This window comes from Elephas maximus, chromosome 14 (assembly GCF_024166365.1).
Source record: "Elephas maximus indicus isolate mEleMax1 chromosome 14, mEleMax1 primary haplotype, whole genome shotgun sequence".
Lineage (NCBI taxonomy): Eukaryota > Metazoa > Chordata > Mammalia > Proboscidea > Elephantidae > Elephas > Elephas maximus.
Window position 1 is genome coordinate 1,046,241 of NC_064832.1, and position 71,351 is coordinate 1,117,591.

Sequence of the window (71,351 nt, forward strand, 5' to 3'; positions counted from 1 at the left end):
GGACACTCCGAGGCACACCCGTGGCCAGAGCCGGCACAATCGGCTCAAGGGTCATCTCATCCACCAGACCAAGACTGCCAGGAAACCGAGAGCCTTTTAGATGAACTCCTCTCCGCCCCAGAGTTGCAGGGAAAGTCCCAAACCTTTCTGAACGCGGATCCACAGGAGGAGGACCCTCCACAACTCGAACTCTCCCTCGGCGACATTGGCTTTCGGGCTCTGCTTGACGCGCTGCAAGATTGGCCGAACCCACATCCAGGCATCTATCCCTTGAGGACGAATCCGTACGATGGAAAGAGATGCTGGACAGCCACGACGCGGTGTTCCGGAGCAGAAGGCACGCGGGAGGAAAGGTAAGACTCTGGGAAACTTGGACCTAGCACATGGACGCAGCGCTGACTGTGCATCCTCAAGACGTGGGGCGCCTGATCCTTTGGAGGCTCCTCGGTCTTGCCCCCGGAGGCACCAGGGGCACCAGGCGATGGACCCATTGGCTAAAGCCAGATGAACAAAAGCCTTCGCACGACTGATCGGAACTCCTCCCTGCCATCATTGCCTCCTTGGCGGTCTGTGCAATCCACGAATCCTAAGCGAACCCCGGCGACGGAAATAGGCCTACCTTGTACACATCTCAACTTCTTTCCCTTCTGGCGAGATGGGCCCTCAAATTGGAAATTATTGGGTAGGTGTGTAGAGAAAGAGCGGACGCCCTCTCTACTCATAAGGGGATTTTTTAAAAAGGACAGTTGTTTCTTTTTCTTTCTTTCTTTTTTTTTTATTGAACATGTTTCTTTTCCCTTAGGTGTGAGAGTGGGAATTGGGAACTGGAAGACAGTTTGTTCCACAGCTATCACCGAAGGAACGATGGCACAGTTTACGTCCCAGAGCAACCGCCCCCCTGTGAACGGATGTCTCCCTTGGGCCACTTTCAACACACAGAAGATGGACTGAAAGGCCTTAGAGCAACACCATTCCATCGCCGAAGAAAGTGTATCGATGCGATTGCTGTCGCACGTGTTTGGAGTAATGTATATATATTCCGGGTCATATCTGTCCAGACACTTGCCCAACTTATTAATAATTAAGTTTTTATACATAAACACCAGGCCTCTTTCTTAGCGTCTTTCACCTGAGACTCCTCCCATCGTCGTTGGACGTGGTAGCCTCGGAAAGGTGATAGAGATTATCGAGCTGGATGAAGGAGTTCATTGGTGGAACAGACAGATAATTGAAACCAAAAAAAGAAAACAAAATGCCACTATTGAAACACAGAGAACATGCATGCGAAACAAAAAATCTCCAGAGCACAAAGGATTGGGAAATGACAAGTGCCTCTCCAGGCCTCTGCCCCATTCCTATGATCCCAATCACCTACCCCTATCCCAGACGGCTACGCACTCCCCCACTTGCCCAGTAGGAATGAAGTCATACTGCCCGCTCTTCTTCCTCCCGCGGTTTCTTCCTTTGCTGGCGTCTAGACATTTGGTCCCAGCAGCCCGCCACTGCCTGTCTGACCCTTTGTGCCTCCTCATTGCTTGCTGACCACTTGGGAAGGGGCCGATGTGTCCACAGCGTGGCCACCTTTGCGCATTACCGAATCTCTTGATTTTCGTCGGTCAGAAGGGTTTCTTAAGGGAACCAATGGGTTAAAGGAAGGAGCAACCAAGAAGGGAAGTGAAGAAAAGAAGGAATGTGTGACTCAGGAGACTATTTGCTTCGTTCCCTCTGGGCTCCTGAGCCTGAGCTTTGGCGACCCCGGGCTGCCCGGACTGAAGAGGAGATGACGCCGGAGCTTAGACGCCCTAAGCCCTCGCGGCTCTTCAAAGGCCCCGGGTGGAGAGCGGCGGATTCAGCGTGAATTAGCACCTCATCCTCACCCTCACCCTAACACTAACCCTAACCCTCGCCCTAGCCCTCGCCCTCGCCCTAGCCCTAATCTTAGCTCTAGCCCTAGCCCTAACCCCCCCCAGCCCTAACCTGAACCATAGCCCTAAGCCTACCCTTAACCAAAACCCTCCTGAGCCTGAGCTTTGGCGATTCCGGGCTGTCCGGTATTGAAGATGAGATGACGCCGGAGTTCAGAGGTCCTGAGCCCTCGCGGCCCTTCAAAGGCCCCAGGCGGAGAGCGGCGGGTTCAGCGTGAATTAGCTCCTCCGAGGGGTGGGGGGCTGGTCTGGGGAGGGGGAGGGCGGATAGCTCAGACGGGGTTCAGTGTGTCCAGAAGCGAGTCAGGGAGAGCTAGAGGAGGCGACGAGGTCCGCGCGGTGTCAAGGCCCTCCGCAGAGGCCTGCTCCCCAGGTCAGGGCGGATGGCGAAGGCCCTAGGCTGGAGCGGGAAGCCCGGGAGCTCCCGGCGCTTGGAGGGGACCAGGCCGCGCTCTCGAGGGGAGGCTGCGCCCTCTGGCGGCCGCGGGCGGCAAGGAGGCGGGCCCGGAGCCTGGGCGGCAGCTGAAGGCGGGTCAGGGAGGTGAGTCCGGGAATGAGTCCGCGACAAACTCAGTGGGTCCAGGAGAGCAAATTTATCCCGGGCCGACTGCGCGCCTACGTGACTACCTAAAGGGGTTGACCTGCTTTTCCCAGTGAAGTCACGGGATGGGGGTCGTGGAGAAGCGGACCCAACCGGGTGACACTGTCGGAGGGCCACACCAAAACGACTGTCCAGAAACGTCGCCGATGCGTTCCAGCAGACGTACGTTATTTTGAAAACGATATCCCTGGAGGTACACATAACTACAGAAACATTTTTCGCAAGCCGTGCTTACGTGTGTCGATGCAACTACAAGGTTAAAGAAGCTATGCGAACCTCCCTTCGGAACCTGATAAAGCAGTGTGGGGAGAGATGTGGCGATCACCCGATTACAAGGACGCTTGGAAACGCGTGGTTCCGCGGTCTGTCTGCTGTTGTTTTCTTTGCCGCTGGGCTTTTTGGAGTCGCTGATTTGGTCAAAGTTTCTGCTGTTTTACGTACGATATTGTGGGAATTAGTATTTGTGAGCCGGGGTCAGTTATGTCTAGAGAGATATGCATGTCTATTTTTTCTATATAGTTATGTTTTGGAGAATGAAGTAGTAACTCAAGGTGAAAGAAGGAGCGATGTACGGGAATTACGATGTACCGTTAACATTAGGACAAAAACCAACGCTGAATACTCTGTACGGTGCGGTATGAGAGGCGGTGGACTGCGCGGGTGACGCCCTCAGTTGCTGAACTGCGTGACACGAAGCCTCGAGACGCCACCGTATTGTGAGATTTTAATCTCATTTCCTTTTTCTTTTGTTTCCAGTGAATAATCCTGTGACGTACTTACTTATTCATTCCTTCATTTATTTATTGGCCGCAAGGCAGAACGTCTCCGGGGCAAGCGGTTCAGCCAGCTGCACCTGGCGGTGCCAAGGGATTTTCTGAAAGAGAGTGGGTCTCCATTGCTTCCCCAGGAGGACACCACCGGCATTCTCTTTGGAACAAACCGTGGAATGGGACACTGATTGTGTCAAAATAATCCTGACTAACCCTCCGGACAACGGTGCGTTCTGTCCAATTATCCAGGCATTGCCAACCCGCGAGGAGAAGAGAGAGAAGGTGACGGAGAGAGGACTCGGGAGGGAGGGGCGTGGGCCGCACACGCAAGGGTACCCGCCGGGCCCGCCCTCCCCCCAAAGCCCCAACCCAGCTCCACTAGCGGCGGGATGTGTAGGCGCACCAGCCAGCGGGGCAGGGAGCTCATCCTGCTAAGGCGATGGGCGGGGTGGGGGCAACCACCTTGGGGGAGGCGCGGATCTGCCGCCAATAGAACCGTCTGTGGGAAAGAGGCTGTCAGAAACTCAGAGTCCCTCCTGGCCTTAATAGGCGGGATATCGCTAGGATCACAATCAACTCACCGTCTGGCAGGATTGCGGGGTCAAGACCCTTGGCGGCCTGAGAATCCAAGGAATCCAGGATTCCCAGACTTGTCTGGTCCTTCTGGGATTTGTGATCCGTCCTAATTACCCCGGGGGTTGTAAATCCTACCCTCTATGATGGTTTTTACGATGTTAATGAGGCAGGAGCACAGGCGGCGGTTATGTCAATGAGGGAGGAGGCAACGTACAGGATTAGGTTGTCTGGGCAGGCAGTCCCTTTTGAGACAGAAAAGAGAGAAGCTAGCAGAGAGGAGAGGGACCAGTGGGCGCCAAGGAAGAAGAGGCAGACGCAGAGCGCGTCCTTCGGACCTCGGGTCCCTGCACTGAGCAGCTCGTAGACCAGAAGTTGACTGATGACTAGGGCCTTCACCCAGAGCTGACAGACAGGGAACTCCTTCCCCAGGCGCTGGCGCCCTGAATTGGAACTCGTCGCCTGGTCGACTGTGAAAGAATACCTTTCTGTTTGCCAAAGCCACGCACGGGTGCTAGTTCTGTCAGGGCGGCACCAGCGAACTAAGGCGCCTGGGAATCCCAGTCCGGTCCCCCAGCCCCCACCGACCTGACAAGGTGCCGGAAAATCCTTCCATTGGAAATGCATTCCTCTGACGCAACACACTAATAGGACGACCGTTGCCAAATCCCCTGATAAAATCTCTACTTCCACTTAGGAGTGAGTCATCTTGCCCTTCAACGCTTTCCTCCAAGGCCTCAGGTACTTAATGAAGGACTCCCGTGGGTCAGGTGATTTCCCACAGGGGCCTTGGGGCCTTCCTTTGCTGCGCAAAGCATTCCGGGTGTGGCTGAGTCCCGCGTTTCCGGGAGCTGTTCACTTGGCCGCGAGTCTCCGTGCAGTCCGGCTGACTTGCCGCGATGGATCCGACCGGCGCTTCGAGTCGCTCTCAAAATCCACGAGGCCGACGAGAGAGGTTGGTTTTGAAGCCCAGTCAAAGAGAGACCCTGCAAGCAGCGTTTGAACAGAACCCCTACCCTGATATAACTACCAGAGGAGAACTCGCCAGAGAAACTGGCATCGCGGAGGATCGCATTCAGACTTGGTTCGGAAACCGCAGAGCAGGTCACCTAAGGAAGAGCCGCTCGGCCTCCGGACGGGCCTCAGAAGAAGAGCCGTCCCAGGGACAGGGAGGGCCTCAGCCTTGGTCTCCGGAAAATTTCCCCAAAGCGGCCAGACGAAAACGCACACCCATCACCACATCGCAAACGAGTCTCCTAGTCGAGGCCTTCGAGAAGAACCGGTACCCTGGTAACGAGGCCAAGGAAGAACTGGCTCAACGAACTGGCCTTCCGCGATCCCGAATTCACGTATGGTTTCAGAACCGAAGAGCTCGGAAGCCGGTGCAGAGCGCGAGTGCACCGCCGAAGTCCTTGGCAGACAGCCCGACTCCTGCGGCCACGCTTCCACTTGACCAGAGCGACCTGTCCTCTGTACAGAGCACCTACCCTCTCGGCCCACCCTCCCATCCTTCCAGCAGCAACCAAGCCATCCTACCTGTTCTCACTGAGTCCCGTACACCGTTTCCTCCTTCGGAACCCACCCAGGGCTGTGCCGGCCAAGCACCAGGTGCCGTGATGGACCAGCCCGCCCTGATTGTGAAGAAGACAGCAGAGACCTCTCACGCCCCGGGGACACACCTGAACCAATCGCCAACAGGACCCACTGTGGGAGACAGGCTGTCAGACCCTCAGGCTCCTTTCTGGCCCCGATACCCAGGAAATGACCAGGATCGCGACCAACACGCTGTCTCGGCAGGGTGGCTCGCCCAAGACCCTTCTCGGCCTGACAATTCAAAGACGCAATGGCAGGTTCCGGCTCAGCAAGTCACAGCTCCCTTCACGCAATGGGGCTGTGAGGTGGCCCAGGGTGTGACTGCCCGATGGGAACCCAGCCAAGAGACACTCCAGCAGCCCGGACACTCCGAGGCACACCCGTGGCCAGAGCCGGCACAATCGGCTCAAGGGTCATCTCATCCACCAGACCAAGACTGCCAGGAAACCGAGAGCCTTTTAGATGAACTCCTCTCCGCCCCAGAGTTGCAGGGAAAGTCCCAAACCTTTCTGAACGCGGATCCACAGGAGGAGGACCCTCCACAACTCGAACTCTCCCTCGGCGACATTGGCTTTCGGGCTCTGCTTGACGCGCTGCAAGATTGGCCGAACCCACATCCAGGCATCTATCCCTTGAGGACGAATCCGTACGATGGAAAGAGATGCTGGACAGCCACGACGCGGTGTTCCGGAGCAGAAGGCACGCGGGAGGAAAGGTAAGACTCTGGGAAACTTGGACCTAGCACATGGACGCAGCGCTGACTGTGCATCCTCAAGACGTGGGGCGCCTGATCCTTTGGAGGCTCCTCGGTCTTGCCCCCGGAGGCACCAGGGGCACCAGGCGATGGACCCATTGGCTAAAGCCAGATGAACAAAAGCCTTCGCACGACTGATCGGAACTCCTCCCTGCCATCATTGCCTCCTTGGCGGTCTGTGCAATCCACGAATCCTAAGCGAACCCCGGCGACGGAAATAGGCCTACCTTGTACACATCTCAACTTCTTTCCCTTCTGGCGAGATGGGCCCTCAAATTGGAAATTATTGGGTAGGTGTGTAGAGAAAGAGCGGACGCCCTCTCTACTCATAAGGGGATTTTTTAAAAAGGACAGTTGTTTCTTTTTCTTTCTTTCTTTTTTTTTTATTGAACATGTTTCTTTTCCCTTAGGTGTGAGAGTGGGAATTGGGAACTGGAAGACAGTTTGTTCCACAGCTATCACCGAAGGAACGATGGCACAGTTTACGTCCCAGAGCAACCGCCCCCCTGTGAACGGATGTCTCCCTTGGGCCACTTTCAACACACAGAAGATGGACTGAAAGGCCTTAGAGCAACACCATTCCATCGCCGAAGAAAGTGTATCGATGCGATTGCTGTCGCACGTGTTTGGAGTAATGTATATATATTCCGGGTCATATCTGTCCAGACACTTGCCCAACTTATTAATAATTAAGTTTTTATACATAAACACCAGGCCTCTTTCTTAGCGTCTTTCACCTGAGACTCCTCCCATCGTCGTTGGACGTGGTAGCCTCGGAAAGGTGATAGAGATTATCGAGCTGGATGAAGGAGTTCATTGGTGGAACAGACAGATAATTGAAACCAAAAAAAGAAAACAAAATGCCACTATTGAAACACAGAGAACATGCATGCGAAACAAAAAATCTCCAGAGCACAAAGGATTGGGAAATGACAAGTGCCTCTCCAGGGCCTCTGCCCCATTCCTATGATCCCAATCACCTACCCCTATCCCAGACGGCTACGCACTCCCCCACTTGCCCAGTAGGAATGAAGTCATACTGCCCGCTCTTCTTCCTCCCGCGGTTTCTTCCTTTGCTGGCGTCTAGACATTTGGTCCCAGCAGCCCGCCACTGCCTGTCTGACCCTTTGTGCCTCCTCATTGCTTGCTGACCACTTGGGAAGGGGCCGATGTGTCCACAGCGTGGCCACCTTTGCGCATTACCGAATCTCTTGATTTTCGTCGGTCAGAAGGGTTTCTTAAGGGAACCAATGGGTTAAAGGAAGGAGCAACCAAGAAGGGAAGTGAAGAAAAGAAGGAATGTGTGACTCAGGAGACTATTTGCTTCGTTCCCTCTGGGCTCCTGAGCCTGAGCTTTGGCGACCCCGGGCTGCCCGGACTGAAGAGGAGATGACGCCGGAGCTTAGACGCCCTAAGCCCTCGCGGCTCTTCAAAGGCCCCGGGTGGAGAGCGGCGGATTCAGCGTGAATTAGCACCTCACCCTCACCCTCACCCTAACACTAACCCTAACCCTCGCCCTAGCCCTCGCCCTCGCCCTAGCCCTAATCTTAGCTCTAGCCCTAGCCCTAACCCCCCCCAGCCCTAACCTGAACCATAGCCCTAAGCCTACCCTTAACCAAAACCCTCCTGAGCCTGAGCTTTGGCGATTCCGGGCTGTCCGGTATTGAAGATGAGATGACGCCGGAGTTCAGAGGTCCTGAGCCCTCGCGGCCCTTCAAAGGCCCCAGGCGGAGAGCGGCGGGTTCAGCGTGAATTAGCTCCTCCGAGGGGTGGGGGGCTGGTCTGGGGAGGGGGAGGGCGGATAGCTCAGACGGGGTTCAGTGTGTCCAGAAGCGAGTCAGGGAGAGCTAGAGGAGGCGACGAGGTCCGCGCGGTGTCAAGGCCCTCCGCAGAGGCCTGCTCCCCAGGTCAGGGCGGATGGCGAAGGCCCTAGGCTGGAGCGGGAAGCCCGGGAGCTCCCGGCGCTTGGAGGGGACCAGGCCGCGCTCTCGAGGGGAGGCTGCGCCCTCTGGCGGCCGCGGGCGGCAAGGAGGCGGGCCCGGAGCCTGGGCGGCAGCTGAAGGCGGGTCAGGGAGGTGAGTCCGGGAATGAGTCCGCGACAAACTCAGTGGGTCCAGGAGAGCAAATTTATCCCGGGCCGACTGCGCGCCTACGTGACTACCTAAAGGGGTTGACCTGCTTTTCCCAGTGAAGTCACGGGATGGGGGTCGTGGAGAAGCGGACCCAACCGGGTGACACTGTCGGAGGGCCACACCAAAACGACTGTCCAGAAACGTCGCCGATGCGTTCCAGCAGACGTACGTTATTTTGAAAACGATATCCCTGGAGGTACACATAACTACAGAAACATTTTTCGCAAGCCGTGCTTACGTGTGTCGATGCAACTACAAGGTTAAAGAAGCTATGCGAACCTCCCTTCGGAACCTGATAAAGCAGTGTGGGGAGAGATGTGGCGATCACCCGATTACAAGGACGCTTGGAAACGCGTGGTTCCGCGGTCTGTCTGCTGTTGTTTTCTTTGCCGCTGGGCTTTTTGGAGTCGCTGATTTGGTCAAAGTTTCTGCTGTTTTACGTACGATATTGTGGGAATTAGTATTTGTGAGCCGGGGTCAGTTATGTCTAGAGAGATATGCATGTCTATTTTTTCTATATAGTTATGTTTTGGAGAATGAAGTAGTAACTCAAGGTGAAAGAAGGAGCGATGTACGGGAATTACGATGTACCGTTAACATTAGGACAAAAACCAACGCTGAATACTCTGTATGGTGCGGTATGAGAGGCGGTGGACTGCGCGGGTGACGCCCTCAGTTGCTGAACTGCGTGACACGAAGCCTCGAGACGCCACCGTATTGTGAGATTTTAATCTCATTTCCTTTTTCTTTTGTTTCCAGTGAATAATCCTGTGACGTACTTACTTATTCATTCCTTCATTTATTTATTGGCCGCAAGGCAGAACGTCTCCGGGGCAAGCGGTTCAGCCAGCTGCACCTGGCGGTGCCAAGGGATTTTCTGAAAGAGAGTGGGTCTCCATTGCTTCCCCAGGAGGACACCACCGGCATTCTCTTTGGAACAAACCGTGGAATGGGACACTGATTGTGTCAAAATAATCCTGACTAACCCTCCGGACAACGGTGCGTTCTGTCCAATTATCCAGGCATTGCCAACCCGCGAGGAGAAGAGAGAGAAGGTGACGGAGAGAGGACTCGGGAGGGAGGGGCGTGGGCCGCACACGCAAGGGTACCCGCCGGGCCCGCCCTCCCCCCAAAGCCCCAACCCAGCTCCACTAGCGGCGGGATGTGTAGGCGCACCAGCCAGCGGGGCAGGGAGCTCATCCTGCTAAGGCGATGGGCGGGGTGGGGGCAACCACCTTGGGGGAGGCGCGGATCTGCCGCCAATAGAACCGTCTGTGGGAAAGAGGCTGTCAGAAACTCAGAGTCCCTCCTGGCCTTAATAGGCGGGATATCGCTAGGATCACAATCAACTCACCGTCTGGCAGGATTGCGGGGTCAAGACCCTTGGCGGCCTGAGAATCCAAGGAATCCAGGATTCCCAGACTTGTCTGGTCCTTCTGGGATTTGTGATCCGTCCTAATTACCCCGGGGGTTGTAAATCCTACCCTCTATGATGGTTTTTACGATGTTAATGAGGCAGGAGCACAGGCGGCGGTTATGTCAATGAGGGAGGAGGCAACGTACAGGATTAGGTTGTCTGGGCAGGCAGTCCCTTTTGAGACAGAAAAGAGAGAAGCTAGCAGAGAGGAGAGGGACCAGTGGGCGCCAAGGAAGAAGAGGCAGACGCAGAGCGCGTCCTTCGGACCTCGGGTCCCTGCACTGAGCAGCTCGTAGACCAGAAGTTGACTGATGACTAGGGCCTTCACCCAGAGCTGACAGACAGGGAACTCCTTCCCCAGGCGCTGGCGCCCTGAATTGGAACTCGTCGCCTGGTCGACTGTGAAAGAATACCTTTCTGTTTGCCAAAGCCACGCACGGGTGCTAGTTCTGTCAGGGCGGCACCAGCGAACTAAGGCGCCTGGGAATCCCAGTCCGGTCCCCCAGCCCCCACCGACCTGACAAGGTGCCGGAAAATCCTTCCATTGGAAATGCATTCCTCTGACGCAACACACTAATAGGACGACCGTTGCCAAATCCCCTGATAAAATCTCTACTTCCACTTAGGAGTGAGTCATCTTGCCCTTCAACGCTTTCCTCCAAGGCCTCAGGTACTTAATGAAGGACTCCCGTGGGTCAGGTGATTTCCCACAGGGGCCTTGGGGCCTTCCTTTGCTGCGCAAAGCATTCCGGGTGTGGCTGAGTCCCGCGTTTCCGGGAGCTGTTCACTTGGCCGCGAGTCTCCGTGCAGTCCGGCTGACTTGCCGCGATGGATCCGACCGGCGCTTCGAGTCGCTCTCAAAATCCACGAGGCCGACGAGAGAGGTTGGTTTTGAAGCCCAGTCAAAGAGAGACCCTGCAAGCAGCGTTTGAACAGAACCCCTACCCTGATATAACTACCAGAGGAGAACTCGCCAGAGAAACTGGCATCGCGGAGGATCGCATTCAGACTTGGTTCGGAAACCGCAGAGCAGGTCACCTAAGGAAGAGCCGCTCGGCCTCCGGACGGGCCTCAGAAGAAGAGCCGTCCCAGGGACAGGGAGGGCCTCAGCCTTGGTCTCCGGAAAATTTCCCCAAAGCGGCCAGACGAAAACGCACACCCATCACCACATCGCAAACGAGTCTCCTAGTCGAGGCCTTCGAGAAGAACCGGTACCCTGGTAACGAGGCCAAGGAAGAACTGGCTCAACGAACTGGCCTTCCGCGATCCCGAATTCACGTATGGTTTCAGAACCGAAGAGCTCGGAAGCCGGTGCAGAGCGCGAGTGCACCGCCGAAGTCCTTGGCAGACAGCCCGACTCCTGCGGCCACGCTTCCACTTGACCAGAGCGACCTGTCCTCTGTACAGAGCACCTACCCTCTCGGCCCACCCTCCCATCCTTCCAGCAGCAACCAAGCCATCCTACCTGTTCTCACTGAGTCCCGTACACCGTTTCCTCCTTCGGAACCCACCCAGGGCTGTGCCGGCCAAGCACCAGGTGCCGTGATGGACCAGCCCGCCCTGATTGTGAAGAAGACAGCAGAGACCTCTCACGCCCCGGGGACACACCTGAACCAATCGCCAACAGGACCCACTGTGGGAGACAGGCTGTCAGACCCTCAGGCTCCTTTCTGGCCCCGATACCCAGGAAATGACCAGGATCGCGACCAACACGCTGTCTCGGCAGGGTGGCTCGCCCAAGACCCTTCTCGGCCTGACAATTCAAAGACGCAATGGCAGGTTCCGGCTCAGCAAGTCACAGCTCCCTTCACGCAATGGGGCTGTGAGGTGGCCCAGGGTGTGACTGCCCGATGGGAACCCAGCCAAGAGACACTCCAGCAGCCCGGACACTCCGAGGCACACCCGTGGCCAGAGCCGGCACAATCGGCTCAAGGGTCATCTCATCCACCAGACCAAGACTGCCAGGAAACCGAGAGCCTTTTAGATGAACTCCTCTCCGCCCCAGAGTTGCAGGGAAAGTCCCAAACCTTTCTGAACGCGGATCCACAGGAGGAGGACCCTCCACAACTCGAACTCTCCCTCGGCGACATTGGCTTTCGGGCTCTGCTTGACGCGCTGCAAGATTGGCCGAACCCACATCCAGGCATCTATCCCTTGAGGACGAATCCGTACGATGGAAAGAGATGCTGGACAGCCACGACGCGGTGTTCCGGAGCAGAAGGCACGCGGGAGGAAAGGTAAGACTCTGGGAAACTTGGACCTAGCACATGGACGCAGCGCTGACTGTGCATCCTCAAGACGTGGGGCGCCTGATCCTTTGGAGGCTCCTCGGTCTTGCCCCCGGAGGCACCAGGGGCACCAGGCGATGGACCCATTGGCTAAAGCCAGATGAACAAAAGCCTTCGCACGACTGATCGGAACTCCTCCCTGCCATCATTGCCTCCTTGGCGGTCTGTGCAATCCACGAATCCTAAGCGAACCCCGGCGACGGAAATAGGCCTACCTTGTACACATCTCAACTTCTTTCCCTTCTGGCGAGATGGGCCCTCAAATTGGAAATTATTGGGTAGGTGTGTAGAGAAAGAGCGGACGCCCTCTCTACTCATAAGGGGATTTTTTAAAAAGGACAGTTGTTTCTTTTTCTTTCTTTCTTTTTTTTTTATTGAACATGTTTCTTTTCCCTTAGGTGTGAGAGTGGGAATTGGGAACTGGAAGACAGTTTGTTCCACAGCTATCACCGAAGGAACGATGGCACAGTTTACGTCCCAGAGCAACCGCCCCCCTGTGAACGGATGTCTCCCTTGGGCCACTTTCAACACACAGAAGATGGACTGAAAGGCCTTAGAGCAACACCATTCCATCGCCGAAGAAAGTGTATCGATGCGATTGCTGTCGCACGTGTTTGGAGTAATGTATATATATTCCGGGTCATATCTGTCCAGACACTTGCCCAACTTATTAATAATTAAGTTTTTATACATAAACACCAGGCCTCTTTCTTAGCGTCTTTCACCTGAGACTCCTCCCATCGTCGTTGGACGTGGTAGCCTCGGAAAGGTGATAGAGATTATCGAGCTGGATGAAGGAGTTCATTGGTGGAACAGACAGATAATTGAAACCAAAAAAAGAAAACAAAATGCCACTATTGAAACACAGAGAACATGCATGCGAAACAAAAAATCTCCAGAGCACAAAGGATTGGGAAATGACAAGTGCCTCTCCAGGGCCTCTGCCCCATTCCTATGATCCCAATCACCTACCCCTATCCCAGACGGCTACGCACTCCCCCACTTGCCCAGTAGGAATGAAGTCATACTGCCCGCTCTTCTTCCTCCCGCGGTTTCTTCCTTTGCTGGCGTCTAGACATTTGGTCCCAGCAGCCCGCCACTGCCTGTCTGACCCTTTGTGCCTCCTCATTGCTTGCTGACCACTTGGGAAGGGGCCGATGTGTCCACAGCGTGGCCACCTTTGCGCATTACCGAATCTCTTGATTTTCGTCGGTCAGAAGGGTTTCTTAAGGGAACCAATGGGTTAAAGGAAGGAGCAACCAAGAAGGGAAGTGAAGAAAAGAAGGAATGTGTGACTCAGGAGACTATTTGCTTCGTTCCCTCTGGGCTCCTGAGCCTGAGCTTTGGCGACCCCGGGCTGCCCGGACTGAAGAGGAGATGACGCCGGAGCTTAGACGCCCTAAGCCCTCGCGGCTCTTCAAAGGCCCCGGGTGGAGAGCGGCGGATTCAGCGTGAATTAGCACCTCACCCTCACCCTCACCCTAACACTAACCCTAACCCTCGCCCTAGCCCTCGCCCTCGCCCTAGCCCTAATCTTAGCTCTAGCCCTAGCCCTAACCCCCCCCAGCCCTAACCTGAACCATAGCCCTAAGCCTACCCTTAACCAAAACCCTCCTGAGCCTGAGCTTTGGCGATTCCGGGCTGTCCGGTATTGAAGATGAGATGACGCCGGAGTTCAGAGGTCCTGAGCCCTCGCGGCCCTTCAAAGGCCCCAGGCGGAGAGCGGCGGGTTCAGCGTGAATTAGCTCCTCCGAGGGGTGGGGGGCTGGTCTGGGGAGGGGGAGGGCGGATAGCTCAGACGGGGTTCAGTGTGTCCAGAAGCGAGTCAGGGAGAGCTAGAGGAGGCGACGAGGTCCGCGCGGTGTCAAGGCCCTCCGCAGAGGCCTGCTCCCCAGGTCAGGGCGGATGGCGAAGGCCCTAGGCTGGAGCGGGAAGCCCGGGAGCTCCCGGCGCTTGGAGGGGACCAGGCCGCGCTCTCGAGGGGAGGCTGCGCCCTCTGGCGGCCGCGGGCGGCAAGGAGGCGGGCCCGGAGCCTGGGCGGCAGCTGAAGGCGGGTCAGGGAGGTGAGTCCGGGAATGAGTCCGCGACAAACTCAGTGGGTCCAGGAGAGCAAATTTATCCCGGGCCGACTGCGCGCCTACGTGACTACCTAAAGGGGTTGACCTGCTTTTCCCAGTGAAGTCACGGGATGGGGGTCGTGGAGAAGCGGACCCAACCGGGTGACACTGTCGGAGGGCCACACCAAAACGACTGTCCAGAAACGTCGCCGATGCGTTCCAGCAGACGTACGTTATTTTGAAAACGATATCCCTGGAGGTACACATAACTACAGAAACATTTTTCGCAAGCCGTGCTTACGTGTGTCGATGCAACTACAAGGTTAAAGAAGCTATGCGAACCTCCCTTCGGAACCTGATAAAGCAGTGTGGGGAGAGATGTGGCGATCACCCGATTACAAGGACGCTTGGAAACGCGTGGTTCCGCGGTCTGTCTGCTGTTGTTTTCTTTGCCGCTGGGCTTTTTGGAGTCGCTGATTTGGTCAAAGTTTCTGCTGTTTTACGTACGATATTGTGGGAATTAGTATTTGTGAGCCGGGGTCAGTTATGTCTAGAGAGATATGCATGTCTATTTTTTCTATATAGTTATGTTTTGGAGAATGAAGTAGTAACTCAAGGTGAAAGAAGGAGCGATGTACGGGAATTACGATGTACCGTTAACATTAGGACAAAAACCAACGCTGAATACTCTGTACGGTGCGGTATGAGAGGCGGTGGACTGCGCGGGTGACGCCCTCAGTTGCTGAACTGCGTGACACGAAGCCTCGAGACGCCACCGTATTGTGAGATTTTAATCTCATTTCCTTTTTCTTTTGTTTCCAGTGAATAATCCTGTGACGTACTTACTTATTCATTCCTTCATTTATTTATTGGCCGCAAGGCAGAACGTCTCCGGGGCAAGCGGTTCAGCCAGCTGCACCTGGCGGTGCCAAGGGATTTTCTGAAAGAGAGTGGGTCTCCATTGCTTCCCCAGGAGGACACCACCGGCATTCTCTTTGGAACAAACCGTGGAATGGGACACTGATTGTGTCAAAATAATCCTGACTAACCCTCCGGACAACGGTGCGTTCTGTCCAATTATCCAGGCATTGCCAACCCGCGAGGAGGAGAGAGAGAAGGTGACGGAGAGAGGACTCGGGAGGGAGGGGCGTGGGCCGCACACGCAAGGGTACCCGCCGGGCCCGCCCTCCCCCCAAAGCCCCAACCCAGCTCCACTAGCGGCGGGATGTGTAGGCGCACCAGCCAGCGGGGCAGGGAGCTCATCCTGCTAAGGCGATGGGCGGGGTGGGGGCAACCACCTTGGGGGAGGCGCGGATCTGCCGCCAATAGAACCGTCTGTGGGAAAGAGGCTGTCAGAAACTCAGAGTCCCTCCTGGCCTTAATAGGCGGGATATCGCTAGGATCACAATCAACTCACCGTCTGGCAGGATTGCGGGGTCAAGACCCTTGGCGGCCTGAGAATCCAAGGAATCCAGGATTCCCAGACTTGTCTGGTCCTTCTGGGATTTGTGATCCGTCCTAATTACCCCGGGGGTTGTAAATCCTACCCTCTATGATGGTTTTTACGATGTTAATGAGGCAGGAGCACAGGCGGCGGTTATGTCAATGAGGGAGGAGGCAACGTACAGGATTAGGTTGTCTGGGCAGGCAGTCCCTTTTGAGACAGAAAAGAGAGAAGCTAGCAGAGAGGAGAGGGACCAGTGGGCGCCAAGGAAGAAGAGGCAGACGCAGAGCGCGTCCTTCGGACCTCGGGTCCCTGCACTGAGCAGCTCGTAGACCAGAAGTTGACTGATGACTAGGGCCTTCACCCAGAGCTGACAGACAGGGAACTCCTTCCCCAGGCGCTGGCGCCCTGAATTGGAACTCGTCGCCTGGTCGACTGTGAAAGAATACCTTTCTGTTTGCCAAAGCCACGCACGGGTGCTAGTTCTGTCAGGGCGGCACCAGCGAACTAAGGCGCCTGGGAATCCCAGTCCGGTCCCCCAGCCCCCACCGACCTGACAAGGTGCCGGAAAATCCTTCCATTGGAAATGCATTCCTCTGACGCAACACACTAATAGGACGACCGTTGCCAAATCCCCTGATAAAATCTCTACTTCCACTTAGGAGTGAGTCATCTTGCCCTTCAACGCTTTCCTCCAAGGCCTCAGATACTTAATGAAGGACTCCCGTGGGTCAGGTGATTTCCCACAGGGGCCTTGGGGCCTTCCTTTGCTGCGCAAAGCATTCCGGGTGTGGCTGAGTCCCGCCTTTCCGGGAGCTGTTCACTTGGCCGCGAGTCTCCGTGCAGTCCGGCTGACTTGCCGCGATGGATCCGACCGGCGCTTCGAGTCGCTCTCAAAATCCACGAGGCCGACGAGAGAGGTTGGTTTTGAAGCCCAGTCAAAGAGAGACCCTGCAAGCAGCGTTTGAACAGAACCCCTACCCTGATATAACTACCAGAGGAGAACTCGCCAGAGAAACCGGCATCGCGGAGGATCGCATTCAGACTTGGTTCGGAAACCGCAGAGCAGGTCACCTAAGGAAGAGCCGCTCGGCCTCCGGACGGGCCTCAGAAGAAGAGCCGTCCCAGGGACAGGGAGGGCCTCAGCCTTGGTCTCCGGAAAATTTCCCCAAAGCGGCCAGACGAAAACGCACACCCATCACCACATCGCAAACGAGTCTCCTAGTCGAGGCCTTCGAGAAGAACCGGTACCCTGGTAACGAGGCCAAGGAAGAACTGGCTCAACGAACTGGCCTTCCGCGATCCCGAATTCACGTATGGTTTCAGAACCGAAGAGCTCGGAAGCCGGTGCAGAGCGCGAGTGCACCGCCGAAGTCCTTGGCAGACAGCCCGACTCCTGCGGCCACGCTTCCACTTGACCAGAGCGACCTGTCCTCTGTACAGAGCACCTACCCTCTCGGCCCACCCTCCCATCCTTCCAGCAGCAACCAAGCCATCCTACCTGTTCTCACTGAGTCCCGTACACCGTTTCCTCCTTCGGAACCCACCCAGGGCTGTGCCGGCCAAGCACCAGGTGCCGTGATGGACCAGCCCGCCCTGATTGTGAAGAAGACAGCAGAGACCTCTCACGCCCCGGGGACACACCTGAACCAATCGCCAACAGGACCCACTGTGGGAGACAGGCTGTCAGACCCTCAGGCTCCTTTCTGGCCCCGATACCCAGGAAATGACCAGGATCGCGACCAACACGCTGTCTCGGCAGGGTGGCTCGCCCAAGACCCTTCTCGGCCTGACAATTCAAAGACGCAATGGCAGGTTCCGGCTCAGCAAGTCACAGCTCCCTTCACGCAATGGGGCTGTGAGGTGGCCCAGGGTGTGACTGCCCGATGGGAACCCAGCCAAGAGACACTCCAGCAGCCCGGACACTCCGAGGCACACCCGTGGCCAGAGCCGGCACAATCGGCTCAAGGGTCATCTCATCCACCAGACCAAGACTGCCAGGAAACCGAGAGCCTTTTAGATGAACTCCTCTCCGCCCCAGAGTTGCAGGGAAAGTCCCAAACCTTTCTGAACGCGGATCCACAGGAGGAGGACCCTCCACAACTCGAACTCTCCCTCGGCGACATTGGCTTTCGGGCTCTGCTTGACGCGCTGCAAGATTGGCCGAACCCACATCCAGGCATCTATCCCTTGAGGACGAATCCGTACGATGGAAAGAGATGCTGGACAGCCACGACGCGGTGTTCCGGAGCAGAAGGCACGCGGGAGGAAAGGTAAGACTCTGGGAAACTTGGACCTAGCACATGGACGCAGCGCTGACTGTGCATCCTCAAGACGTGGGGCGCCTGATCCTTTGGAGGCTCCTCGGTCTTGCCCCCGGAGGCACCAGGGGCACCAGGCGATGGACCCATTGGCTAAAGCCAGATGAACAAAAGCCTTCGCACGACTGATCGGAACTCCTCCCTGCCATCATTGCCTCCTTGGCGGTCTGTGCAATCCACGAATCCTAAGCGAACCCCGGCGACGGAAATAGGCCTACCTTGTACACATCTCAACTTCTTTCCCTTCTGGCGAGATGGGCCCTCAAATTGGAAATTATTGGGTAGGTGTGTAGAGAAAGAGCGGACGCCCTCTCTACTCATAAGGGGATTTTTTAAAAAGGACAGTTGTTTCTTTTTCTTTCTTTCTTTTTTTTTTATTGAACATGTTTCTTTTCCCTTAGGTGTGAGAGTGGGAATTGGGAACTGGAAGACAGTTTGTTCCACAGCTATCACCGAAGGAACGATGGCACAGTTTACGTCCCAGAGCAACCGCCCCCCTGTGAACGGATGTCTCCCTTGGGCCACTTTCAACACACAGAAGATGGACTGAAAGGCCTTAGAGCAACACCATTCCATCGCCGAAGAAAGTGTATCGATGCGATTGCTGTCGCACGTGTTTGGAGTAATGTATATATATTCCGGGTCATATCTGTCCAGACACTTGCCCAACTTATTAATAATTAAGTTTTTATACATAAACACCAGGCCTCTTTCTTAGCGTCTTTCACCTGAGACTCCTCCCATCGTCGTTGGACGTGGTAGCCTCGGAAAGGTGATAGAGATTATCGAGCTGGATGAAGGAGTTCATTGGTGGAACAGACAGATAATTGAAACCAAAAAAAGAAAACAAAATGCCACTATTGAAACACAGAGAACATGCATGCGAAACAAAAAATCTCCAGAGCACAAAGGATTGGGAAATGACAAGTGCCTCTCCAGGGCCTCTGCCCCATTCCTATGATCCCAATCACCTACCCCTATCCCAGACGGCTACGCACTCCCCCACTTGCCCAGTAGGAATGAAGTCATACTGCCCGCTCTTCTTCCTCCCGCGGTTTCTTCCTTTGCTGGCGTCTAGACATTTGGTCCCAGCAGCCCGCCACTGCCTGTCTGACCCTTTGTGCCTCCTCATTGCTTGCTGACCACTTGGGAAGGGGCCGATGTGTCCACAGCGTGGCCACCTTTGCGCATTACCGAATCTCTTGATTTTCGTCGGTCAGAAGGGTTTCTTAAGGGAACCAATGGGTTAAAGGAAGGAGCAACCAAGAAGGGAAGTGAAGAAAAGAAGGAATGTGTGACTCAGGAGACTATTTGCTTCGTTCCCTCTGGGCTCCTGAGCCTGAGCTTTGGCGACCCCGGGCTGCCCGGACTGAAGAGGAGATGACGCCGGAGCTTAGACGCCCTAAGCCCTCGCGGCTCTTCAAAGGCCCCGGGTGGAGAGCGGCGGATTCAGCGTGAATTAGCACCTCACCCTCACCCTCACCCTAACACTAACCCTAACCCTCGCCCTAGCCCTCGCCCTCGCCCTAGCCCTAATCTTAGCTCTAGCTCTAGCCCTAGCCCTAACCCCCCCCCAGCCCTAACCTGAACCATAGCCCTAAGCCTACCCTTAACCAAAACCCTCCTGAGCCTGAGCTTTGGCGATCCCGGGCTGTCCGGGATTGAAGATGAGATGACGCCGGAGTTCAGAGGTCCTGAGCCCTCGCGGCCCTTCAAAGGCCCCAGGCGGAGAGCGGCGGGTTCAGCGTGAATTAGCTCCTCCGAGGGGTGGGGGGCTGGTCTGGGGAGGGGGAGGGCGGATAGCTCAGACGGGGTTCAGTGTGTCCAGAAGCGAGTCAGGGAGAGCTAGAGGAGGCGACGAGGTCCGCGCGGTGTCAAGGCCCTCCGCAGAGGCCTGCTCCCCAGGTCAGGGCGGATGGCGAAGGCCCTAGGCTGGAGCGGGAAGCCCGGGAGCTCCCGGCGCTTGGAGGGGACCAGGCCGCGCTCTCGAGGGGAGGCTGCGCCCTCTGGCGGCCGCGGGCGGCAAGGAGGCGGGCCCGGAGCCTGGGCGGCAGCTGAAGGCGGGTCAGGGAGGTGAGTCCGGGAATGAGTCCGCGACAAACTCAGTGGGTCCAGGAGAGCAAATTTATCCCGGGCCGACTGCGCGCCTACGTGACTACCTAAAGGGGTTGACCTGCTTTTCCCAGTGAAGTCACGGGATGGGGGTCGTGGAGAAGCGGACCCAACCGGGTGACACTGTCGGAGGGCCACACCAAAACGACTGTCCAGAAACGTCGCCGATGCGTTCCAGCAGACGTAGGTTATTTTGAAAACGATATCCCTGGAGGTACACATAACTACAGAAACATTTTTCGCAAGCCGTGCTTACGTGTGTCGATGCAACTACAAGGTTAAAGAAGCTATGCGAACCTCCCTTCGGAACCTGATAAAGCAGTGTGGGGAGAGATGTGGCGATCACCCGATTACAAGGACGCTTGGAAACGCGTGGTTCCGCGGTCTGTCTGCTGTTGTTTTCTTTGCCGCTGGGCTTTTTGGAGTCGCTGATTTGGTCAAAGTTTCTGCTGTTTTACGTACGATATTGTGGGAATTAGTATTTGTGAGCCGGGGTCAGTTATGTCTAGAGAGATATGCATGTCTATTTTTTCTATATAGTTATGTTTTGGAGAATGAAGTAGTAACTCAAGGTGAAAGAAGGAGCGATGTACGGGAATTATGATGTACCGTTAACATTAGGACAAAAACCAACGCTGAATACTCTGTACGGTGCGGTATGAGAGGCGGTGGACTGCGCGGGTGACGCCCTCAGTTGCTGAACTGCGTGACACGAAGCCTCGAGACGCCACCGTATTGTGAGATTTTAATCTCATTTCCTTTTTCTTTTGTTTCCAGTGAATAATCCTGTGACGTACTTACTTATTCATTCCTTCATTTATTTATTGGCCGCAAGGCAGAACGTCTCCGGGGCAAGCGGTTCAGCCAGCTGCACCTGGCGGTGCCAAGGGATTTTCTGAAAGAGAGTGGGTCTCCATTGCTTCCCCAGGAGGACACCACCGGCATTCTCTTTGGAACAAACCGTGGAATGGGACACTGATTGTGTCAAAATAATCCTGACTAACCCTCCGGACAACGGTGCGTTCTGTCCAATTATCCAGGCATTGCCAACCCGCGAGGAGAAGAGAGAGAAGGTGACGGAGAGAGGACTCGGGAGGGAGGGGCGTGGGCCGCACACGCAAGGGTACCCGCCGGGCCCGCCCTTCCCCCAAAGCCCCAACCCAGCTCCACTAGCGGCGGGATGTGTAGGCGCACCAGCCAGCGGGGCAGGGAGCTCATCCTGCTAAGGCGATGGGCGGGGTGGGGGCAACCACCCTGGGGGAGGCGCGGATCTGCCGCCAATAGAACCGTCTGTGGGAAAGAGGCTGTCAGAAACTCAGAGTCTCTCCTGGCCTTAATAGGCGGGATATCGCTAGGATCACAATCAACTCACCGTCTGGCAGGATTGCGGGGTCAAGACCCTTGGCGGCCTGAGAATCCAAGGAATCCAGGATTCCCAGACTTGTCTGGTCCTTCTGGGATTTGTGATCCGTCCTAATTACCCCGGGGGTTGTAAATCCTACCCTCTATGATGGTTTTTACGATGTTAATGAGGCAGGAGCACAGGCGGCGGTTATGTCAATGAGGGAGGAGGCAACGTACAGGATTAGGTTGTCTGGGCAGGCAGTCCCTTTTGAGACAGAAAAGAGAGAAGCTAGCAGAGAGGAGAGGGACCAGTGGGCGCCAAGGAAGAAGAGGCAGACGCAGAGCGCGTCCTTCGGACCTCGGGTCCCTGCACTGAGCAGCTCGTAGACCAGAAGTTGACTGATGACTAGGGCCTTCACCCAGAGCTGACAGACAGGGAACTCCTTCCCCAGGCGCTGGCGCCCTGAATTGGAACTCGTCGCCTGGTCGACTGTGAAAGAATACCTTTCTGTTTGCCAAAGCCACGCACGGGTGCTAGTTCTGTCAGGGCGGCACCAGCGAACTAAGGCGCCTGGGAATCCCAGTCCGGTCCCCCAGCCCCCACCGACCTGACAAGGTGCCGGAAAATCCTTCCATTGGAAATGCATTCCTCTGACGCAACACACTAATAGGACGACCGTTGCCAAATCCCCTGATAAAATCTCTACTTCCACTTAGGAGTGAGTCATCTTGCCCTTCAACGCTTTCCTCCAAGGCCTCAGGTACTTAATGAAGGACTCCCGTGGGTCAGGTGATTTCCCACATGGGCCTTGGGGCCTTCCTTTGCTGCGCAAAGCATTCCGGGTGTGGCTGAGTCCCGCGTTTCCGGGAGCTGTTCACTTGGCCGCGAGTCTCCGTGCAGTCCGGCTGACTTGCCGCGATGGATCCGACCGGCGCTTCGAGTCGCTCTCAAAATCCACGAGGCCGACGAGAGAGGTTGGTTTTGAAGCCCAGTCAAAGAGAGACCCTGCAAGCAGCGTTTGAACAGAACCCCTACCCTGATATAACTACCAGAGGAGAACTCGCCAGAGAAACCGGCATCGCGGAGGATCGCATTCAGACTTGGTTCGGAAACCGCAGAGCAGGTCACCTAAGGAAGAGCCGCTCGGCCTCCGGACGGGCCTCAGAAGAAGAGCCGTCCCAGGGACAGGGAGGGCCTCAGCCTTGGTCTCCGGAAAATTTCCCCAAAGCGGCCAGACGAAAACGCACACCCATCACCACATCGCAAACGAGTCTCCTAGTCGAGGCCTTCGAGAAGAACCGGTACCCTGGTAACGAGGCCAAGGAAGAACTGGCTCAACGAACTGGCCTTCCGCGATCCCGAATTCACGTATGGTTTCAGAACCGAAGAGCTCGGAAGCCGGTGCAGAGCGCGAGTGCACCGCCGAAGTCCTTGGCAGACAGCCCGACTCCTGTGGCCACGCTTCCACTTGACCAGAGCGACCTGTCCTCTGTACAGAGCACCTACCCTCTCGGCCCACCCTCCCATCCTTCCAGCAGCAACCAAGCCATCCTACCTGTTCTCACTGAGTCCCGTACACCGTTTCCTCCTTCGGAACCCACCCAGGGCTGTGCCGGCCAAGCACCAGGTGCCGTGATGGACCAGCCCGCCCTGATTGTGAAGAAGACAGCAGAGACCTCTCACGCCCCGGGGACACACCTGAACCAACCGCCAACAGGACCCACTGTGGGAGACAGGCTGTCAGACCCTCAGGCTCCTTTCTGGCCCCGATACCCAGGAAATGACCAGGATCGCGACCAACACGCTGTCTCGGCAGGGTGGCTCGCCCAAGACCCTTCTCGGCCTGACAATTCAAAGACGCAAGGGCAGGTTCCGGCTCAGCAAGTCACAGCTCCCTTCACGCAATGGGGCTGTGAGGTGGCCCAGGGTGTGACTGCCCGATGGGAACCCAGCCAAGAGACACTCCAGCAGCCCGGACACTCCGAGGCACACCCGTGGCCAGAGCCGGCACAATCGGCTCAAGGGTCATCTCATCCACCAGACCAAGACTGCCAGGAAACCGAGAGCCTTTTAGATGAACTCCTCTCCGCCCCAGAGTTGCAGGGAAAGTCCCAAACCTTTCTGAACGCGGATCCACAGGAGGAGGACCCTCCACAACTCGAACTCTCCCTCGGCGACATTGGCTTTCGGGCTCTGCTTGACGCGCTGCAAGATTGGCCGAACCCACATCCAGGCATCTATCCCTTGAGGACGAATCCGTACGATGGAAAGAGATGCTGGACAGCCACGACGCGGTGTTCCGGAGCAGAAGGCACGCGGGAGGAAAGGTAAGACTCTGGGAAACTTGGACCTAGCACATGGACGCAGCGCTGACTGTGCATCCTCAAGACGTGGGGCGCCTGATCCTTTGGAGGCTCCTCGGTCTTGCCCCCGGAGGCACCAGGGGCACCAGGCGATGGACCCATTGGCTAAAGCCAGATGAACAAAAGCCTTCGCACGACTGATCGGAACTCCTCCCTGCCATCATTGCCTCCTTGGCGGTCTGTGCAATCCACGAATCCTAAGCGAACCCCGGCGACGGAAATAGGCCTACCTTGTACACATCTCAACTTCTTTCCCTTCTGGCGAGATGGGCCCTCAAATTGGAAATTATTGGGTAGGTGTGTAGAGAAAGAGCGGACGCCCTCTCTACTCATAAGGGGATTTTTTAAAAAGGACAGTTGTTTCTTTTTCTTTCTTTCTTTTTTTTTTATTGAACATGTTTCTTTTCCCTTAGGTGTGAGAGTGGGAATTGGGAACTGGAAGACAGTTTGTTCCACAGCTATCACCGAAGGAACGATGGCACAGTTTACGTCCCAGAGCAACCGCCCCCCTGTGAACGGATGTCTCCCTTGGGCCACTTTCAACACACAGAAGATGGACTGAAAGGCCTTAGAGCAACACCATTCCATCGCCGAAGAAAGTGTATCGATGCGATTGCTGTCGCACGTGTTTGGAGTAATGTATATATATTCCGGGTCATATCTGTCCAGACACTTGCCCAACTTATTAATAATTAAGTTTTTATACATAAACACCAGGCCTCTTTCTTAGCGTCTTTCACCTGAGACTCCTCCCATCGTCGTTGGACGTGGTAGCCTCGGAAAGGTGATAGAGATTATCGAGCTGGATGAAGGAGTTCATTGGTGGAACAGACAGATAATTGAAACCAAAAAAAGAAAACAAAATGCCACTATTGAAACACAGAGAACATGCATGCGAAACAAAAAATCTCCAGAGCACAAAGGATTGGGAAATGACAAGTGCCTCTCCAGGGCCTCTGCCCCATTCCTATGATCCCAATCACCTACCCCTATCCCAGACGGCTACGCACTCCCCCACTTGCCCAGTAGGAATGAAGTCATACTGCCCGCTCTTCTTCCTCCCGCGGTTTCTTCCTTTGCTGGCGTCTAGACATTTGGTCCCAGCAGCCCGCCACTGCCTGTCTGACCCTTTGTGCCTCCTCATTGCTTGCTGACCACTTGGGAAGGGGCCGATGTGTCCACAGCGTGGCCACCTTTGCGCATTACCGAATCTCTTGATTTTCGTCGGTCAGAAGGGTTTCTTAAGGGAACCAATGGGTTAAAGGAAGGAGCAACCAAGAAGGGAAGTGAAGAAAAGAAGGAATGTGTGACTCAGGAGACTATTTGCTTCGTTCCCTCTGGGCTCCTGAGCCTGAGCTTTGGCGACCCCGGGCTGCCCGGACTGAAGAGGAGATGACGCCGGAGCTTAGACGCCCTAAGCCCTCGCGGCTCTTCAAAGGCCCCGGGTGGAGAGCGGCGGATTCAGCGTGAATTAGCACCTCACCCTCACCCTCACCCTAACACTAACCCTAACCCTCGCCCTAGCCCTCGCCCTCGCCCTAGCCCTAATCTTAGCTCTAGCTCTAGCCCTAGCCCTAACCCCCCCCCAGCCCTAACCTGAACCATAGCCCTAAGCCTACCCTTAACCAAAACCCTCCTGAGCCTGAGCTTTGGCGATCCCGGGCTGTCCGGGATTGAAGATGAGATGACGCCGGAGTTCAGAGGTCCTGAGCCCTCGCGGCCCTTCAAAGGCCCCAGGCGGAGAGCGGCGGGTTCAGCGTGAATTAGCTCCTCCGAGGGGTGGGGGGCTGGTCTGGGGAGGGGGAGGGCGGATAGCTCAGACGGGGTTCAGTGTGTCCAGAAGCGAGTCAGGGAGAGCTAGAGGAGGCGACGAGGTCCGCGCGGTGTCAAGGCCCTCCGCAGAGGCCTGCTCCCCAGGTCAGGGCGGATGGCGAAGGCCCTAGGCTGGAGCGGGAAGCCCGGGAGCTCCCGGCGCTTGGAGGGGACCAGGCCGCGCTCTCGAGGGGAGGCTGCGCCCTCTGGCGGCCGCGGGCGGCAAGGAGGCGGGCCCGGAGCCTGGGCGGCAGCTGAAGGCGGGTCAGGGAGGTGAGTCCGGGAATGAGTCCGCGACAAACTCAGTGGGTCCAGGAGAGCAAATTTATCCCGGGCCGACTGCGCGCCTACGTGACTACCTAAAGGGGTTGACCTGCTTTTCCCAGTGAAGTCACGGGATGGGGGTCGTGGAGAAGCGGACCCAACCGGGTGACACTGTCAGAGGGCCACACCAAAACGACTGTCCAGAAACGTCGCCAATGCGTTCCAGCAGACGTACGTTATTTTGAAAACGATATCCCTGGAGGTACACATAACTACAGAAACATTTTTCGCAAGCCGTGCTTACGTGTGTCGATGCAACTACAAGGTTAAAGAAGCTATGCGAACCTCCCTTCGGAACCTGATAAAGCAGTGTGGGGAGAGATGTGGCGATCACCCGATTACAGGGACGCTTGGAAACGCGTGGTTCCGCGGTCTGTCTGCTGTTGTTTTCTTTGCCGCTGGGCTTTTTGGAGTCGCTGATTTGGTCAAAGTTTCTGCTGTTTTACGTACGATATTGTGGGAATTAGTATTTGTGAGCCGGGGTCAGTTATGTCTAGAGAGATATGCATGTCTATTTTTTCTATATAGTTATGTTTTGGAGAATGAAGTAGTAACTCAAGGTGAAAGAAGGAGCGATGTACGGGAATTATGATGTACCGTTAACATTAGGACAAAAACCAACGCTGAATACTCTGTACGGTGCGGTATGAGAGGCGGTGGACTGCGCGGGTGACGCCCTCAGTTGCTGAACTGCGTGACACGAAGCCTCGAGACGCCACCGTATTGTGAGATTTTAATCTCATTTCCTTTTTCTTTTGTTTCCAGTGAATAATCCTGTGACGTACTTACTTATTCATTCCTTCATTTATTTATTGGCCGCAAGGCAGAACGTCTCCGGGGCAAGCGGTTCAGCCAGCTGCACCTGGCGGTGCCAAGGGATTTTCTGAAAGAGAGTGGGTCTCCATTGCTTCCCCAGGAGGACACCACCGGCATTCTCTTTGGAACAAACCGTGGAATGGGACACTGATTGTGTCAAAATAATCCTGACTAACCCTCCGGACAACGGTGCGTTCTGTCCAATTATCCAGGCATTGCCAACCCGCGAGGAGAAGAGAGAGAAGGTGACGGAGAGAGGACTCGGGAGGGAGGGGCGTGGGCCGCACACGCAAGGGTACCCGCCGGGCCCGCCCTCCCCCCAAAGCCCCAACCCAGCTCCACTAGCGGCGGGATGTGTAGGCGCACCAGCCAGCGGGGCAGGGAGCTCATCCTGCTAAGGCGATGGGCGGGGTGGGGGCAACCACCTTGGGGGAGGCGCGGATCTGCCGCCAATAGAACCGTCTGTGGGAAAGAGGCTGTCAGAAACTCAGAGTCCCTCCTGGCCTTAATAGGCGGGATATCGCTAGGATCACAATCAACTCACCGTCTGGCAGGATTGCGGGGTCAAGACCCTTGGCGGCCTGAGAATCCAAGGAATCCAGGATTCCCAGACTTGTCTGGTCCTTCTGGGATTTGTGATCCGTCCTAATTACCCCGGGGGTTGTAAATCCTACCCTCTATGATGGTTTTTACGATGTTAATGAGGCAGGAGCACAGGCGGCGGTTATGTCAATGAGGGAGGAGGCAACGTACAGGATTAGGTTGTCTGGGCAGGCAGTCCCTTTTGAGACAGAAAAGAGAGAAGCTAGCAGAGAGGAGAGGGACCAGTGGGCGCCAAGGAAGAAGAGGCAGACGCAGAGCGCGTCCTTCGGACCTCGGGTCCCTGCACTGAGCAGCTCGTAGACCAGAAGTTGACTGATGACTAGGGCCTTCACCCAGAGCTGACAGACAGGGAACTCCTTCCCCAGGCGCTGGCGCCCTGAATTGGAACTCGTCGCCTGGTCGACTGTGAAAGAATACCTTTCTGTTTGCCAAAGCCACGCACGGGTGCTAGTTCTGTCAGGGCGGCACCAGCGAACTAAGGCGCCTGGGAATCCCAGTCCGGTCCCCCAGCCCCCACCGACCTGACAAGGTGCCGGAAAATCCTTCCATTGGAAATGCATTCCTCTGACGCAACACACTAATAGGACGACCGTTGCCAAATCCCCTGATAAAATCTCTACTTCCACTTAGGAGTGAGTCATCTGGCCCTTCAACGCTTTCCTCCAAGGCCTCAGGTACTTAATGAAGGACTCCCGTGGGTCAGGTGATTTCCCACAGGGGCCTTGGGGCCTTCCTTTGCTGCGCAAAGCATTCCGGGTGTGGCTGAGTCCCGCGTTTCCGGGAGCTGTTCACTTGGCCGCGAGTCTCCGTGCAGTCCGGCTGACTTGCCGCGATGGATCCGACCGGCGCTTCGAGTCGCTCTCAAAATCCACGAGGCCGACGAGAGAGGTTGGTTTTGAAGGCCAGTCAAAGAGAGACCCTGCAAGCAGCGTTTGAACAGAACCCCTACCCTGATATAACTACCAGAGGAGAACTCGCCAGAGAAACTGGCATCGCGGAGGATCGCATTCAGACTTGGTTCGGAAACCGCAGAGCAGGTCACCTAAGGAAGAGCCGCTCGGCCTCTGGACGGGCCTCAGAAGAAGAGCCGTCCCAGGGACAGGGAGGGCCTCAGCCTTGGTCTCCGGAAAATTTCCCCAAAGCGGCCAGACGAAAACGCACACCCATCACCACATCGCAAACGAGTCTCCTAGTCGAGGCCTTCGAGAAGAACCGGTACCCTGGTAATGAGGCCAAGGAAGAACTGGCTCAACGAACTGGCCTTCCGCGATCCCGAATTCACGTATGGTTTCAGAACCGAAGAGCTCGGAAGCCGGTGCAGAGCGCGAGTGCACCGCCGAAGTCCTTGGCAGACAGCCCGACTCCTGCGGCCACGCTTCCACTTGACCAGAGCGACCTGTCCTCTGTACAGAGCACCTACCCTCTCGGCCCACCCTCCCATCCTTCCAGCAGCAACCAAGCCATCCTACCTGTTCTCACTGAGTCCCGTACACCGTTTCCTCCTTCGGAACCCACCCAGGGCTGTGCCGGCCAAGCACCAGGTGCCGTGATGGACCAGCCCGCCCTGATTGTGAAGAAGACAGCAGAGACCTCTCACGCCCCGGGGACACACCTGAACCAATCGCCAACAGGACCCACTGTGGGAGACAGGCTGTCAGACCCTCAGGCTCCTTTCTGGCCCCGATACCCAGGAAATGACCAGGATCGCGACCAACACGCTGTCTCGGCAGGGTGGCTCGCCCAAGACCCTTCTCGGCCTGACAATTCAAAGACGCAAGGGCAGGTTCCGGCTCAGCAAGTCACAGCTCCCTTCACGCAATGGGGCTGTGAGGTGGCCCAGGGTGTGACTGCCCGATGGGAACCCAGCCAAGAGACACTCCAGCAGCCCGGACACTCCGAGGCACACCCGTGGCCAGAGCCGGCACAATCGGCTCAAGGGTCATCTCATCCACCAGACCAAGACTGCCAGGAAACCGAGAGCCTTTTAGATGAACTCCTCTCCGCCCCGGAGTTGCAGGGAAAGTCCCAAACCTTTCTGAACGCGGATCCACAGGAGGAGGACCCTCCACAACTCGAACTCTCCCTCGGCGACATTGGCTTTCGGGCTCTGCTTGACGCGCTGCAAGATTGGCCGAACCCACATCCAGGCATCTATCCCTTGAGGACGAATCCGTACGATGGAAAGAGATGCTGGACAGCCACGACGCGGTGTTCCGGAGCAGAAGGCACGCGGGAGGAAAGGTAAGACTCTGGGAAACTTGGACCTAGCACATGGACGCAGCGCTGACTGTGCATCCTCAAGTCGTGGGGCGCCTGATCCTTTGGAGGCTCCTCGGTCTTGCCCCCGGAGGCACCAGGGGCACCAGGCGATGGACCCATTGGCTAAAGCCAGATGAACAAAAGCCTTCGCACGACTGATCGGAACTCCTCCCTGCCATCATTGCCTCCTTGGCGGTCTGTGCAATCCACGAATCCTAAGCGAACCCCGGCGACGGAAATAGGCCTACCTTGTACACATCTCAACTTCTTTCCCTTCTGGCGAGATGGGCCCTCAAATTGGAAATTATTGGGTAGGTGTGTAGAGAAAGAGCGGACGCCCTCTCTACTCATAAGGGGATTTTTTAAAAAGGACAGTTGTTTCTTTTTCTTTCTTTCTTTTTTTTTATTGAACATGTTTCTTTTCCCTTAGGTGTGAGAGTGGGAATTGGGAACTGGAAGACAGTTTGTTCCACAGCTATCACCGAAGGAACGATGGCACAGTTTACGTCCCAGAGCAACCGCCCCCCTGTGAACGGATGTCTCCCTTGGGCCACTTTCAACACACAGAAGATGGACTGAAAGGCCTTAGAGCAACACCATTCCATCGCCGAAGAAAGTGTATCGATGCGATTGCTGTCGCACGTGTTTGGAGTAATGTATATATATTCCGGGTCATATCTGTCCAGACACTTGCCCAACTTATTAATAATTAAGTTTTTATACATAAACACCAGACCTCTTTCTTAGCGTCTTTCACCTGAGACTCCTCCCATCGTCGTTGGACGTGGTAGCCTCGGAAAGGTGATAGAGATTATCGAGCTGGATGAAGGAGTTCATTGGTGGAACAGACAGATAATTGAAACCAAAAAAAGAAAACAAAATGCCACTATTGAAACACAGAGAACATGCATGCGAAACAAAAAATCTCCAGAGCACAAAGGATTGGGAAATGACAAGTGCCTCTCCAGGGCCTCTGCCCCATTCCTATGATCCCAATCACCTACCCCTATCGCAGACGGCTACGCACTCCCCCACTTGCCCAGTAGGAATGAAGTCATACTGCCCGCTCTTCTTCCTCCCGCGGTTTCTTCCTTTGCTGGCGTCTAGACATTTGGTCCCAGCAGCCCGCCACTGCCTGTCTGACCCTTTGTGCCTCCTCATTGCTTGCTGACCACTTGGGAAGGGGCCGATGTGTCCACAGCGTGGCCACCTTTGCGCATTACCGAATCTCTTGATTTTCGTCGGTCAGAAGGGTTTCTTAAGGGAACCAATGGGTTAAAGGAAGGAGCAACCAAGAAGGGAAGTGAAGAAAAGAAGGAATGTGTGACTCAGGAGACTATTTGCTTCGTTCCCTCTGGGCTCCTGAGCCTGAGCTTTGGCGACCCCGGGCTGCCCGGACTGAAGAGGAGCTGACGCCGGAGCTTAGACGCCCTAAGCCCTCGCGGCTCTTCAAAGGCCCCGGGTGGAGAGCGGCGGATTCAGCGTGAATTAGCACCTCACCCTCACCCTCACCCTAACACTAACCCTAACCCTCGCCCTAGCCCTCGCCCTCGCCCTAGCCCTAATCTTAGCTCTAGCCCTAGCCCTAACCCCCCCCAGCCCTAACCTGAACCATAGCCCTAAGCCTACCCTTAACCAAAACCCTCCTGAGCCTGAGCTTTGGCGATCCCGGGCTGTCCGGGATTGAAGATGAGATGACGCCGGAGTTCAGAGGTCCTGAGCCCTCGCGGCCCTTCAAAGGCCCCAGGCGGAGAGCGGCGGGTTCAGCGTGAATTAGCTCCTCCGAGGGGTGGGGGGCTGGTCTGGGGAGGGGGAGGGCGGATAGCTCAGACGGGGTTCAGTGTGTCCAGAAGCGAGTCAGGGAGAGCTAGAGGAGGCGACGAGGTCCGCGCGGTGTCAAGGCCCTCCGCAGAGGCCTGCTCCCCAGGTCAGGGCGGATGGCGAAGGCCCTAGGCTGGAGCGGGAAGCCCGGGAGCTCCCGGCGCTTGGAGGGGACCAGGCCGCGCTCTCGAGGGGAGGCTGCGCCCTCTGGCGGCCGCGGGCGGCAAGGAGGCGGGCCCGGAGCCTGGGCGGCAGCTGAAGGCGGGTCAGGGAGGTGAGTCCGGGAATGAGTCCGGGACAAACTCAGTGGGTCCAGGAGAGCAAATTTATCCCGGGCCGACTGCGCGCCTACGTGACTACCTAAAGGGGTTGACCTGCTTTTCCCAGTGAAGTCACGGGATGGGGGTCGTGGAGAAGCGGACCCAACCGGGTGACACTGTCAGAGGGCCACACCAAAACGACTGTCCAGAAACGTCGCCAATGCGTTCCAGCAGACGTAGGTTATTTTGAAAACGATATCCCTGGAGGTACACATAACTACAGAAACATTTTTCGCAAGCCGTGCTTACGTGTGTCGATGCAACTACAAGGTTAAAGAAGCTATGCGAACCTCCCTTCGGAACCTGATAAAGCAGTGTGGGGAGAGATGTGGCGATCACCCGATTACAAGGACGCTTGGAAACGCGTGGTTCCGCGGTCTGTCTGCTGTTGTTTTCTTTGCCGCTGGGCTTTTTGGAGTCGCTGATTTGGTCAAAGTTTCTGCTGTTTTACGTACGATATTGTGGGAATTAGTATTTGTGAGCCGGGGTCAGTTATGTCTAGAGAGATATGCATGTCTATTTTTTCTATATAGTTATGTTTTGGAGAATGAAGTAGTAACTCAAGGTGAAAGAAGGAGCGATGTACGGGAATTATGATGTACCGTTAACATTAGGACAAAAACCAACGCTGAATACTCTGTACGGTGCGGTATGAGAGGCGGTGGACTGCGCGGGTGACGCCCTCAGTTGCTGAACTGCGTGACACGAAGCCTCGAGACGCCACCGTATTGTGAGATTTTAATCTCATTTCCTTTTTCTTTTGTTTCCAGTGAATAATCCTGTGACGTACTTACTTATTCATTCCTTCATTTATTTATTGGCCGCAAGGCAGAACGTCTCCGGGGCAAGCGGTTCAGCCAGCTGCACCTGGCGGTGCCAAGGGATTTTCTGAAAGAGAGTGGGTCTCCATTGCTTCCCCAGGAGGACACCACCGGCATTCTCTTTGGAACAAACCGTGGAATGGGACACTGATTGTGTCAAAATAATCCTGACTAACCCTCCGGACAACGGTGCGTTCTGTCCAATTATCCAGGCATTGCCAACCCGCGAGGGGGAGAGAGAGAAGGCGACGGAGAGAGGACTCGGGAGGGAGGGGCGTGGGCCGCACACGCAAGGGTACCCGCCGGGCCCGCCCTCCCCCCAAAGCCCCAACCCAGCTCCACTAGCGGCGGGATGTGTAGGCGCACCAGCCAGCGGGGCAGGGAGCTCATCCTGCTAAGGCGATGGGCGGGGTGGGGGCAACCACCTTGGGGGAGGCGCGGATCTGCCGCCAATAGAACCGTCTGTGGGAAAGAGGCTGTCAGAAACTCAGAGTCCCTCCTGGCCTTAATAGGCGGGATATCGCTAGGATCACAATCAACTCACCGTCTGGCAGGATTGCGGGGTCAAGACCCTTGGCGGCCTGAGAATCCAAGGAATCCAGGATTCCCAGACTTGTCTGGTCCTTCTGGGATTTGTGATCCGTCCTAATTACCCCGGGGGTTGTAAATCCTACCCTCTATGATGGTTTTTACGATGTTAATGAGGCAGGAGCACAGGCGGCGGTTATGTCAATGAGGGAGGAGGCAACGTACAGGATTAGGTTGTCTGGGCAGGCAGTCCCTTTTGAGACAGAAAAGAGAGAAGCTAGCAGAGAGGAGAGGGACCAGTGGGCGCCAAGGAAGAAGAGGCAGACGCAGAGCGCGTCCTTCGGACCTCGGGTCCCTGCACTGAGCAGCTCGTAGACCAGAAGTTGACTGATGACTAGGGCCTTCACCCAGAGCTGACAGACAGGGAACTCCTTCCCCAGGCGCTGGCGCCCTGAATTGGAACTCGTCGCCTGGTCGACTGTGAAAGAATACCTTTCTGTTTGCCAAAGCCACGCACGGGTGCTAGTTCTGTCAGGGCGGCACCAGCGAACTAAGGCGCCTGGGAATCCCAGTCCGGTCCCCCAGCCCCCACCGACCTGACAAGGTGCCGGAAAATCCTTCCATTGGAAATGCATTCCTCTGACGCAACACACTAATAGGACGACCGTTGCCAAATCCCCTGATAAAATCTCTACTTCCACTTAGGAGTGAGTCATCTTGCCCTTCAACGCTTTCCTCCAAGGCCTCAGGTACTTAATGAAGGACTCCCGTGGGTCAGGTGATTTCCCACAGGGGCCTTGGGGCCTTCCTTTGCTGCGCAAAGCATTCCGGGTGTGGCTGAGTCCCGCGTTTCCGGGAGCTGTTCACTTGGCCGCGAGTCTCCGTGCAGTCCGGCTGACTTGCCGCGATGGATCCGACCGGCGCTTCGAGTCGCTCTCAAAATCCACGAGGCCGACGAGAGAGGTTGGTTTTGAAGGCCAGTCAAAGAGAGACCCTGCAAGCAGCGTTTGAACAGAACCCCTACCCTGATATAACTACCAGAGGAGAACTCGCCAGAGAAACTGGCATCGCGGAGGATCGCATTCAGACTTGGTTCGGAAACCGCAGAGCAGGTCACCTAAGGAAGAGCCGCTCGGCCTCCGGACGGGCCTCAGAAGAAGAGCCGTCCCAGGGACAGGGAGGGCCTCAGCCTTGGTCTCCGGAAAATTTCCCCAAAGCGGCCAGACGAAAACGCACACCCATCACCACATCGCAAACGAGTCTCCTAGTCGAGGCCTTCGAGAAGAACCGGTACCCTGGTAACGAGGCCAAGGAAGAACTGGCTCAACGAACTGGCCTTCCGCGATCCCGAATTCACGTATGGTTTCAGAACCGAAGAGCTCGGAAGCCGGTGCAGAGCGCGAGTGCACCGCCGAAGTCCTTGGCAGACAGCCCGACTCCTGCGGCCACGCTTCCACTTGACCAGAGCGACCTGTCCTCTGTACAGAGCACCTACCCTCTCGGCCCACCCTCCCATCCTTCCAGCAGCAACCAAGCCATCCTACCTGTTCTCACTGAGTCCCGTACACCGTTTCCTCCTTCGGAACCCACCCAGGGCTGTGCCGGCCAAGCACCAGGTGCCGTGATGGACCAGCCCGCCCTGATTGTGAAGAAGACAGCAGAGACCTCTCACGCCCCGGGGACACACCTGAACCAATCGCCAACAGGACCCACTGTGGGAGACAGGCTGTCAGACCCTCAGGCTCCTTTCTGGCCCCGATACCCAGGAAATGACCAGGATCGCGACCAACACGCTGTCTCGGCAGGGTGGCTCGCCCAAGACCCTTCTCGGCCTGACAATTCAAAGACGCAAGGGCAGGTTCCGGCTCAGCAAGTCACAGCTCCCTTCACGCAATGGGGCTGTGAGGTGGCCCAGGGTGTGACTGCCCGATGGGAACCCAGCCAAGAGACACTCCAGCAGCCCGGACACTCCGAGGCACACCCGTGGCCAGAGCCGGCACAATCGGCTCAAGGGTCATCTCATCCACCAGACCAAGACTGCCAGGAAACCGAGAGCCTTTTAGATGAACTCCTCTCCGCCCCAGAGTTGCAGGGAAAGTCCCAAACCTTTCTGAACGCGGATCCACAGGAGGAGGACCCTCCACAACTCGAACTCTCCCTCGGCGACATTGGCTTTCGGGCTCTGCTTGACGCGCTGCAAGATTGGCCGAACCCACATCCAGGCATCTATCCCTTGAGGACGAATCCGTACGATGGAAAGAGATGCTGGACAGCCACGACGCGGTGTTCCGGAGCAGAAGGCACGCGGGAGGAAAGGTAAGACTCTGGGAAACTTGGACCTAGCACATGGACGCAGCGCTGACTGTGCATCCTCAAGTCGTGGGGCGCCTGATCCTTTGGAGGCTCCTCGGTCTTGCCCCCGGAGGCACCAGGGGCACCAGGCGATGGACCCATCGGCTAAAGCCAGATGAACAAAAGCCTTCGCACGACTGATCGGAACTCCTCCCTGCCATCATTGCCTCCTTGGCGGTCTGTGCAATCCACGAATCCTAAGCGAACCCCGGCGACGGAAATAGGCCTACCTTGTACACATCTCAACTTCTTTCCCTTCTGGCGAGATGGGCCCTCAAATTGGAAATTATTGGGTAGGTGTGTAGAGAAAGAGCGGACGCCCTCTCTACTCATAAGGGGATTTTTTAAAAAGGACAGTTGTTTCTTTTTCTTTCTTTCTTTTTTTTTTATTGAACATGTTTCTTTTCCCTTAGGTGTGAGAGTGGGAATTGGGAACTGGAAGACAGTTTGTTCCACAGCTATCACCGAAGGAACGATGGCACAGTTTACGTCCCAGAGCAACCGCCCCCCTGTGAACGGATGTCTCCCTTGGGCCACTTTCAACACACAGAAGATGGACTGAAAGGCCTTAGAGCAACACCATTCCATCGCCGAAGAAAGTGTATCGATGCGATTGCTGTCGCACGTGTTTGGAGTAATGTATATATATTCCGGGTCATATCTGTCCAGACACTTGCCCAACTTATTAATAATTAAGTTTTTATACATAAACACCAGGCCTCTTTCTTAGCGTCTTTCACCTGAGACTCCTCCCATCGTCGTTGGACGTGGTAGCCTCGGAAAGGTGATAGAGATTATCGAGCTGGATGAAGGAGTTCATTGGTGGAACAGACAGATAATTGAAACCAAAAAAAGAAAACAAAATGCCACTATTGAAACACAGAGAACATGCATGCGAAACAAAAAATCTCCAGAGCACAAAGGATTGGGAAATGACAAGTGCCTCTCCAGGGCCTCTGCCCCATTCCTATGATCCCAATCACCTACCCCTATCCCAGACGGCTACGCACTCCCCCACTTGCCCAGTAGGAATGAAGTCATACTGCCCGCTCTTCTTCCTCCCGCGGTTTCTTCCTTTGCTGGCGTCTAGACATTTGGTCCCAGCAGCCCGCCACTGCCTGTCTGACCCTTTGTGCCTCCTCATTGCTTGCTGACCACTTGGGAAGGGGCCGATGTGTCCACAGCGTGGCCACCTTTGCGCATTACCGAATCTCTTGATTTTCGTCGGTCAGAAGGGTTTCTTAAGGGAACCAATGGGTTAAAGGAAGGAGCAACCAAGAAGGGAAGTGAAGAAAAGAAGGAATGTGTGACTCAGGAGACTATTTGCTTCGTTCCCTCTGGGCTCCTGAGCCTGAGCTTTGGCGACCCCGGGCTGCCCGGACTGAAGAGGAGCTGACGCCGGAGCTTAGACGCCCTAAGCCCTCGCGGCTCTTCAAAGGCCCCGGGTGGAGAGCGGCGGATTCAGCGTGAATTAGCACCTCACCCTCACCCTCACCCTAACACTAACCCTAACCCTCGCCCTAGCCCTCGCCCTCGCCCTAGCCCTAATCTTAGCTCTAGCCCTAGCCCTAACCCCCCCCAGCCCTAACCTGAACCATAGCCCTAAGCCTACCCTTAACCAAAACCCTCCTGAGCCTGAGCTTTGGCGATCCCGGGCTGTCCGGGATTGAAGATGAGATGACGCCGGAGTTCAGAGGTCCTGAGCCCTCGCGGCCCTTCAAAGGCCCCAGGCGGAGAGCGGCGGGTTCAGCGTGAATTAGCTCCTCCGAGGGGTGGGGGGCTGGTCTGGGGAGGGGGAGGGCGGATAGCTCAGACGGGGTTCAGTGTGTCCAGAAGCGAGTCAGGGAGAGCTAGAGGAGGCGACGAGGTCCGCGCGGTGTCAAGGCCCTCCGCAGAGGCCTGCTCCCCAGGTCAGGGCGGATGGCGAAGGCCCTAGGCTGGAGCGGGAAGCCCGGGAGCTCCCGGCGCTTGGAGGGGACCAGGCCGCGCTCTCGAGGGGAGGCTGCGCCCTCTGGCGGCCGCGGGCGGCAAGGAGGCGGGCCCGGAGCCTGGGCGGCAGCTGAAGGCGGGTCAGGGAGGTGAGTCCGGGAATGAGTCCGCGACAAACTCAGTGGGTCCAGGAGAGCAAATTTATCCCGGGCCGACTGCGCGCCTACGTGACTACCTAAAGGGGTTGACCTGCTTTTCCCAGTGAAGTCACGGGATGGGGGTCGTGGAGAAGCGGACCCAACCGGGTGACACTGTCGGAGGGCCACACCAAAACGACTGTCCAGAAACGTCGCCGATGCGTTCCAGCAGACGTACGTTATTTTGAAAACGATATCCCTGGAGGTACACATAACTACAGAAACATTTTTCGCAAGCCGTGCTTACGTGTGTCGATGCAACTACAAGGTTAAAGAAGCTATGCGAACCTCCCTTCGGAACCTGATAAAGCAGTGTGGGGAGAGATGTGGCGATCACCCGATTACAAGGACGCTTGGAAACGCGTGGTTCCGCGGTCTGTCTGCTGTTGTTTTCTTTGCCGCTGGGCTTTTTGGAGTCGCTGATTTGGTCAAAGTTTCTGCTGTTTTACGTACGATATTGTGGGAATTAGTATTTGTGAGCCGGGGTCAGTTATGTCTAGAGAGATATGCATGTCTATTTTTTCTATATAGTTATGTTTTGGAGAATGAAGTAGTAACTCAAGGTGAAAGAAGGAGCGATGTACGGGAATTATGATGTACCGTTAACATTAGGACAAAAACCAACGCTGAATACTCTGTACGGTGCGGTATGAGAGGCGGTGGACTGCGCGGGTGACGCCCTCAGTTGCTGAACTGCGTGACACGAAGCCTCGAGACGCCACCGTATTGTGAGATTTTAATCTCATTTCCTTTTTCTTTTGTTTCCAGTGAATAATCCTGTGACGTACTTACTTATTCATTCCTTCATTTATTTATTGGCCGCAAGGCAGAACGTCTCCGGGGCAAGCGGTTCAGCCAGCTGCACCTGGCGGTGCCAAGGGATTTTCTGAAAGAGAGTGGGTCTCCATTGCTTCCCCAGGAGGACACCACCGGCATTCTCTTTGGAACAAACCGTGGAATGGGACACTGATTGTGTCAAAATAATCCTGACTAACCCTCCGGACAACGGTGCGTTCTGTCCAATTATCCAGGCATTGCCAACCCGCGAGGAGAAGAGAGAGAAGGTGACGGAGAGAGGACTCGGGAGGGAGGGGCGTGGGCCGCACACGCAAGGGTACCCGCCGGGCCCGCCCTCCCCCCAAAGCCCCAACCCAGCTCCACTAGCGGCGGGATGTGTAGGCGCACCAGCCAGCGGGGCAGGGAGCTCATCCTGCTAAGGCGATGGGCGGGGTGGGGGCAACCACCTTGGGGGAGGCGCGGATCTGCCGCCAATAGAACCGTCTGTGGGAAAGAGGCTGTCAGAAACTCAGAGTCCCTCCTGGCCTTAATAGGCGGGATATCGCTAGGATCACAATCAACTCACCGTCTGGCAGGATTGCGGGGTCAAGACCCTTGGCGGCCTGAGAATCCAAGGAATCCAGGATTCCCAGACTTGTCTGGTCCTTCTGGGATTTGTGATCCGTCCTAATTACCCCGGGGGTTGTAAATCCTACCCTCTATGATGGTTTTTACGATGTTAATGAGGCAGGAGCACAGGCGGCGGTTATGTCAATGAGGGAGGAGGCAACGTACAGGATTAGGTTGTCTGGGCAGGCAGTCCCTTTTGAGACAGAAAAGAGAGAAGCTAGCAGAGAGGAGAGGGACCAGTGGGCGCCAAGGAAGAAGAGGCAGACGCAGAGCGCGTCCTTCGGACCTCGGGTCCCTGCACTGAGCAGCTCGTAGACCAGAAGTTGACTGATGACTAGGGCCTTCACCCAGAGCTGACAGACAGGGAACTCCTTCCCCAGGCGCTGGCGCCCTGAATTGGAACTCGTCGCCTGGTCGACTGTGAAAGAATACCTTTCTGTTTGCCAAAGCCACGCACGGGTGCTAGTTCTGTCAGGGCGGCACCAGCGAACTAAGGCGCCTGGGAATCCCAGTCCGGTCCCCCAGCCCCCACCGACCTGACAAGGTGCCGGAAAATCCTTCCATTGGAAATGCATTCCTCTGACGCAACACACTAATAGGACGACCGTTGCCAAATCCCCTGATAAAATCTCTACTTCCACTTAGGAGTGAGTCATCTTGCCCTTCAACGCTTTCCTCCAAGGCCTCAGGTACTTAATGAAGGACTCCCGTGGGTCAGGTGATTTCCCACAGGGGCCTTGGGGCCTTCCTTTGCTGCGCAAAGCATTCCGGGTGTGGCTGAGTCCCGCGTTTCCGGGAGCTGTTCACTTGGCCGCGAGTCTCCGTGCAGTCCGGCTGACTTGCCGCGATGGATCCGACCGGCGCTTCGAGTCGCTCTCAAAATCCACGAGGCCGACGAGAGAGGTTGGTTTTGAAGCCCAGTCAAAGAGAGACCCTGCAAGCAGCGTTTGAACAGAACCCCTACCCTGATATAACTACCAGAGGAGAACTCGCCAGAGAAACTGGCATCGCGGAGGATCGCATTCAGACTTGGTTCGGAAACCGCAGAGCAGGTCACCTAAGGAAGAGCCGCTCGGCCTCCGGACGGGCCTCAGAAGAAGAGCCGTCCCAGGGACAGGGAGGGCCTCAGCCTTGGTCTCCGGAAAATTTCCCCAAAGCGGCCAGACGAAAACGCACACCCATCACCACATCGCAAACGAGTCTCCTAGTCGAGGCCTTCGAGAAGAACCGGTACCCTGGTAACGAGGCCAAGGAAGAACTGGCTCAACGAACTGGCCTTCCGCGATCCCGAATTCACGTATGGTTTCAGAACCGAAGAGCTCGGAAGCCGGTGCAGAGCGCGAGTGCACCGCCGAAGTCCTTGGCGGACAGCCCGACTCCTGCGGCCACGCTTCCACTTGACCAGAGCGACCTGTCCTCTGTACAGAGCACCTACCCTCTCGGCCCACACTCCCATCCTTCCAGCAGCAACCAAGCCATCCTACCTGTTCTCACTGAGTCCCGTACACCGTTTCCTCCTTCGGAACCCACCCAGGGCTGTGCCGGCCAAGCACCAGGTGCCGTGATGGACCAGCCCGCCCTGATTGTGAAGAAGACAGCAGAGACCTCTCACGCCCCGGGGACACACCTGAACCAATCGCCAACAGGACCCACTGTGGGAGACAGGCTGTCAGACCCTCAGGCTCCTTTCTGGCCCCGATACCCAGGAAATGACCAGGATCGCGACCAACACGCTGTCTCGGCAGGGTGGCTCGCCCAAGACCCTTCTCGGCCTGACAATTCAAAGACGCAAGGGCAGGTTCCGGCTCAGCAAGTCACAGCTCCCTTCACGCAATGGGGCTGTGAGGTGGCCCAGGGTGTGACTGCCCGATGGGAACCCAGCCAAGAGACACTCCAGCAGCCCGGACACTCCGAGGCACACCCGTGGCCAGAGCCGGCACAATCGGCTCAAGGGTCATCTCATCCACCAGACCAAGACTGCCAGGAAACCGAGAGCCTTTTAGATGAACTCCTCTCCGCCCCAGAGTTGCAGGGAAAGTCCCAAACCTTTCTGAACGCGGATCCACAGGAGGAGGACCCTCCACAACTCGAACTCTCCCTCGGCGACATTGGCTTTCGGGCTCTGCTTGACGCGCTGCAAGATTGGCCGAACCCACATCCAGGCATCTATCCCTTGAGGACGAATCCGTACGATGGAAAGAGATGCTGGACAGCCACGACGCGGTGTTCCGGAGCAGAAGGCACGCGGGAGGAAAGGTAAGACTCTGGGAAACTTGGACCTAGCACATGGACGCAGCGCTGACTGTGCATCCTCAAGTCGTGGGGCGCCTGATCCTTTGGAGGCTCCTCGGTCTTGCCCCCGGAGGCACCAGGGGCACCAGGCGATGGACCCATCGGCTAAAGCCAGATGAACAAAAGCCTTCGCACGACTGATCGGAACTCCTCCCTGCCATCATTGCCTCCTTGGCGGTCTGTGCAATCCACGAATCCTAAGCGAACCCCGGCGACGGAAATAGGCCTACCTTGTACACATCTCAACTTCTTTCCCTTCTGGCGAGATGGGCCCTCAAATTGGAAATTATTGGGTAGGTGTGTAGAGAAAGAGCGGACGCCCTCTCTACTCATAAGGGGATTTTTTAAAAAGGACAGTTGTTTCTTTTTCTTTCTTTCTTTTTTTTTTATTGAACATGTTTCTTTTCCCTTAGGTGTGAGAGTGGGAATTGGGAACTGGAAGACAGTTTGTTCCACAGCTATCACCGAAGGAACGATGGCACAGTTTACGTCCCAGAGCAACCGCCCCCCTGTGAACGGATGTCTCCCTTGGGCCACTTTCAACACACAGAAGATGGACTGAAAGGCCTTAGAGCAACACCATTCCATCGCCGAAGAAAGTGTATCGATGCGATTGCTGTCGCACGTGTTTGGAGTAATGTATATATATTCCGGGTCATATCTGTCCAGACACTTGCCCAACTTATTAATAATTAAGTTTTTATACATAAACACCAGGCCTCTTTCTTAGCGTCTTTCACCTGAGACTCCTCCCATCGTCGTTGGACGTGGTAGCCTCGGAAAGGTGATAGAGATTATCGAGCTGGATGAAGGAGTTCATTGGTGGAACAGACAGATAATTGAAACCAAAAAAAGAAAACAAAATGCCACTATTGAAACACAGAGAACATGCATGCGAAACAAAAAATCTCCAGAGCACAAAGGATTGGGAAATGACAAGTGCCTCTCCAGGGCCTCTGCCCCATTCCTATGATCCCAATCACCTACCCCTATCCCAGACGGCTACGCACTCCCCCACTTGCCCAGTAGGAATGAAGTCATACTGCCCGCTCTTCTTCCTCCCGCGGTTTCTTCCTTTGCTGGCGTCTAGACATTTGGTCCCAGCAGCCCGCCACTGCCTGTCTGACCCTTTGTGCCTCCTCATTGCTTGCTGACCACTTGGGAAGGGGCCGATGTGTCCACAGCGTGGCCACCTTTGCGCATTACCGAATCTCTTGATTTTCGTCGGTCAGAAGGGTTTCTTAAGGGAACCAATGGGTTAAAGGAAGGAGCAACCAAGAAGGGAAGTGAAGAAAAGAAGGAATGTGTGACTCAGGAGACTATTTGCTTCGTTCCCTCTGGGCTCCTGAGCCTGAGCTTTGGCGACCCCGGGCTGCCCGGACTGAAGAGGAGCTGACGCCGGAGCTTAGACGCCCTAAGCCCTCGCGGCTCTTCAAAGGCCCCGGGTGGAGAGCGGCGGATTCAGCGTGAATTAGCACCTCACCCTCACCCTCACCCTAACACTAACCCTAACCCTCGCCCTAGCCCTCGCCCTCGCCCTAGCCCTAATCTTAGCTCTAGCCCTAGCCCTAACCCCCCCCAGCCCTAACCTGAACCATAGCCCTAAGCCTACCCTTAACCAAAACCCTCCTGAGCCTGAGCTTTGGCGATCCCGGGCTGTCCGGGATTGAAGATGAGATGACGCCGGAGTTCAGAGGTCCTGAGCCCTCGCGGCCCTTCAAAGGCCCCAGGCGGAGAGCGGCGGGTTCAGCGTGAATTAGCTCCTCCGAGGGGTGGGGGGCTGGTCTGGGGAGGGGGAGGGCGGATAGCTCAGACGGGGTTCAGTGTGTCCAGAAGCGAGTCAGGGAGAGCTAGAGGAGGCGACGAGGTCCGCGCGGTGTCAAGGCCCTCCGCAGAGGCCTGCTCCCCAGGTCAGGGCGGATGGCGAAGGCCCTAGGCTGGAGCGGGAAGCCCGGGAGCTCCCGGCGCTTGGAGGGGACCAGGCCGCGCTCTCGAGGGGAGGCTGCGCCCTCTGGCGGCCGCGGGCGGCAAGGAGGCGGGCCCGGAGCCTGGGCGGCAGCTGAAGGCGGGTCAGGGAGGTGAGTCCGGGAATGAGTCCGCGACAAACTCAGTGGGTCCAGGAGAGCAAATTTATCCCGGGCCGACTGCGCGCCTACGTGACTACCTAAAGGGGTTGACCTGCTTTTCCCAGTGAAGTCACGGGATGGGGGTCGTGGAGAAGCGGACCCAACCGGGTGACACTGTCGGAGGGCCACACCAAAACGACTGTCCAGAAACGTCGCCGATGCGTTCCAGCAGACGTACGTTATTTTGAAAACGATATCCCTGGAGGTACACATAACTACAGAAACATTTTTCGCAAGCCGTGCTTACGTGTGTCGATGCAACTACAAGGTTAAAGAAGCTATGCGAACCTCCCTTCGGAACCTGATAAAGCAGTGTGGGGAGAGATGTGGCGATCACCCGATTACAAGGACGCTTGGAAACGCGTGGTTCCGCGGTCTGTCTGCTGTTGTTTTCTTTGCCGCTGGGCTTTTTGGAGTCGCTGATTTGGTCAAAGTTTCTGCTGTTTTACGTACGATATTGTGGGAATTAGTATTTGTGAGCCGGGGTCAGTTATGTCTAGAGAGATATGCATGTCTATTTTTTCTATATAGTTATGTTTTGGAGAATGAAGTAGTAACTCAAGGTGAAAGAAGGAGCGATGTACGGGAATTATGATGTACCGTTAACATTAGGACAAAAACCAACGCTGAATACTCTGTACGGTGCGGTATGAGAGGCGGTGGACTGCGCGGGTGACGCCCTCAGTTGCTGAACTGCGTGACACGAAGCCTCGAGACGCCACCGTATTGTGAGATTTTAATCTCATTTCCTTTTTCTTTTGTTTCCAGTGAATAATCCTGTGACGTACTTACTTATTCATTCCTTCATTTATTTATTGGCCGCAAGGCAGAACGTCTCCGGGGCAAGCGGTTCAGCCAGCTGCACCTGGCGGTGCCAAGGGATTTTCTGAAAGAGAGTGGGTCTCCATTGCTTCCCCAGGAGGACACCACCGGCATTCTCTTTGGAACAAACCGTGGAATGGGACACTGATTGTGTCAAAATAATCCTGACTAACCCTCCGGACAACGGTGCGTTCTGTCCAATTATCCAGGCATTGCCAACCCGCGAGGAGAAGAGAGAGAAGGTGACGGAGAGAGGACTCGGGAGGGAGGGGCGTGGGCCGCACACGCAAGGGTACCCGCCGGGCCCGCCCTCCCCCCAAAGCCCCAACCCAGCTCCACTAGCGGCGGGATGTGTAGGCGCACCAGCCAGCGGGGCAGGGAGCTCATCCTGCTAAGGCGATGGGCGGGGTGGGGGCAACCACCTTGGGGGAGGCGCGGATCTGCCGCCAATAGAACCGTCTGTGGGAAAGAGGCTGTCAGAAACTCAGAGTCCCTCCTGGCCTTAATAGGCGGGATATCGCTAGGATCACAATCAACTCACCGTCTGGCAGGATTGCGGGGTCAAGACCCTTGGCGGCCTGAGAATCCAAGGAATCCAGGATTCCCAGACTTGTCTGGTCCTTCTGGGATTTGTGATCCGTCCTAATTACCCCGGGGGTTGTAAATCCTACCCTCTATGATGGTTTTTACGATGTTAATGAGGCAGGAGCACAGGCGGCGGTTATGTCAATGAGGGAGGAGGCAACGTACAGGATTAGGTTGTCTGGGCAGGCAGTCCCTTTTGAGACAGAAAAGAGAGAAGCTAGCAGAGAGGAGAGGGACCAGTGGGCGCCAAGGAAGAAGAGGCAGACGCAGAGCGCGTCCTTCGGACCTCGGGTCCCTGCACTGAGCAGCTCGTAGACCAGAAGTTGACTGATGACTAGGGCCTTCACCCAGAGCTGACAGACAGGGAACTCCTTCCCCAGGCGCTGGCGCCCTGAATTGGAACTCGTCGCCTGGTCGACTGTGAAAGAATACCTTTCTGTTTGCCAAAGCCACGCACGGGTGCTAGTTCTGTCAGGGCGGCACCAGCGAACTAAGGCGCCTGGGAATCCCAGTCCGGTCCCCCAGCCCCCACCGACCTGACAAGGTGCCGGAAAATCCTTCCATTGGAAATGCATTCCTCTGACGCAACACACTAATAGGACGACCGTTGCCAAATCCCCTGATAAAATCTCTACTTCCACTTAGGAGTGAGTCATCTTGCCCTTCAACGCTTTCCTCCAAGGCCTCAGGTACTTAATGAAGGACTCCCGTGGGTCAGGTGATTTCCCACAGGGGCCTTGGGGCCTTCCTTTGCTGCGCAAAGCATTCCGGGTGTGGCTGAGTCCCGCGTTTCCGGGAGCTGTTCACTTGGCCGCGAGTCTCCGTGCAGTCCGGCTGACTTGCCGCGATGGATCCGACCGGCGCTTCGAGTCGCTCTCAAAATCCACGAGGCCGACGAGAGAGGTTGGTTTTGAAGCCCAGTCAAAGAGAGACCCTGCAAGCAGCGTTTGAACAGAACCCCTACCCTGATATAACTACCAGAGGAGAACTCGCCAGAGAAACTGGCATCGCGGAGGATCGCATTCAGACTTGGTTCGGAAACCGCAGAGCAGGTCACCTAAGGAAGAGCCGCTCGGCCTCCGGACGGGCCTCAGAAGAAGAGCCGTCCCAGGGACAGGGAGGGCCTCAGCCTTGGTCTCCGGAAAATTTCCCCAAAGCGGCCAGACGAAAACGCACACCCATCACCACATCGCAAACGAGTCTCCTAGTCGAGGCCTTCGAGAAGAACCGGTACCCTGGTAACGAGGCCAAGGAAGAACTGGCTCAACGAACTGGCCTTCCGCGATCCCGAATTCACGTATGGTTTCAGAACCGAAGAGCTCGGAAGCCGGTGCAGAGCGCGAGTGCACCGCCGAAGTCCTTGGCGGACAGCCCGACTCCTGCGGCCACGCTTCCACTTGACCAGAGCGACCTGTCCTCTGTACAGAGCACCTACCCTCTCGGCCCACCCTCCCATCCTTCCAGCAGCAACCAAGCCATCCTACCTGTTCTCACTGAGTCCCGTACACCGTTTCCTCCTTCGGAACCCACCCAGGGCTGTGCCGGCCAAGCACCAGGTGCCGTGATGGACCAGCCCGCCCTGATTGTGAAGAAGACAGCAGAGACCTCTCACGCCCCGGGGACACACCTGAACCAATCGCCAACAGGACCCACTGTGGGAGACAGGCTGTCAGACCCTCAGGCTCCTTTCTGGCCCCGATACCCAGGAAATGACCAGGATCGCGACCAACACGCTGTCTCGGCAGGGTGGCTCGCCCAAGACCCTTCTCGGCCTGACAATTCAAAGACGCAATGGCAGGTTCCGGCTCAGCAAGTCACAGCTCCCTTCACGCAATGGGGCTGTGAGGTGGCCCAGGGTGTGACTGCCCGATGGGAACCCAGCCAAGAGACACTCCAGCAGCCCGGACACTCCGAGGCACACCCGTGGCCAGAGCCGGCACAATCGGCTCAAGGGTCATCTCATCCACCAGACCAAGACTGCCAGGAAACCGAGAGCCTTTTAGATGAACTCCTCTCCGCCCCAGAGTTGCAGGGAAAGTCCCAAACCTTTCTGAACGCGGATCCACAGGAGGAGGACCCTCCACAACTCGAACTCTCCCTCGGCGACATTGGCTTTCGGGCTCTGCTTGACGCGCTGCAAGATTGGCCGAACCCACATCCAGGCATCTATCCCTTGAGGACGAATCCGTACGATGGAAAGAGATGCTGGACAGCCACGACGCGGTGTTCCGGAGCAGAAGGCACGCGGGAGGAAAGGTAAGACTCTGGGAAACTTGGACCTAGCACATGGACGCAGCGCTGACTGTGCATCCTCAAGTCGTGGGGCGCCTGATCCTTTGGAGGCTCCTCGGTCTTGCCCCCGGAGGCACCAGGGGCACCAGGCGATGGACCCATCGGCTAAAGCCAGATGAACAAAAGCCTTCGCACGACTGATCGGAACTCCTCCCTGCCATCATTGCCTCCTTGGCGGTCTGTGCAATCCACGAATCCTAAGCGAACCCCGGCGACGGAAATAGGCCTACCTTGTACACATCTCAACTTCTTTCCCTTCTGGCGAGATGGGCCCTCAAATTGGAAATTATTGGGTAGGTGTGTAGAGAAAGAGCGGACGCCCTCTCTACTCATAAGGGGATTTTTTAAAAAGGACAGTTGTTTCTTTTTCTTTCTTTCTTTTTTTTTTATTGAACATGTTTCTTTTCCCTTAGGTGTGAGAGTGGGAATTGGGAACTGGAAGACAGTTTGTTCCACAGCTATCACCGAAGGAACGATGGCACAGTTTACGTCCCAGAGCAACCGCCCCCCTGTGAACGGATGTCTCCCTTGGGCCACTTTCAACACACAGAAGATGGACTGAAAGGCCTTAGAGCAACACCATTCCATCGCCGAAGAAAGTGTATCGATGCGATTGCTGTCGCACGTGTTTGGAGTAATGTATATATATTCCGGGTCATATCTGTCCAGACACTTGCCCAACTTATTAATAATTAAGTTTTTATACATAAACACCAGGCCTCTTCCTTAGCGTCTTTCACCTGAGACTCCTCCCATCGTCGTTGGACGTGGTAGCCTCGGAAAGGTGATAGAGATTATCGAGCTGGATGAAGGAGTTCATTGGTGGAACAGACAGATAATTGAAACCAAAAAAAGAAAACAAAATGCCACTATTGAAACACAGAGAACATGCATGCGAAACAAAAAATCTCCAGAGCACAAAGGATTGGGAAATGACAAGTGCCTCTCCAGGGCCTCTGCCCCATTCCTATGATCCCAATCACCTACCCCTATCCCAGACGGCTACGCACTCCCCCACTTGCCCAGTAGGAATGAAGTCATACTGCCCGCTCTTCTTCCTCCCGCGGTTTCTTCCTTTGCTGGCGTCTAGACATTTGGTCCCAGCAGCCCGCCACTGCCTGTCTGACCCTTTGTGCCTCCTCATTGCTTGCTGACCACTTGGGAAGGGGCCGATGTGTCCACAGCGTGGCCACCTTTGCGCATTACCGAATCTCTTGATTTTCGTCGGTCAGAAGGGTTTCTTAAGGGAACCAATGGGTTAAAGGAAGGAGCAACCAAGAAGGGAAGTGAAGAAAAGAAGGAATGTGTGACTCAGGAGACTATTTGCTTCGTTCCCTCTGGGCTCCTGAGCCTGAGCTTTGGCGACCCCGGGCTGCCCGGACTGAAGAGGAGATGACGCCGGAGCTTAGACGCCCTAAGCCCTCGCGGCTCTTCAAAGGCCCCGGGTGGAGAGCGGCGGATTCAGCGTGAATTAGCACCTCACCCTCACCCTCACCCTAACACTAACCCTAACCCTCGCCCTAGCCCTCGCCCTCGCCCTAGCCCTAATCTTAGCTCTAGCTCTAGCCCTAGCCCTAACCCCCCCCCAGCCCTAACCTGAACCATAGCCCTAAGCCTACCCTTAACCAAAACCCTCCTGAGCCTGAGCTTTGGCGATCCCGGGCTGTCCGGGATTGAAGATGAGATGACGCCGGAGTTCAGAGGTCCTGAGCCCTCGCGGCCCTTCAAAGGCCCCAGGCGGAGAGCGGCGGGTTCAGCGTGAATTAGCTCCTCCGAGGGGTGGGGGGCTGGTCTGGGGAGGGGGAGGGCGGATAGCTCAGACGGGGTTCAGTGTGTCCAGAAGCGAGTCAGGGAGAGCTAGAGGAGGCGACGAGGTCCGCGCGGTGTCAAGGCCCTCCGCAGAGGCCTGCTCCCCAGGTCAGGGCGGATGGCGAAGGCCCTAGGCTGGAGCGGGAAGCCCGGGAGCTCCCGGCGCTTGGAGGGGACCAGGCCGCGCTCTCGAGGGGAGGCTGCGCCCTCTGGCGGCCGCGGGCGGCAAGGAGGCGGGCCCGGAGCCTGGGCGGCAGCTGAAGGCGGGTCAGGGAGGTGAGTCCGGGAATGAGTCCGCGACAAACTCAGTGGGTCCAGGAGAGCAAATTTATCCCGGGCCGACTGCGCGCCTACGTGACTACCTAAAGGGGTTGACCTGCTTTTCCCAGTGAAGTCACGGGATGGGGGTCGTGGAGAAGCGGACCCAACCGGGTGACACTGTCAGAGGGCCACACCAAAACGACTGTCCAGAAACGTCGCCGATGCGTTCCAGCAGACGTAGGTTATTTTGAAAACGATATCCCTGGAGGTACACATAACTACAGAAACATTTTTCGCAAGCCGTGCTTACGTGTGTCGATGCAACTACAAGGTTAAAGAAGCTATGCGAACCTCCCTTCGGAACCTGATAAAGCAGTGTGGGGAGAGATGTGGCGATCACCCGATTACAAGGACGCTTGGAAACGCGTGGTTCCGCGGTCTGTCTGCTGTTGTTTTCTTTGCCGCTGGGCTTTTTGGAGTCGCTGATTTGGTCAAAGTTTCTGCTGTTTTACGTACGATATTGTGGGAATTAGTATTTGTGAGCCGGGGTCAGTTATGTCTAGAGAGATATGCATGTCTATTTTTTCTATATAGTTATGTTTTGGAGAATGAAGTAGTAACTCAAGGTGAAAGAAGGAGCGATGTACGGGAATTACGATGTACCGTTAACATTAGGACAAAAACCAACGCTGAATACTCTGTACGGTGCGGTATGAGAGGCGGTGGACTGCGCGGGTGACGCCCTCAGTTGCTGAACTGCGTGACACGAAGCCTCGAGACGCCACCGTATTGTGAGATTTTAATCTCATTTCCTTTTTCTTTTGTTTCCAGTGAATAATCCTGTGACGTACTTACTTATTCATTCCTTCATTTATTTATTGGCCGCAAGGCAGAACGTCTCCGGGGCAAGCGGTTCAGCCAGCTGCACCTGGCGGTGCCAAGGGATTTTCTGAAAGAGAGTGGGTCTCCATTGCTTCCCCAGGAGGACACCACCGGCATTCTCTTTGGAACAAACCGTGGAATGGGACACTGATTGTGTCAAAATAATCCTGACTAACCCTCCGGACAACGGTGCGTTCTGTCCAATTATCCAGGCATTGCCAACCCGCGAGGAGAAGAGAGAGAAGGTGACGGAGAGAGGACTCGGGAGGGAGGGGCGTGGGCCGCACACGCAAGGGTACCCGCCGGGCCCGCCCTCCCCCCAAAGCCCCAACCCAGCTCCACTAGCGGCGGGATGTGTAGGCGCACCAGCCAGCGGGGCAGGGAGCTCATCCTGCTAAGGCGATGGGCGGGGTGGGGGCAACCACCTTGGGGGAGGCGCGGATCTGCCGCCAATAGAACCGTCTGTGGGAAAGAGGCTGTCAGAAACTCAGAGTCCCTCCTGGCCTTAATAGGCGGGATATCGCTAGGATCACAATCAACTCACCGTCTGGCAGGATTGCGGGGTCAAGACCCTTGGCGGCCTGAGAATCCAAGGAATCCAGGATTCCCAGACTTGTCTGGTCCTTCTGGGATTTGTGATCCGTCCTAATTACCCCGGGGGTTGTAAATCCTACCCTCTATGATGGTTTTTACGATGTTAATGAGGCAGGAGCACAGGCGGCGGTTATGTCAATGAGGGAGGAGGCAACGTACAGGATTAGGTTGTCTGGGCAGGCAGTCCCTTTTGAGACAGAAAAGAGAGAAGCTAGCAGAGAGGAGAGGGACCAGTGGGCGCCAAGGAAGAAGAGGCAGACGCAGAGCGCGTCCTTCGGACCTCGGGTCCCTGCACTGAGCAGCTCGTAGACCAGAAGTTGACTGATGACTAGGGCCTTCACCCAGAGCTGACAGACAGGGAACTCCTTCCCCAGGCGCTGGCGCCCTGAATTGGAACTCGTCGCCTGGTCGACTGTGAAAGAATACCTTTCTGTTTGCCAAAGCCACGCACGGGTGCTAGTTCTGTCAGGGCGGCACCAGCGAACTAAGGCGCCTGGGAATCCCAGTCCGGTCCCCCAGCCCCCACCGACCTGACAAGGTGCCGGAAAATCCTTCCATTGGAAATGCATTCCTCTGACGCAACACACTAATAGGACGACCGTTGCCAAATCCCCTGATAAAATCTCTACTTCCACTTAGGAGTGAGTCATCTTGCCCTTCAACGCTTTCCTCCAAGGCCTCAGGTACTTAATGAAGGACTCCCGTGGGTCAGGTGATTTCCCACAGGGGCCTTGGGGCCTTCCTTTGCTGCGCAAAGCATTCCGGGTGTGGCTGAGTCCCGCGTTTCCGGGAGCTGTTCACTTGGCCGCGAGTCTCCGTGCAGTCCGGCTGACTTGCCGCGATGGATCCGACCGGCGCTTCGAGTCGCTCTCAAAATCCACGAGGCCGACGAGAGAGGTTGGTTTTGAAGGCCAGTCAAAGAGAGACCCTGCAAGCAGCGTTTGAACAGAACCCCTACCCTGATATAACTACCAGAGGAGAACTCGCCAGAGAAACTGGCATCGCGGAGGATCGCATTCAGACTTGGTTCGGAAACCGCAGAGCAGGTCACCTAAGGAAGAGCCGCTCGGCCTCTGGACGGGCCTCAGAAGAAGAGCCGTCCCAGGGACAGGGAGGGCCTCAGCCTTGGTCTCCGGAAAATTTCCCCAAAGCGGCCAGACGAAAACGCACACCCATCACCACATCGCAAACGAGTCTCCTAGTCGAGGCCTTCGATAGGAACCGGTTCCCTGGTAACGAGGCCAAGGAAGAACTGGCTCAACGAACTGGCCTTCCGCGATCCCGAATTCACGTATGGTTTCAGAACCGAAGAGCTCGGAAGCCGGTGCAGAGCGCGAGTGCACCGCCGAAGTCCTTGGCAGACAGCCCGACTCCTGCGGCCACGCTTCCACTTGACCAGAGCGACCTGTCCTCTGTACAGAGCACCTACCCTCTCGGCCCACCCTCCCATCCTTCCAGCAGCAACCAAGCCATCCTACCTGTTCTCACTGAGTCCCGTACACCGTTTCCTCCTTCGGAACCCACCCAGGGCTGTGCCGGCCAAGCACCAGGTGCCGTGATGGACCAGCCCGCCCTGATTGTGAAGAAGACAGCAGAGACCTCTCACGCCCCGGGGACACACCTGAACCAATCGCCAACAGGACCCACTGTGGGAGACAGGCTGTCAGACCCTCAGGCTCCTTTCTGGCCCCGATACCCAGGAAATGACCAGGATCGCGACCAACACGCTGTCTCGGCAGGGTGGCTCGCCCAAGACCCTTCTCGGCCTGACAATTCAAAGACGCAAGGGCAGGTTCCGGCTCAGCAAGTCACAGCTCCCTTCACGCAATGGGGCTGTGAGGTGGCCCAGGGTGTGACTGCCCGATGGGAACCCAGCCAAGAGACACTCCAGCAGCCCGGACACTCCGAGGCACACCCGTGGCCAGAGCCGGCACAATCGGCTCAAGGGTCATCTCATCCACCAGACCAAGACTGCCAGGAAACCGAGAGCCTTTTAGATGAACTCCTCTCCGCCCCAGAGTTGCAGGGAAAGTCCCAAACCTTTCTGAACGCGGATCCACAGGAGGAGGACCCTCCACAACTCGAACTCTCCCTCGGCGACATTGGCTTTCGGGCTCTGCTTGACGCGCTGCAAGATTGGCCGAACCCACATCCAGGCATCTATCCCTTGAGGACGAATCCGTACGATGGAAAGAGATGCTGGACAGCCACGACGCGGTGTTCCGGAGCAGAAGGCACGCGGGAGGAAAGGTAAGACTCTGGGAAACTTGGACCTAGCACATGGACGCAGCGCTGACTGTGCATCCTCAAGTCGTGGGGCGCCTGATCCTTTGGAGGCTCCTCGGTCTTGCCCCCGGAGGCACCAGGGGCACCAGGCGATGGACCCATTGGCTAAAGCCAGATGAACAAAAGCCTTCGCACGACTGATCGGAACTCCTCCCTGCCATCATTGCCTCCTTGGCGGTCTGTGCAATCCACGAATCCTAAGCGAACCCCGGCGACGGAAATAGGCCTACCTTGTACACATCTCAACTTCTTTCCCTTCTGGCGAGATGGGCCCTCAAATTGGAAATTATTGGGTAGGTGTGTAGAGAAAGAGCGGACGCCCTCTCTACTCATAAGGGGATTTTTTAAAAAGGACAGTTGTTTCTTTTTCTTTCTTTCTTTTTTTTTTATTGAACATGTTTCTTTTCCCTTAGGTGTGAGAGTGGGAATTGGGAACTGGAAGACAGTTTGTTCCACAGCTATCACCGAAGGAACGATGGCACAGTTTACGTCCCAGAGCAACCGCCCCCCTGTGAACGGATGTCTCCCTTGGGCCACTTTCAACACACAGAAGATGGACTGAAAGGCCTTAGAGCAACACCATTCCATCGCCGAAGAAAGTGTATCGATGCGATTGCTGTCGCACGTGTTTGGAGTAATGTATATATATTCCGGGTCATATCTGTCCAGACACTTGCCCAACTTATTAATAATTAAGTTTTTATACATAAACACCAGGCCTCTTTCTTAGCGTCTTTCACCTGAGACTCCTCCCATCGTCGTTGGACGTGGTAGCCTCGGAAAGGTGATAGAGATTATCGAGCTGGATGAAGGAGTTCATTGGTGGAACAGACAGATAATTGAAACCAAAAAAAGAAAACAAAATGCCACTATTGAAACACAGAGAACATGCATGCGAAACAAAAAATCTCCAGAGCACAAAGGATTGGGAAATGACAAGTGCCTCTCCAGGGCCTCTGCCCCATTCCTATGATCCCAATCACCTACCCCTATCGCAGACGGCTACGCACTCCCCCACTTGCCCAGTAGGAATGAAGTCATACTGCCCGCTCTTCTTCCTCCCGCGGTTTCTTCCTTTGCTGGCGTCTAGACATTTGGTCCCAGCAGCCCGCCACTGCCTGTCTGACCCTTTGTGCCTCCTCATTGCTTGCTGACCACTTGGGAAGGGGCCGATGTGTCCACAGCGTGGCCACCTTTGCGCATTACCGAATCTCTTGATTTTCGTCGGTCAGAAGGGTTTCTTAAGGGAACCAATGGGTTAAAGGAAGGAGCAACCAAGAAGGGAAGTGAAGAAAAGAAGGAATGTGTGACTCAGGAGACTATTTGCTTCGTTCCCTCTGGGCTCCTGAGCCTGAGCTTTGGCGACCCCGGGCTGCCCGGACTGAAGAGGAGCTGACGCCGGAGCTTAGACGCCCTAAGCCCTCGCGGCTCTTCAAAGGCCCCGGGTGGAGAGCGGCGGATTCAGCGTGAATTAGCACCTCACCCTCACCCTCACCCTAACACTAACCCTAACCCTCGCCCTAGCCCTCGCCCTCGCCCTAGCCCTAATCTTAGCTCTAGCCCTAGCCCTAACCCCCCCCAGCCCTAACCTGAACCATAGCCCTAAGCCTACCCTTAACCAAAACCCTCCTGAGCCTGAGCTTTGGCGATCCCGGGCTGTCCGGGATTGAAGATGAGATGACGCCGGAGTTCAGAGGTCCTGAGCCCTCGCGGCCCTTCAAAGGCCCCAGGCGGAGAGCGGCGGGTTCAGCGTGAATTAGCTCCTCCGAGGGGTGGGGGGCTGGTCTGGGGAGGGGGAGGGCGGATAGCTCAGACGGGGTTCAGTGTGTCCAGAAGCGAGTCAGGGAGAGCTAGAGGAGGCGACGAGGTCCGCGCGGTGTCAAGGCCCTCCGCAGAGGCCTGCTCCCCAGGTCAGGGCGGATGGCGAAGGCCCTAGGCTGGAGCGGGAAGCCCGGGAGCTCCCGGCGCTTGGAGGGGACCAGGCCGCGCTCTCGAGGGGAGGCTGCGCCCTCTGGCGGCCGCGGGCGGCAAGGAGGCGGGCCCGGAGCCTGGGCGGCAGCTGAAGGCGGGTCAGGGAGGTGAGTCCTGGAATGAGTCCGCGACAAACTCAGTGGGTCCAGGAGAGCAAATTTATCCCGGGCCGACTGCGCTAGGATCACAATCAACTCACCGTCTGGCAGGATTGCGGGGTCAAGACCCTTGGCGGCCTGAGAATCCAAGGAATCCAGGATTCCCAGACTTGTCTGGTCCTTCTGGGATTTGTGATCCGTCCTAATTACCCCGGGGGTTGTAAATCCTACCCTCTATGATGGTTTTTACGATGTTAATGAGGCAGGAGCACAGGCGGCGGTTATGTCAATGAGGGAGGAGGCAACGTACAGGATTAGGTTGTCTGGGCAGGCAGTCCCTTTTGAGACAGAAAAGAGAGAAGCTAGCAGAGAGGAGAGGGACCAGTGGGCGCCAAGGAAGAAGAGGCAGACGCAGAGCGCGTCCTTCGGACCTCGGGTCCCTGCACTGAGCAGCTCGTAGACCAGAAGTTGACTGATGACTAGGGCCTTCACCCAGAGCTGACAGACAGGGAACTCCTTCCCCAGGCGCTGGCGCCCTGAATTGGAACTCGTCGCCTGGTCGACTGTGAAAGAATACCTTTCTGTTTGCCAAAGCCACGCACGGGTGCTAGTTCTGTCAGGGCGGCACCAGCGAACTAAGGCGCCTGGGAATCCCAGTCCGGTCCCCCAGCCCCCACCGACCTGACAAGGTGCCGGAAAATCCTTCCATTGGAAATGCATTCCTCTGACGCAACACACTAATAGGACGACCGTTGCCAAATCCCCTGATAAAATCTCTACTTCCACTTAGGAGTGAGTCATCTTGCCCTTCAACGCTTTCCTCCAAGGCCTCAGGTACTTAATGAAGGACTCCCGTGGGTCAGGTGATTTCCCACAGGGGCCTTGGGGCCTTCCTTTGCTGCGCAAAGCATTCCGGGTGTGGCTGAGTCCCGCGTTTCCGGGAGCTGTTCACTTGGCCGCGAGTCTCCGTGCAGTCCGGCTGACTTGCCGCGATGGATCCGACCGGCGCTTCGAGTCGCTCTCAAAATCCACGAGGCCGACGAGAGAGGTTGGTTTTGAAGCCCAGTCAAAGAGAGACCCTGCAAGCAGCGTTTGAACAGAACCCCTACCCTGATATAACTACCAGAGGAGAACTCGCCAGAGAAACTGGCATCGCGGAGGATCGCATTCAGACTTGGTTCGGAAACCGCAGAGCAGGTCACCTAAGGAAGAGCCGCTCGGCCTCCGGACGGGCCTCAGAAGAAGAGCCGTCCCAGGGACAGGGAGGGCCTCAGCCTTGGTCTCCGGAAAATTTCCCCAAAGCGGCCAGACGAAAACGCACACCCATCACCACATGGCAAACGAGTCTCCTAGTCGAGGCCTTCGAGAAGAACCGGTACCCTGGTAACGAGGCCAAGGAAGAACTGGCTCAACGAACTGGCCTTCCGCGATCCCGAATTCACGTATGGTTTCAGAACCGAAGAGCTCGGAAGCCGGTGCAGAGCGCGAGTGCACCGCCGAAGTCCTTGGCAGACAGCCCGACTCCTGCGGCCACGCTTCCACTTGACCAGAGCGACCTGTCCTCTGTACAGAGCACCTACCCTCTCGGCCCACCCTCCCATCCTTCCTGCAGCAACCAAGCCATCCTACCTGTTCTCACTGAGTCCCGTACACCGTTTCCTCCTTCGGAACCCACCCAGGGCTGTGCCGGCCAAGCACCAGGTGCCGTGATGGACCAGCCCGCCCTGATTGTGAAGAAGACAGCAGAGACCTCTCACGCCCCGGGGACACACCTGAACCAATCGCCAACAGGACCCACTGTGGGAGACAGGCTGTCAGACCCTCAGGCTCCTTTCTGGCCCCGATACCCAGGAAATGACCAGGATCGCGACCAACACGCTGTCTCGGCAGGGTGGCTCGCCCAAGACCCTTCTCGGCCTGACAATTCAAAGACGCAAGGGCAGGTTCCGGCTCAGCAAGTCACAGCTCCCTTCACGCAATGGGGCTGTGAGGTGGCCCAGGGTGTGACTGCCCGATGGGAACCCAGCCAAGAGACACTCCAGCAGCCCGGACACTCCGAGGCACACCCGTGGCCAGAGCCGGCACAATCGGCTCAAGGGTCATCTCATCCACCAGACCAAGACTGCCAGGAAACCGAGAGCCTTTTAGATGAACTCCTCTCCGCCCCAGAGTTGCAGGGAAAGTCCCAAACCTTTCTGAACGCGGATCCACAGGAGGAGGACCCTCCACAACTCGAACTCTCCCTCGGCGACATTGGCTTTCGGGCTCTGCTTGACGCGCTGCAAGATTGGCCGAACCCACATCCAGGCATCTATCCCTTGAGGACGAATCCGTACGATGGAAAGAGATGCTGGACAGCCACGACGCGGTGTTCCGGAGCAGAAGGCACGCGGGAGGAAAGGTAAGACTCTGGGAAACTTGGACCTAGCACATGGACGCAGCGCTGACTGTGCATCCTCAAGTCGTGGGGCGCCTGATCCTTTGGAGGCTCCTCGGTCTTGCCCCCGGAGGCACCAGGGGCACCAGGCGATGGACCCATTGGCTAAAGCCAGATGAACAAAAGCCTTCGCACGACTGATCGGAACTCCTCCCTGCCATCATTGCCTCCTTGGCGGTCTGTGCAATCCACGAATCCTAAGCGAACCCCGGCGACGGAAATAGGCCTACCTTGTACACATCTCAACTTCTTTCCCTTCTGGCGAGATGGGCCCTCAAATTGGAAATTATTGGGTAGGTGTGTAGAGAAAGAGCGGACGCCCTCTCTACTCATAAGGGGATTTTTTAAAAAGGACAGTTGTTTCTTTTTCTTTCTTTCTTTTTTTTTTTATTGAACATGTTTCTTTTCCCTTAGGTGTGAGAGTGGGAATTGGGAACTGGAAGACAGTTTGTTCCACAGCTATCACCGAAGGAACGATGGCACAGTTTACGTCCCAGAGCAACCGCCCCCCTGTGAACGGATGTCTCCCTTGGGCCACTTTCAACACACAGAAGATGGACTGAAAGGCCTTAGAGCAACACCATTCCATCGCCGAAGAAAGTGTATCGATGCGATTGCTGTCGCACGTGTTTGGAGTAATGTATATATATTCCGGGTCATATCTGTCCAGACACTTGCCCAACTTATTAATAATTAAGTTTTTATACATAAACACCAGGCCTCTTTCTTAGCGTCTTTCACCTGAGACTCCTCCCATCGTCGTTGGACGTGGTAGCCTCGGAAAGGTGATAGAGATTATCGAGCTGGATGAAGGAGTTCATTGGTGGAACAGACAGATAATTGAAACCAAAAAAAGAAAACAAAATGCCACTATTGAAACACAGAGAACATGCATGCGAAACAAAAAATCTCCAGAGCACAAAGGATTGGGAAATGACAAGTGCCTCTCCAGGGCCTCTGCCCCATTCCTATGATCCCAATCACCTACCCCTATCGCAGACGGCTACGCACTCCCCCACTTGCCCAGTAGGAATGAAGTCATACTGCCCGCTCTTCTTCCTCCCGCGGTTTCTTCCTTTGCTGGCGTCTAGACATTTGGTCCCAGCAGCCCGCCACTGCCTGTCTGACCCTTTGTGCCTCCTCATTGCTTGCTGACCACTTGGGAAGGGGCCGATGTGTCCACAGCGTGGCCACCTTTGCGCATTACCGAATCTCTTGATTTTCGTCGGTCAGAAGGGTTTCTTAAGGGAACCAATGGGTTAAAGGAAGGAGCAACCAAGAAGGGAAGTGAAGAAAAGAAGGAATGTGTGACTCAGGAGACTATTTGCTTCGTTCCCTCTGGGCTCCTGAGCCTGAGCTTTGGCGACCCCGGGCTGCCCGGACTGAAGAGGAGCTGACGCCGGAGCTTAGACGCCCTAAGCCCTCGCGGCTCTTCAAAGGCCCCGGGTGGAGAGCGGCGGATTCAGCGTGAATTAGCACCTCACCCTCACCCTCACCCTAACACTAACCCTAACCCTCGCCCTAGCCCTCGCCCTCGCCCTAGCCCTAATCTTAGCTCTAGCCCTAGCCCTAACCCCCCCCAGCCCTAACCTGAACCATAGCCCTAAGCCTACCCTTAACCAAAACCCTCCTGAGCCTGAGCTTTGGCGATCCCGGGCTGTCCGGGATTGAAGATGAGATGACGCCGGAGTTCAGAGGTCCTGAGCCCTCGCGGCCCTTCAAAGGCCCCAGGCGGAGAGCGGCGGGTTCAGCGTGAATTAGCTCCTCCGAGGGGTGGGGGGCTGGTCTGGGGAGGGGGAGGGCGGATAGCTCAGACGGGGTTCAGTGTGTCCAGAAGCGAGTCAGGGAGAGCTAGAGGAGGCGACGAGGTCCGCGCGGTGTCAAGGCCCTCCGCAGAGGCCTGCTCCCCAGGTCAGGGCGGATGGCGAAGGCCCTAGGCTGGAGCGGGAAGCCCGGGAGCTCCCGGCGCTTGGAGGGGACCAGGCCGCGCTCTCGAGGGGAGGCTGCGCCCTCTGGCGGCCGCGGGCGGCAAGGAGGCGGGCCCGGAGCCTGGGCGGCAGCTGAAGGCGGGTCAGGGAGGTGAGTCCGGGAATGAGTCCGCGACAAACTCAGTGGGTCCAGGAGAGCAAATTTATCCCGGGCCGACTGCGCGCCTACGTGACTACCTAAAGGGGTTGACCTGCTTTTCCCAGTGAAGTCACGGGATGGGGGTCGTGGAGAAGCGGACCCAACCGGGTGACACTGTCAGAGGGCCACACCAAAACGACTGTCCAGAAACGTCGCCGATGCGTTCCAGCAGACGTACGTTATTTTGAAAACGATATCCCTGGAGGTACACATACCTACAGAAACATTTTTCGCAAGCCGTGCTTACGTGTGTCGATGCAACTACAAGGTTAAAGAAGCTATGCGAACCTCCCTTCGGAACCTGATAAAGCAGTGTGGGGAGAGATGTGGCGATCACCCGATTACAAGGACGCTTGGAAACGCGTGGTTCCGCGGTCTGTCTGCCGTTGTTTTCTTTGCCGCTGGGCTTTTTGGAGTCGCTGATTTGGTCAAAGTTTCTGCTGTTTTACGTACGATATTGTGGGAATTAGTATTTGTGAGCCGGGGTCAGTTATGTCTAGAGAGATATGCATGTCTATTTTTTCTATATAGTTATGTTTTGGAGAATGAAGTAGTAACTCAAGGTGAAAGAAGGAGCAATGTACGGGAATTATGATGTACCGTTAACATTAGGACAAAAACCAACGCTGAATACTCTGTACGGTGCGGTATGAGAGGCGGTGGACTGCGCGGGTGACGCCCTCAGTTGCTGAACTGCGTGACACGAAGCCTCGAGACGCCACCGTATTGTGAGATTTTAATCTCATTTCCTTTTTCTTTTGTTTCCAGTGAATAATCCTGTGACGTACTTACTTATTCATTCCTTCATTTATTTATTGGCCGCAAGGCAGAACGTCTCCGGGGCAAGCGGTTCAGCCAGCTGCACCTGGCGGTGCCAAGGGATTTTCTGAAAGAGAGTGGGTCTCCATTGCTTCCCCAGGAGGACACCACCGGCATTCTCTTTGGAACAAACCGTGGAATGGGACACTGATTGTGTCAAAATAATCCTGACTAACCCTCCGGACAACGGTGCGTTCTGTCCAATTATCCAGGCATTGCCAACCCGCGAGGAGAAGAGAGAGAAGGTGACGGAGAGAGGACTCGGGAGGGAGGGGCGTGGGCCGCACACGCAAGGGTACCCGCCGGGCCCGCCCTCCCCCCAAAGCCCCAACCCAGCTCCACTAGCGGCGGGATGTGTAGGCGCACCAGCCAGCGGGGCAGGGAGCTCATCCTGCTAAGGCGATGGGCGGGGTGGGGGCAACCACCTTGGGGGAGGCGCGGATCTGCCGCCAATAGAACCGTCTGTGGGAAAGAGGCTGTCAGAAACTCAGAGTCCCTCCTGGCCTTAATAGGCGGGATATCGCTAGGATCACAATCAACTCACCGTCTGGCAGGATTGCGGGGTCAAGACCCTTGGCGGCCTGAGAATCCAAGGAATCCAGGATTCCCAGACTTGTCTGGTCCTTCTGGGATTTGTGATCCGTCCTAATTACCCCGGGGGTTGTAAATCCTACCCTCTATGATGGTTTTTACGATGTTAATGAGGCAGGAGCACAGGCGGCGGTTATGTCAATGAGGGAGGAGGCAACGTACAGGATTAGGTTGTCTGGGCAGGCAGTCCCTTTTGAGACAGAAAAGAGAGAAGCTAGCAGAGAGGAGAGGGACCAGTGGGCGCCAAGGAAGAAGAGGCAGACGCAGAGCGCGTCCTTCGGACCTCGGGTCCCTGCACTGAGCAGCTCGTAGACCAGAAGTTGACTGATGACTAGGGCCTTCACCCAGAGCTGACAGACAGGGAACTCCTTCCCCAGGCGCTGGCGCCCTGAATTGGAACTCGTCGCCTGGTCGACTGTGAAAGAATACCTTTCTGTTTGCCAAAGCCACGCACGGGTGCTAGTTCTGTCAGGGCGGCACCAGCGAACTAAGGCGCCTGGGAATCCCAGTCCGGTCCCCCAGCCCCCACCGACCTGACAAGGTGCCGGAAAATCCTTCCATTGGAAATGCATTCCTCTGACGCAACACACTAATAGGACGACCGTTGCCAAATCCCCTGATAAAATCTCTACTTCCACTTAGGAGTGAGTCATCTTGCCCTTCAACGCTTTCCTCCAAGGCCTCAGGTACTTAATGAAGGACTCCCGTGGGTCAGGTGATTTCCCACATGGGCCTTGGGGCCTTCCTTTGCTGCGCAAAGCATTCCGGGTGTGGCTGAGTCCCGCGTTTCCGGGAGCTGTTCACTTGGCCGCGAGTCTCCGTGCAGTCCGGCTGACTTGCCGCGATGGATCCGACCGGCGCTTCGAGTCGCTCTCAAAATCCACGAGGCCGACGAGAGAGGTTGGTTTTGAAGGCCAGTCAAAGAGAGACCCTGCAAGCAGCGTTTGAACAGAACCCCTACCCTGATATAACTACCAGAGGAGAACTCGCCAGAGAAACCGGCATCGCGGAGGATCGCATTCAGACTTGGTTCGGAAACCGCAGAGCAGGTCACCTAAGGAAGAGCCGCTCGGCCTCTGGACGGGCCTCAGAAGAAGAGCCGTCCCAGGGACAGGGAGAGCCTCAGCCTTGGTCTCCGGAAAATTTCCCCAAAGCGGCCAGACGAAAACGCACACCCATCACCACATGGCAAACGAGTCTCCTAGTCGAGGCCTTCGAGAAGAACCGTACCCTGGTAACGAGGCCAAGGAAGAACTGGCTCAACGAACTGGCCTTCCGCGATCCCGAATTCACGTATGGTTTCAGAACCGAAGAGCTCGGAAGCCGGTGCAGAGCGCGAGTGCACCGCCGAAGTCCTTGGCAGACAGCCCGACTCCTGCGGCCACGCTTCCACTTGACCAGAGCGACCTGTCCTCTGTACAGAGCACCTACCCTCTCGGCCCACCCTCCCATCCTTCCAGCAGCAACCAAGCCATCCTACCTGTTCTCACTGAGTCCCGTACACCGTTTCCTCCTTCGGAACCCACCCAGGGCTGTGCCGGCCAAGCACCAGGTGCCGTGATGGACCAGCCCGCCCTGATTGTGAAGAAGACAGCAGAGACCTCTCACGCCCCGGGGACACACCTGAACCAATCGCCAACAGGACCCACTGTGGGAGACAGGCTGTCAGACCCTCAGGCTCCTTTCTGGCCCCGATACCCAGGAAATGACCAGGATAGCGACCAACACGCTGTCTCGGCAGGGTGGCTCGCCCAAGACCCTTCTCGGCCTGACAATTCAAAGACGCAAGGGCAGGTTCCGGCTCAGCAAGTCACAGCTCCCTTCACGCAATGGGGCTGTGAGGTGGCCCAGGGTGTGACTGCCCGATGGGAACCCAGCCAAGAGACACTCCAGCAGCCCGGACACTCCGAGGCACACCCGTGGCCAGAGCCGGCACAATCGGCTCAAGGGTCATCTCATCCACCAGACCAAGACTGCCAGGAAACCGAGAGCCTTTTAGATGAACTCCTCTCCGCCCCGGAGTTGCAGGGAAAGTCCCAAACCTTTCTGAACGCGGATCCACAGGAGGAGGACCCTCCACAACTCGAACTCTCCCTCGGCGACATTGGCTTTCGGGCTCTGCTTGACGCGCTGCAAGATTGGCCGAACCCACATCCAGGCATCTATCCCTTGAGGACGAATCCGTACGATGGAAAGAGATGCTGGACAGCCACGACGCGGTGTTCCGGAGCAGAAGGCACGCGGGAGGAAAGGTAAGACTCTGGGAAACTTGGACCTAGCACATGGACGCAGCGCTGACTGTGCATCCTCAAGTCGTGGGGCGCCTGATCCTTTGGAGGCTCCTCGGTCTTGCCCCCGGAGGCACCAGGGGCACCAGGCGATGGACCCATTGGCTAAAGCCAGATGAACAAAAGCCTTCGCACGACTGATCGGAACTCCTCCCTGCCATCATTGCCTCCTTGGCGGTCTGTGCAATCCACGAATCCTAAGCGAACCCCGGCGACGGAAATAGGCCTACCTTGTACACATCTCAACTTCTTTCCCTTCTGGCGAGATGGGCCCTCAAATTGGAAATTATTGGGTAGGTGTGTAGAGAAAGAGCGGACGCCCTCTCTACTCATAAGGGGATTTTTTAAAAAGGACAGTTGTTTCTTTTTCTTTCTTTCTTTTTTTTTTATTGAACATGTTTCTTTTCCCTTAGGTGTGAGAGTGGGAATTGGGAACTGGAAGACAGTTTGTTCCACAGCTATCACCGAAGGAACGATGGCACAGTTTACGTCCCAGAGCAACCGCCCCCCTGTGAACGGATGTCTCCCTTGGGCCACTTTCAACACACAGAAGATGGACTGAAAGGCCTTAGAGCAACACCATTCCATCGCCGAAGAAAGTGTATCGATGCGATTGCTGTCGCACGTGTTTGGAGTAATGTATATATATTCCGGGTCATATCTGTCCAGACACTTGCCCAACTTATTAATAATTAAGTTTTTATACATAAACACCAGGCCTCTTTCTTAGCGTCTTTCACCTGAGACTCCTCCCATCGTCGTTGGACGTGGTAGCCTCGGAAAGGTGATAGAGATTATCGAGCTGGATGAAGGAGTTCATTGGTGGAACAGACAGATAATTGAAACCAAAAAAAGAAAACAAAATGCCACTATTGAAACACAGAGAACATGCATGCGAAACAAAAAATCTCCAGAGCACAAAGGATTGGGAAATGACAAGTGCCTCTCCAGGGCCTCTGCCCCATTCCTATGATCCCAATCACCTACCCCTATCGCAGACGGCTACGCACTCCCCCACTTGCCCAGTAGGAATGAAGTCATACTGCCCGCTCTTCTTCCTCCCGCGGTTTCTTCCTTTGCTGGCGTCTAGACATTTGGTCCCAGCAGCCCGCCACTGCCTGTCTGACCCTTTGTGCCTCCTCATTGCTTGCTGACCACTTGGGAAGGGGCCGATGTGTCCACAGCGTGGCCACCTTTGCGCATTACCGAATCTCTTGATTTTCGTCGGTCAGAAGGGTTTCTTAAGGGAACCAATGGGTTAAAGGAAGGAGCAACCAAGAAGGGAAGTGAAGAAAAGAAGGAATGTGTGACTCAGGAGACTATTTGCTTCGTTCCCTCTGGGCTCCTGAGCCTGAGCTTTGGCGACCCCGGGCTGCCCGGACTGAAGAGGAGCTGACGCCGGAGCTTAGACGCCCTAAGCCCTCGCGGCTCTTCAAAGGCCCCGGGTGGAGAGCGGCGGATTCAGCGTGAATTAGCACCTCACCCTCACCCTCACCCTAACACTAACCCTAACCCTCGCCCTAGCCCTCGCCCTAGCCCTAATCTTAGCTCTAGCCCTAGCCCTAACCCCCCCCCCAGCCCTAACCTGAACCATAGCCCTAAGCCTACCCTTAACCAAAACCCTCCTGAGCCTGAGCTTTGGCGATCCCGGGCTGTCCGGGATTGAAGATGAGATGACGCCGGAGTTCAGAGGTCCTGAGCCCTCGCGGCCCTTCAAAGGCCCCAGGCGGAGAGCGGCGGGTTCAGCGTGAATTAGCTCCTCCGAGGGGTGGGGGGCTGGTCTGGGGAGGGGGAGGGCGGATAGCTCAGACGGGGTTCAGTGTGTCCAGAAGCGAGTCAGGGAGAGCTAGAGGAGGCGACGAGGTCCGCGCGGTGTCAAGGCCCTCCGCAGAGGCCTGCTCCCCAGGTCAGGGCGGATGGCGAAGGCCCTAGGCTGGAGCGGGAAGCCCGGGAGCTCCCGGCGCTTGGAGGGGACCAGGCCGCGCTCTCGAGGGGAGGCTGCGCCCTCTGGCGGCCGCGGGCGGCAAGGAGGCGGGCCCGGAGCCTGGGCGGCAGCTGAAGGCGGGTCAGGGAGGTGAGTCCGGGAATGAGTCCGCGACAAACTCAGTGGGTCCAGGAGAGCAAATTTATCCCGGGCCGACTGCGCGCCTACGTGACTACCTAAAGGGGTTGACCTGCTTTTCCCAGTGAAGTCACGGGATGGGGGTCGTGGAGAAGCGGACCCAACCGGGTGACACTGTCAGAGGGCCACACCAAAACGACTGTCCAGAAACGTCGCCAATGCGTTCCAGCAGACGTACGTTATTTTGAAAACGATATCCCTGGAGGTACACATACCTACAGAAACATTTTTCGCAAGCCGTGCTTACGTGTGTCGATGCAACTACAAGGTTAAAGAAGCTATGCGAACCTCCCTTCGGAACCTGATAAAGCAGTGTGGGGAGAGATGTGGCGATCACCCGATTACAAGGACGCTTGGAAACGCGTGGTTCCGCGGTCTGTCTGCTGTTGTTTTCTTTGCCGCTGGGCTTTTTGGAGTCGCTGATTTGGTCAAAGTTTCTGCTGTTTTACGTACGATATTGTGGGAATTAGTATTTGTGAGCCGGGGTCAGTTATGTCTAGAGAGATATGCATGTCTATTTTTTCTATATAGTTATGTTTTGGAGAATGAAGTAGTAACTCAAGGTGAAAGAAGGAGCGATGTACGGGAATTATGATGTACCGTTAACATTAGGACAAAAACCAACGCTGAATACTCTGTACGGTGCGGTATGAGAGGCGGTGGACTGCGCGGGTGACGCCCTCAGTTGCTGAACTGCGTGACACGAAGCCTCGAGACGCCACCGTATTGTGAGATTTTAATCTCATTTCCTTTTTCTTTTGTTTCCAGTGAATAATCCTGTGACGTACTTACTTATTCATTCCTTCATTTATTTATTGGCCGCAAGGCAGAACGTCTCCGGGGCAAGCGGTTCAGCCAGCTGCACCTGGCGGTGCCAAGGGATTTTCTGAAAGAGAGTGGGTCTCCATTGCTTCCCCAGGAGGACACCACCGGCATTCTCTTTGGAACAAACCGTGGAATGGGACACTGATTGTGTCAAAATAATCCTGACTAACCCTCCGGACAACGGTGCGTTCTGTCCAATTATCCAGGCATTGCCAACCCGCGAGGAGAAGAGAGAGAAGGTGACGGAGAGAGGACTCGGGAGGGAGGGGCGTGGGCCGCACACGCAAGGGTACCCGCCGGGCCCGCCCTCCCCCCAAAGCCCCAACCCAGCTCCACTAGCGGCGGGATGTGTAGGCGCACCAGCCAGCGGGGCAGGGAGCTCATCCTGCTAAGGCGATGGGCGGGGTGGGGGCAACCACCTTGGGGGAGGCGCGGATCTGCCGCCAATAGAACCGTCTGTGGGAAAGAGGCTGTCAGAAACTCAGAGTCCCTCCTGGCCTTAATAGGCGGGATATCGCTAGGATCACAATCAACTCACCGTCTGGCAGGATTGCGGGGTCAAGACCCTTGGCGGCCTGAGAATCCAAGGAATCCAGGATTCCCAGACTTGTCTGGTCCTTCTGGGATTTGTGATCCGTCCTAATTACCCCGGGGGTTGTAAATCCTACCCTCTATGATGGTTTTTACGATGTTAATGAGGCAGGAGCACAGGCGGCGGTTATGTCAATGAGGGAGGAGGCAACGTACAGGATTAGGTTGTCTGGGCAGGCAGTCCCTTTTGAGACAGAAAAGAGAGAAGCTAGCAGAGAGGAGAGGGACCAGTGGGCGCCAAGGAAGAAGAGGCAGACGCAGAGCGCGTCCTTCGGACCTCGGGTCCCTGCACTGAGCAGCTCGTAGACCAGAAGTTGACTGATGACTAGGGCCTTCACCCAGAGCTGACAGACAGGGAACTCCTTCCCCAGGCGCTGGCGCCCTGAATTGGAACTCGTCGCCTGGTCGACTGTGAAAGAATACCTTTCTGTTTGCCAAAGCCACGCACGGGTGCTAGTTCTGTCAGGGCGGCACCAGCGAACTAAGGCGCCTGGGAATCCCAGTCCGGTCCCCCAGCCCCCACCGACCTGACAAGGTGCCGGAAAATCCTTCCATTGGAAATGCATTCCTCTGACGCAACACACTAATAGGACGACCGTTGCCAAATCCCCTGATAAAATCTCTACTTCCACTTAGGAGTGAGTCATCTTGCCCTTCAACGCTTTCCTCCAAGGCCTCAGGTACTTAATGAAGGACTCCCGTGGGTCAGGTGATTTCCCACAGGGGCCTTGGGGCCTTCCTTTGCTGCGCAAAGCATTCCGGGTGTGGCTGAGTCCCGCGTTTCCGGGAGCTGTTCACTTGGCCGCGAGTCTCCGTGCAGTCCGGCTGACTTGCCGCGATGGATCCGACCGGCGCTTCGAGTCGCTCTCAAAATCCACGAGGCCGACGAGAGAGGTTGGTTTTGAAGGCCAGTCAAAGAGAGACCCTGCAAGCAGCGTTTGAACAGAACCCCTACCCTGATATAACTACCAGAGGAGAACTCGCCAGAGAAACTGGCATCGCGGAGGATCGCATTCAGACTTGGTTCGGAAACCGCAGAGCAGGTCACCTAAGGAAGAGCCGCTCGGCCTCTGGACGGGCCTCAGAAGAAGAGCCGTCCCAGGGACAGGGAGGGCCTCAGCCTTGGTCTCCGGAAAATTTCCCCAAAGCGGCCAGACGAAAACGCACACCCATCACCACATGGCAAACGAGTCTCCTAGTCGAGGCCTTCGAGAAGAACCGGTACCCTGGTAACGAGGCCAAGGAAGAACTGGCTCAACGAACTGGCCTTCCGCGATCCCGAATTCACGTATGGTTTCAGAACCGAAGAGCTCGGAAGCCGGTGCAGAGCGCGAGTGCACCGCCGAAGTCCTTGGCAGACAGCCCGACTCCTGCGGCCACGCTTCCACTTGACCAGAGCGACCTGTCCTCTGTACAGAGCACCTACCCTCTCGGCCCACCCTCCCATCCTTCCAGCAGCAACCAAGCCATCCTACCTGTTCTCACTGAGTCCCGTACACCGTTTCCTCCTTCGGAACCCACCCAGGGCTGTGCCGGCCAAGCACCAGGTGCCGTGATGGACCAGCCCGCCCTGATTGTGAAGAAGACAGCAGAGACCTCTCACGCCCCGGGGACACACCTGAACCAATCGCCAACAGGACCCACTGTGGGAGACAGGCTGTCAGACCCTCAGGCTCCTTTCTGGCCCCGATACCCAGGAAATGACCAGGATCGCGACCAACACGCTGTCTCGGCAGGGTGGCTCGCCCAAGACCCTTCTCGGCCTGACAATTCAAAGACGCAATGGCAGGTTCCGGCTCAGCAAGTCACAGCTCCCTTCACGCAATGGGGCTGTGAGGTGGCCCAGGGTGTGACTGCCCGATGGGAACCCAGCCAAGAGACACTCCAGCAGCCCGGACACTCCGAGGCACACCCGTGGCCAGAGCCGGCACAATCGGCTCAAGGGTCATCTCATCCACCAGACCAAGACTGCCAGGAAACCGAGAGCCTTTTAGATGAACTCCTCTCCGCCCCAGAGTTGCAGGGAAAGTCCCAAACCTTTCTGAACGCGGATCCACAGGAGGAGGACCCTCCACAACTCGAACTCTCCCTCGGCGACATTGGCTTTCGGGCTCTGCTTGACGCGCTGCAAGATTGGCCGAACCCACATCCAGGCATCTATCCCTTGAGGACGAATCCGTACGATGGAAAGAGATGCTGGACAGCCACGACACGGTGTTCCGGAGCAGAAGGCACGCGGGAGGAAAGGTAAGACTCTGGGAAACTTGGACCTAGCACATGGACGCAGCGCTGACTGTGCATCCTCAAGTCGTGGGGCGCCTGATCCTTTGGAGGCTCCTCGGTCTTGCCCCCGGAGGCACCAGGGGCACCAGGCGATGGACCCATTGGCTAAAGCCAGATGAACAAAAGCCTTCGCACGACTGATCGGAACTCCTCCCTGCCATCATTGCCTCCTTGGCGGTCTGTGCAATCCACGAATCCTAAGCGAACCCCGGCGACGGAAATAGGCCTACCTTGTACACATCTCAACTTCTTTCCCTTCTGGCGAGATGGGCCCTCAAATTGGAAATTATTGGGTAGGTGTGTAGAGAAAGAGCGGACGCCCTCTCTACTCATAAGGGGATTTTTTAAAAAGGACAGTTGTTTCTTTTTCTTTCTTTCTTTTTTTTTTATTGAACATGTTTCTTTTCCCTTAGGTGTGAGAGTGGGAATTGGGAACTGGAAGACAGTTTGTTCCACAGCTATCACCGAAGGAACGATGGCACAGTTTACGTCCCAGAGCAACCGCCCCCCTGTGAACGGATGTCTCCCTTGGGCCACTTTCAACACACAGAAGATGGACTGAAAGGCCTTAGAGCAACACCATTCCATCGCCGAAGAAAGTGTATCGATGCGATTGCTGTCGCACGTGTTTGGAGTAATGTATATATATTCCGGGTCATATCTGTCCAGACACTTGCCCAACTTATTAATAATTAAGTTTTTATACATAAACACCAGGCCTCTTTCTTAGCGTCTTTCACCTGAGACTCCTCCCATCGTCGTTGGACGTGGTAGCCTCGGAAAGGTGATAGAGATTATCGAGCTGGATGAAGGAGTTCATTGGTGGAACAGACAGATAATTGAAACCAAAAAAAGAAAACAAAATGCCACTATTGAAACACAGAGAACATGCATGCGAAACAAAAAATCTCCAGAGCACAAAGGATTGGGAAATGACAAGTGCCTCTCCAGGGCCTCTGCCCCATTCCTATGATCCCAATCACCTACCCCTATCGCAGACGGCTACGCACTCCCCCACTTGCCCAGTAGGAATGAAGTCATACTGCCCGCTCTTCTTCCTCCCGCGGTTTCTTCCTTTGCTGGCGTCTAGACATTTGGTCCCAGCAGCCCGCCACTGCCTGTCTGACCCTTTGTGCCTCCTCATTGCTTGCTGACCACTTGGGAAGGGGCCGATGTGTCCACAGCGTGGCCACCTTTGCGCATTACCGAATCTCTTGATTTTCGTCGGTCAGAAGGGTTTCTTAAGGGAACCAATGGGTTAAAGGAAGGAGCAACCAAGAAGGGAAGTGAAGAAAAGAAGGAATGTGTGACTCAGGAGACTATTTGCTTCGTTCCCTCTGGGCTCCTGAGCCTGAGCTTTGGCGACCCCGGGCTGCCCGGACTGAAGAGGAGCTGACGCCGGAGCTTAGACGCCCTAAGCCCTCGCGGCTCTTCAAAGGCCCCGGGTGGAGAGCGGCGGATTCAGCGTGAATTAGCACCTCACCCTCACCCTCACCCTAACACTAACCCTAACCCTCGCCCTAGCCCTCGCCCTAGCCCTAATCTTAGCTCTAGCCCTAGCCCTAACCCCCCCCCCAGCCCTAACCTGAACCATAGCCCTAAGCCTACCCTTAACCAAAACCCTCCTGAGCCTGAGCTTTGGCGATCCCGGGCTGTCCGGGATTGAAGATGAGATGACGCCGGAGTTCAGAGGTCCTGAGCCCTCGCGGCCCTTCAAAGGCCCCAGGCGGAGAGCGGCGGGTTCAGCGTGAATTAGCTCCTCCGAGGGGTGGGGGGCTGGTCTGGGGAGGGGGAGGGCGGATAGCTCAGACGGGGTTCAGTGTGTCCAGAAGCGAGTCAGGGAGAGCTAGAGGAGGCGACGAGGTCCGCGCGGTGTCAAGGCCCTCCGCAGAGGCCTGCTCCCCAGGTCAGGGCGGATGGCGAAGGCCCTAGGCTGGAGCGGGAAGCCCGGGAGCTCCCGGCGCTTGGAGGGGACCAGGCCGCGCTCTCGAGGGGAGGCTGCGCCCTCTGGCGGCCGCGGGCGGCAAGGAGGCGGGCCCGGAGCCTGGGCGGCAGCTGAAGGCGGGTCAGGGAGGTGAGTCCGGGAATGAGTCCGCGACAAACTCAGTGGGTCCAGGAGAGCAAATTTATCCCGGGCCGACTGCGCGCCTACGTGACTACCTAAAGGGGTTGACCTGCTTTTCCCAGTGAAGTCACGGGATGGGGGTCGTGGAGAAGCGGACCCAACCGGGTGACACTGTCAGAGGGCCACACCAAAACGACTGTCCAGAAACGTCGCCAATGCGTTCCAGCAGACGTACGTTATTTTGAAAACGATATCCCTGGAGGTACACATACCTACAGAAACATTTTTCGCAAGCCGTGCT